This window comes from Lagopus muta, chromosome Z, assembly GCF_023343835.1.
Source record: "Lagopus muta isolate bLagMut1 chromosome Z, bLagMut1 primary, whole genome shotgun sequence".
NCBI lineage: Eukaryota > Metazoa > Chordata > Aves > Galliformes > Phasianidae > Lagopus > Lagopus muta.
Window position 1 is genome coordinate 70,083,992 of NC_064472.1, and position 60,948 is coordinate 70,144,939.

Here is a 60,948-nt window from a genome sequence, read left to right on the forward strand (position 1 = left end):
GCTGTATACAAGGCTGTTGCACTGTGTCTTCATCTCCTGAGTGTGAATGTTTTTTTTGGCACAGGAAAATACCCACAAGTTGTATTTGTGCATGCAAGTTCTGTTTCACAGTGAAACAAACAAATATACAAACAACAACAACAAAAAACCTGTTTTAGGGTTTTGTTTTGTTTTTTGTTTTGTTTTTTGTTTTTTTGGTTTTTTTTTGTTTGGTTTTTAAGATACTGACATGGTTGAAGGTGTACAGGAGAGGAACCACATAAGATAAAAGACCTGTGAATATATATATGCCTTTCCAATTCGCTGGTACTAGATGTCATGTTCATCTCTGCAAATCCTCTCTTGAATGCTCGAGCACTCAGTACAGTTTGTTCCACTCTTTATTATAGCAATCAAGATGTTTTAGAGGAGAAAATTATTTGTGCTGGTGCTCATCATCAATGCAGAAGCATGAGTAGCTTCACACAGATCCGTTCAAAGGCTCATGTGTTACCCAGGACCACTGCGAGACTGAGTCACAGCAAGGCTCAAGCTGGATCTGTCTGTGCTGGGGAAAGTTGGAAAGTGTGGATGTTCTTCATGCTGCAAGAAACCTATCTTTCCACTGTAACAAGTACAAATCCCTAACTTCAGTGTAATATAGGTTTGGGTATACGATTTTGAAGATTTACTTCTCACTGAAAAACTTGAAAAAAAAGCGGAAAATAAGTACAAACGTGGACTAAACTTTGTCAGTTCTATCCAGATGTCCAGTGCCTCCTGGATTTTTTTTTTCTTGTGCTTATGAACTGCAAAAGAAGTGTCAGAAATGGCAACATCTGACATAGAAAGTCAGACTGAAAGTCTGAAGCCTGCAGGACACCTTCACACCAGGTCAGAGAGCTTGAATTTGTTGCCAGGCCTTAGAGAATGCTGCTGAAGTCAGCAAGCATGTTGTTGAGTCTCAGCAGCCACATCCAGCAGGAACCAGCCCTCTGTCCAGCTTGCGTGTTGTAAATGGCTCTGTCTGTGGCAGACCTTGCCTGATATGGGATTTACAGATGCCCAACTTTCTGGTTATTTGATTTTTGACAGGAAATGCTTTGCAGTTAGGAAGCTTGTTGCTAGAAAAAAAAAAAAAAAAGAATGAGTTTTTAAAAGTAACTTGATGTGATGCTGGAACATGCAAGTGCATGACATTTGCTTTAGGTTAACATCATCCAAATAGTGATGAGCATTTGTGGAAAACTCCAGACAGATTGGTTTTAGGAAAAACAAGTGTATTTGTTGTGTCCTGATTCATCTCTTGGTTTAGAAACAGGCATGATGGCACATTCACAATTCTAGCACCAATTCTGAGAGGAGCCTACTGAGCATCTGGCCTCTGGGATGGCCAACAGGAGAAAAACAAGCAGGCACACACACACCCTCATACCCACTGCACTCCGAAGTGCAGAGCTATTGCTTCCAGAGACAGACAGCTGATGCCTCTGGGAGGCAGCTTCTGAGTCAGTGAGTATTAATCAAACCCTGTGCCTTTAATTACTGAAATACAGCCCAGCTGCGTGTCTGCAGGACCCGTTCCAAATGAGCACAGGAAATTATGAAATGGGCCATATAACTCCTCTGCACAGCAGTCTGAGTGCCCGGCTGCTTTTGGTGTCTGTGTTACTTCATGCATTTCCTCTGATTTTATCAGGAGCCTTAAATGTGGAGGTATGGCAAGCTAAAGCATAACAAACCCACAGATACAGCACTCAGCTACCAGGATTGAAGGAAAGGGTGAATGATGAAAGCTGGTGGGATACCACTTGTCTGTCTGCAAGGCAGGTTTATTCCTCAGAAATGTTTCTCTTTCCAAAAACAAGCTGTTGGTTATTACTGTTAGTGTCACTTCATGAAACTCGGAATGTCTTTGTGTTGAAAATCAGTAAAGCCCTGCCTGACCTTCAGCATCCATGGATTTTCCATCCTGCCTTCTGCAGCAAGTGGTTCCACAGTTAGGCCAGTTCTGATGATTTGTAATTATCTTCTGCAGCGCACAATAGTTCATTATGCGTGAGCCCACGTCACAAAGCTCCCTTGGTGCATCCTCACACCCTGGTGCTACGATGTCCCTCTCTGTGCCTTCCACCGAGGGCAGACAGAAGGAAACCCGTGGGCTGCTCTGACTCCTGCTGCCCAGATGGGATCCCCGTGCCAAAAGGCTGTGGGACAGAAGCTCTTTTTACTGAGGGGAAGCACGTGGTATTAATGAGATGTGCAGTAATGCGTTTTCAGTTCCAAAGCTATTCCAGAGGGAGGTGCTTCAGGGATTAATGGAAAGCAAAACACTGGTTATCTTGTTAAAATTGCATTTATGGTACTTCTTATCAGGACTTAGAAATATGAAAGATACTGATGTTTCCAGGGTGAACAATATTTCCTTCTGTGAAGTACTCTCGCTTGTGAATTGTGCTTGATAAAGTGAAAGGCAAAAGCTAATAAAGAGGAGAAAACCTTTTGACTTAACCTTCAGAACCTCATCCTTATGTACTGAGGAGGTCTGAGAAGAGGTGAGAGTGACTGATTTCTCCTTTAGCAGAAGGGGAGGCACTGGATAGTTTATTTGGAGAGCACAAGAGGTTTAGCCCTGCATTTCTGGAGTACTCTGGAATTATTTCCCAATTCTGGATCAGCCAAACAGAGAATGAAAGAGACACACATCTCAGCTGCCTGCAGATTTCTGCCTTTTTCATGGGCAATTTCATATACTCTGTAATACCATGTAAGATAGCATCTAAAAGCATGCCCCTGAGACTTGACAAATTTTAGAGGATGTTTTTCTTCCCCTGTTCCTTGCTACTGGCCTCAGGCTTCAGTTTAGGGGAAGAAGATATAAAAGATTTTTTATTTTATTTTATTTTATTTTATTTTTATTTTTTGTAATTTTACCAGTTTTCAATTTGACTCTTTTGGAAGCATACAACTTGCACTTGAAGTATGCAGGAATGCAGGGAGTATCCACTGCTCTTCTTCAAATAGTGTCTGAAGGAGAATCTGACAAAAATCAACCTTCTCATGCAGATGGAAACAGTTTCATCCTTTGGGAAGACACAGAGGCCCAAGGGCATTCTCAGTAACAGGAAAATTACTTGCAGTCGGTCAGACAAGCTGTCTGACTGAGGTAATCTACGGTTCATCGGGTCACTGGGCTGATACTAAAGTCCAAGATGAGACACTATGTTCAGATGAAGGGGATTGTGGTGGTTTTGCGTGCGTGCACATGCTGCCTTTGTGCGCCTGTGAGAACCTGGGGTTATTTGCTGTACGTGTGCTAAGGTGTCTGTAAAGCTTTTGGACAGCAGCAGAGCAAAGTCAGGAACAAAGCGGGCATTTCAGTCATCAATTTGCTTTATAGGGAGAAAAGAAAAAGGAGAAACTATGTCAGGAAAGAAGACACAGATGTTCTGTATTAAAAAACAAGGGAATTGGGAGAAGTATCCCTTCAGCAGATGGACTGGTGTCAAAGTACCCAGCAGAGTGAGATTCAAATTCTTACTGATGATCAAAGTCACCAAATGCCTCTCCTGACAGAGGATGAAGTGTGCTCAGCATTCTTCTTGGTGGTCACCAGAGGATATCCCAGTGCATACTAGTTAGCAAGAAGGAGTCTCCTTGCCTTTGCTTGACTCTGTCAGGGATAGGAGAAATTCAAACTGGTTGTTCATGCCATAAGCAAAACCTGCAGTTCCTGATTTAAACCCAAGCTGTGTTAAGCTGTACCAGCACACAACAATAGATCATCCCTGTCTAGAGAGAGTGAGAATCAGAAGCAAAGGAAGGGGAAGAGCTTTGTCCCCATTGCTGCCCTATCCTGAGATCTCTCAATGTCAACTTGTGTGGTTGCACAGATGTTGAGACAAAGAAAGCTGTATGCATCCACCTTAAATATCATAAGTTGGATTGGAAAATACTGTTTTGTAGCACAATCAGCAAAGCCATCTTTTTCACCAAAACCAAGGGATGCATCGTGCCCTCAGAAGTGCCCAGTGCCACAAGGCACATCTAGGCTGCTGCTGGGTTGTTCTGCTTTCTGGTAGCAGATCACAGCACAGCACTGTGAGTACACAGAGGGCAGGTCTTTAGACTGAGCGATTTCTCTCACCTCTTTCCTACAGTCTGGCAGACTCCCCATACTATTGCCTACAGGAAGGTTCGTTGATCCATAGTTAATGCCTAACATGCTTCTGATTATCTTTTCCTCCTCCTCCTCCTCCCCCATCTGTTACAAACTGTGGCTTGTATGCAGCTCAGAGAGCAGTAAGGGGAAGTAAAGGGCCGCCTTGCAGACTGCTGAGTGTCTCCACTTGGCCCTGGTCGTGACCTGACTGAACAGTTCTTCAAAGTTGGTAAACTGTAGGCAGTCTTTGCTGAGCACTTCTTCCTGGGCAGGAGAACATCCACAGCAGGAGAAAGAAATATGGTTATAGTAAATTATCTCTTTCAGGATCTCCTCTTATCCTATAGCTAGAGAACCATGGGTGTTTAAGCCCTAACTTGCAGACCGCAGGTGTGGGCATCACTAGGATTTCAGTACTGAGCCTGAGTATGGGGATTCTTACCCAAATCCCAGAGAGCTGGGATTTTGCTTCAACATGGCATCAGCAACGAGCAAAAATTTTAAGGACAGAAGTGGCACTGAAGTCAACCATAATGTTTTACACTAGCCATTTGTGTAGGGGTTCTTCTCTCTAGAAGGTGAGAAAGAAGCTTGGAGAGTGAAGCAAGATTGGCCCAGAAACCAAGTCCAATGGGAAATTATTCTGTGCTTAGAACAAGAGATAGAACAGCAGTCACTAGAGCGGTGGTGATGTGTTTGTGTGGCCTGTACTTTAAAGTGTGAAAGTCACAAAGGGTAGCTGAAGAGTGCTGGATACCAAAATGCCATTCCAGTCTTATTTTTCTGCCACACTGAGACCACTGAGCTGTGATCAGGGCCATTAGGAGCTGGTCCTTGTGTTGCATGACTATGATTCTGCAAATGTCCTTCACGGCTAATCCCACCTCATCAGATAGGTTTGTGTGGATATAGCCTCCAACTCGAGTAGCACATCTCTGTACAGCTGGACGGGAACTTTCCCAGTGTTGAAAAGCACTTACTCGCACTTACAGCATTTTATAATACATTATAGGAACACTTGGAGTCCCGGCCAACATAAATGCCTCACTGAAATTTTGCATAGGTTGGAAGAGGATACTCTATGGAGTTTAAAGCCTTCTTACAAACAAGACAAGATGCACTGGTCAGAGATCAGAAAACATTTCTCATGGTATTCCAATAGTTCACTCGATATTTTGACTTCATTAGAAGCAAGGATATCAGTAAGAGTTCCTAATCCAAATTACAAATTTTCTGAATAGTATCATCCACCAATACCACAAGCTGACTGGAAACTTCTGATCATTTTCCTTGAGAGAAAACAGCTGTTGAACTAAATGAAATTTTTTTTTCATTTCTAAATATATGTATATATGTGCTGAAGTTTTGCCATAAGACTGAAATACCCAAATCAGAAATTTTACTCATTTATTTACACTGAAAATTAAGTCTCCCCAGTGTTTCATTTTTCTCCTGCAAAGGAGGGGAAAGTCATTGTATGTGATTTTTGCAAAAGTAAAAACTACTGCTGCCTGCCATAGGAACAAGGAAGTGTGAACGGGAGCAGTGCAGAACACACAGAGCTTCCTGTGCCACTCACTCCTGTGCTGGCACTTCATTACCAAGCACTGCTTTCCTCACCCAGTGAAGCAGACAGCTTCCAGACAGCTCCACAAAGGGCTCATCATGGAGCGTCAGCCTCTGCTAGCAGGGACTGTATGAGATATGCCAGGTGCCTGGTCAGAGGCATGGCACATATGCCATGGTCAGAGGCCAGCACCCCAGAGCTGCTTCTGCTCCACAGTAATACAAACCCGTCCTGAAAGCTGGAATTTCTGAAGATGCTGTAGATCCTTGATCCAAAGATGAATCCTCAAGAATGGCCCTGAAAAACTTTTCTTATCAGAGGTGAAGCCATTGCAGAGTGGACAGTGCCAGAATTTATGGTGTTGTAGAACTGTGTCTCAAAATCATAGAATCATAGAATCATAGAATCACCAAGGTTGGAAAAGACCTAAAAGATCACCCAGTCCAACTGTTCACCTATTCCCAATAGCTCCTACTAAACCATGTCCCTCAACACAACATCCAGCCTTTCCTTGAACACCCCCAGGGTCGGTGATTCCACCACCTCCCTGGGCATCCATTCCAGTGCCTGACCACCCTTTCTGAAAAGTAATACTTCCTCATGTCCAGCCTGAATCTCCCCTGCCGTAGCTTGAAACCATTCCCCCTGGTCCTATCACTAATGACACGAGAGAAGAGGCCGACCCCCAGCTCACTACAACCTCCCTTCAGGAAGTTATAGAGAGCAATGAGGTCTCCCCTGAGCCTCCTCTTCTCCAGGCTGAACATTCCCAGCTCCTTCAGCCTCTCCTCATATGGCCTGTGTTCCAGACCCCTCACCAGCTTTGTTGCCCTCCTTTGAACACGTTCCAGGGCCTCAATATCTTTCTTGCAGTGAGGGGCCCAAAACTGGACACAGTACTCGAGGTGCGGCCTCACGAGTGCTGAATATAGGGGAACAAAAAATTAGAAGAGTGAAGAAGGTGGGTTGGTCTGTACACCTGAAGTCTACCTGCAGCTTGGCAATGTGTTTAAAGAGCTCACATACACCATGTGCAACTCATTTAGCATCAGCTGGAGTTACTTGGCTGGAATGGAAGGAAAAGGAGAGGGAATAGTAATTCCAGCTTTGGAAAAATTATCTCTGATTACCCATTTTGAGCCAAGTGATCAGGGGTAGGAAACATTCACATGAAGGAAAATGTTAAAGCAACTTATACAGTTGCTTTAACTATTACCTTTACCCAATGGTGACTGGCAGCTGTTCAAAATTTGGGAAAATGTGTAGCAACAAATTACTTTTATCAACTGAGTCAGAACCTGGAGCATGAGTGATAATGGATTCAACTTTCTAATTTAAAACACAGCCTGTCTTGTTTAGAATACTGACCTACCTGTGCCTCTCCATCCTGTTTTTGTAGTTGATGAATTGAAAATAGTGACTGGCTTTGCATAAAGCAACTGGAAATTGTGTTGTGCCAGAAACAAGCAGATTACATGGACTTTGCTCCTTGAATTCCTGGCTCCCTGTGGTGACCACGGTAGCTGTTGTCAGCAGCATAACTCTGAGGTTCTCCATAGCTCCACAGAGTTGAGAGAAAATTAATACTGGAGAGGTCAGGTTACAACAACAAATGAACATTCAAATTCTGTTAAATAGAAGAGGCTGGGTTATTAAGAAAGACAAGCTGCTGTATTCATCTGAGGATGACATACGGACCCAAGCAACATCTCATCTGTTGAATGCTGCCTTCCTTTACACTTCTGCAACTTTTTTTTTCTTGTCAGCAGTAGGTAAGGCAGTTTTGTTAGTGCTGGTGTTGGCAGATACCTGTCAAAGTATCAAACAAGTCTTTCATCTTCCTAAATAATAAAGCTGATAAAATCTATTTGTTTATATATCACAAAGCAAGATGAGGACATCTCAATTGCAAAGTTTGGAAGAATTTGACATCTTCTGCTACACCAGCAGAAAGCTTTCTAGTAGAAGAAGTTTGAGCACTGTGAAAGTCCTAAGGGGAAGTCCAGCTGGAGAAGGAGCAGAATGCTTTGTGTGGCCTGATATCCTGCTACTCACATGGACTACAATTCTTTCCAGTCATCCCTAGCTGATCTCAAGTTTAACTTTCTGCTTTGTCAGGTGCAGAATATGCATTCTGAGACTGTCAGAAGTAGCTCAGAAGCACTGGAGCTAATCTCCATCAACCTCCCTGTCAGATGATTTCTGCTCTGCAAATTTTGTCTATTTGCTTGAATTCCATCAGAATTGTCGTGCAGCAACCGCCACATGGAATGCCATCGTCAGCATGGGACACTGGTGTTATTCATGACTTGTCTGAAGGAGATCCTGAGTCTGATCTTAAGCCTTATTAGACACATGAAAATCCAGGACACAAGATCTCAACAGATAAAATGTGATTTCTTCTTATTTTTTTCTGGGCATGTGGGATGCTCAGAGCAGGTGTTTGCTGATGACTGCCTCTCCAAGAGGGTGGGCAGAATGAGTCAAACATTTTCTCTTAACAAAGGCAGTAGTATAACTCTCTTGCTTCCACCTTCTGCCTCTTTTCATGAAGCATGAATGGAGACACTCCTCATTCAATCCAGATAAGGAGGGGTAGCAAGCTTAAGAGATACCACAGGATGAAAACAGCCATCCCACTATTCCCATCATGCAGAGAAGGGAAGTGTGTGGCTGCATGCACCAAAACAGGAAAACCAGTAAGAAAAGAGTGCACTGCTTGTTGAGAACATCTCTTACTCATGCTAAAATAATTTAGGATGAATTGTTGGAGGATAAAATTGGAAATCTTCCCACCAGTGAGACCTGTATGCTGTGGAAACAGCATTATTTTTGTCCACCACTTTAATAGAAATTAAGTCCTTTCAGGGAAGCTGCTCTTACGATGCATAACAGTACAAAACGCAGTTCTTGGCCTCCATTATTCAGGCCTGACATTGTGGTTTTTAGGCAAAAATAAAAGCTGGGGACACAATATAACAAGGGTTTCTCAAGAATTCAGATTTTAAAACAAATTCACTTTGTCTGTCTCCAACTCCCCATTGTATTAGTAAATATTTTAAGCCCATATTTGGCAAAGGACTAAAGGACAAGCCTAAAGAGCAGATATGTTTACTTCCCAGTAAAAGCCTCGGTGCTTTTTAGACTTAACTTGTTTACCATTCAGTGTGGCCATGACCCCTGCCATGAGCGAGGGGCCTGGAAGCCCTTCCAAAACCTGATGGAGTTCATAGAAGGGGTTATGGGGCATTCCCAGCTTTGAACCAGACCCTGTTCAAGGCAGCCTTGCTACAACCATTTGGAAATTTGCCAGGAGGGGACTTCAGACTCCACAAGCAAATTGCAAGTGTCAAACAAATATTTTAGCATGAGTGATTCGCCTGGCTCTAATCAGGGGTATGCTTCTATGAGAATGGTGGACCAGATCTTCATCTGTTTTTTATCAGGCAGACTACGTGAAATTGAGAGGAGCTATTCATAACTAGAATAGCCAAAGGTCCGGTCTACTAAGTGCAATATTTCTGCTAGAATGAACTACACTCCTGAGACTTCTTAACAGAGTAATCAATGGAAGACTGTCTTTTTGTGTGCAGATATGTGTTCTGTGCCTGCTGGGCTTTGCCATCCGATGGTCCTCAAAGAGATGCAGCTAGATCAAAGCACAGGATTACTGGAAAGCCCATCTTTGTATCCTGCAAATTGATAAACAGGTTACACTTTCTTTCCTATGGAGTCAATCCACTAGAGTGCGGGCTTTATCCACAGCTGAAAGAAAAGGAACAATTAGGACCTGCTACTGCTCCTCTGTTGCTTGCTGAGCAGCCCAGAATTGCTCAAACATCCTACCTGCACAGCACAGAGAAGTGGGAAACAGCATGCTCCAAGCTCCAGGCTGATTCTGTGGCCACCCGCGTGCTGAAGGAGCAGCTTGAGTATGCAGCCATAAGAAAGAAATAAAAAGAATTGAACCTTCAATTTCTCTTAAGTTTTCAAAAAACTATGCTTTCAAAAAATTTTAAAAAATGTGGTACTGAGTGAAATGGTTTAGTGGGCATGGTGGTGATGGGTTAATGGTTGGATTAGATTATATTAGTGGTCTTTCCCAACCTTAATGATTCCATGATTCCATGATTCCATGATTCTTTCTCTCCCTTCACTCCTTTAAGAAAACCTCCTGAGTAATGGAGTAAAGAGCACTGACATCCAAGGAGAGGGGCAGGGCAAAGGATAGGAAACATCTCCATCTCTTTTTCCTTCCCTTCCCTTCCCTTCCCTTCCCTTCCCTTCCCTTCCCTTCCCTGCCCTGCCCTGCCCTGCCCTGCCCTGCCCTGCCCTGCCCTGCCCTGCCCTTCCCTGCCCTTGCCCTTGCCCTTGCCCTTGCCCTTGCCCTTTCCTCTCCCCTCCATGTCCCTCTGACCTCCATCCTCCTGCGGAATGAGCACCATGGCCTCCTGCATGTTTTCCATTTAAACCACCTTCAGAGGAGCTATACTGAGCTTTCCTTGTGCCCTGTGCAGTGGTGCACATGTGCAACCACCTCCCCACCATGCTGCCAGCACCCTGTGTCCCTGCACAGCACTGGAGCATTGCATTCTCAAAGGAGTCCTTGTATATGGAGGTGTCCACACCATGTGCAAAATGGGGATGTCCCCTGAGAAGAACACATGGAGTTATATGTAGTCTCCCAGGTTCTTATGTAGGGTGTCCTTATCATGCTCACATCATCCTTGAGATAAGGGGCAAATGTCCCCCTTCTGGGAGTACAACTACATGATCTCCAGATGTCCCTTCCAATCCCTGGAGTTCTTTGATATATAAGGTAGGTTCTTGTTCTACCTACACTCCCTGATGAAGCTCCATGTGAATAGAAAGTCCATTTCAATCAGAAGCCACCAGTTTCTGGTGTTGGCATCTTGTTTTTCATGCAACACCAATGAACAAGGTGCAAACAGCTGTGGGTGAAGGGCTGGAACAGGGTATAGTGACGCAACAGAGCTGCCTTGATGTCTGTGACAGCAGGAGTAATTTTTCATAGGGCAATTTATGTAATTACAGGGTAATTTCATTTGATAACTATTTCCAAGAGCACTAAAATAATGGGGGTAAAATGAAAACATTCATCAGATTGGCAAACACACTGGTTCTGTGAAATCCTAGCCCCAGAAGAGATGGTCTGCAAGAAGGCTGTGCCCAACTATTTGGATTTTTGTTTCTTCTGCTTTATGTTCATGTACAGAATGCAAGCAGGGCATGGATTAGCTGCCAGTCAGGTTCTTTGATTATTTCCCATCATCCTTTGTTTCTGTACTTCCCAGGAGCTTATGGACCTTCCAGGTGTTCTTGGAGCTGTGTACCAATGGGCTGCACTGTGCGTATGGGTTATTTTCAAGAGGGGGACGTGGTTTCAAAAACAAGATTAATGAATTACTTGTATCTACCTCATTTATATAATGAATTTCCCAACTGTTTGTCTCCCATCGCAGATTAGCAGATGCAGATGGCAGTACTTAGACATCAGCCTCCCAGCCTACGTGAGTAGTAGCACTGAGCCCTGGAGCTGGCAACTGGGAGTGAAGTGCTCCATTTGGCACTCTTGCCTTGGAAACCCCACCATGAACAAATGCCAGCACACATCTGCTGTGTCAGAAGCTGTAATTGGAGACCTTCACTATTGTCATACTTTGGCTGCAGAAAGAGTTGCAGGTGGCAGTCACAATATAATGGACTCAGTTTTGTGCCGTCTCTGGGAGATTTAGTCCTGGTTGGTTCTATCATCTGATTTCCAAGGCCATAGCTTTACTTCTGGCTGTTGAAAATTAATTTTGTTGTCCTATCACACTTTTACCAGCCATGTGCAGCTCTTCTTTGCAGTAGTGAATCATTCCAGTTTGGACACGGCAACATTTGTTCCTAGGTTCAGTTTGTGTTTGATTCTTCTGCTCCATAACTCACCTTGCTTTGCAAATCCTTAATATGAATCAGGAAGAAATGCTTCTGCTGATGGAAAAGAATGTCACAGGAGGACTTTGCAAAATTTAAAGAAGTTTTACAGCTATTTCTGGTATTTAAATTCCTGAGTACACACAAATGTAGCACAGAGCTGTCTTAAGTTGTTCTAAAGGACCTTGAGACTGTTATGGGCCTCAGGTAGCCACAGTATTAGGAAGAGTGTGTTGAAGGTTGCCTCTGTGCACCTCCAGCTGCACTTGGTGCACTCATGCAGTTGGAAATCTGCTAAAAACATAACCTAGCATTTATCTCAGACTTAAAGACTGCTGAAAATGGCAGAGAGAATATTTTTTCTTGCTACTACTAGGGAAGTTGCCAAGGTTAGAATACACATAACAATATTTTTTTGTTTAATTTTATTCTACATTTGGACAGAAGAATATTAAAAGACTGCATATTGCTTTTGATATTATTTTTATCAGACACTGCATCGTTCCTCTTCAAGCCCATCTGGCTAACAGTCATGTGAAATAAATGTTTTCTGGTTTTCTGTCACAGGATTTCCGTATAGCATTCAGTGGCTGCTCCTTAACTTTGGGACTTATGGTGCCATTTTCTGCATTTCTGCTGTGTTCTTTTCCAATGGAGACTCAGAAAAGCCAAGAGATTCTGTTTCCCCCACAAATACAAAGCTGATGTAAGGCTCTCCAAGCTCCTGGCCATGCACAGGGGAAAGGATTAGGAAAGAAAGCATGGTTGAAAGAGATGTGCTGGGTGTTGTGTCTTTAGGAGAGACTGTTCCCATTGGGAGACACAAGTATGAGTGGAAAAGCTCCTGCATGGGATCCCTGTGCTGCAGACAGATCTTTTTGTTTTACTTCTTTGAATTCAGGATGTCTGTTCTCAGATCCCTCCCACAACACGAGAAGGGCTACAAGAGGCTGAAAAGGACCAGCCGGGCATAATTAGAAAGGAAGAAGAAAGGATGTTAGAAAAGAAAATGAAGAGGAAGGAGGGAAAGCCTGCCTCCATTTCAAAGCAATCTTCCCTCTGACAGTGAGGAAAGGTTGGTGTGTCTGAGTACGCTCTGTAATTTGCTGAAGCTCACATCCTGTAATTTAGCCACTAGGTGTGTTTATATGGAAATACAGAACTAAAAGCAGTTCAGAGTGTGTCAGGAAGTTGAAATGGCGTATGCATTTCTTGGGATTCTTTGTCCAGTTGGAGTACCCTTAACCTGTTTGGGAACACGGGCTTGGCAAAAATCATTAGCAGAAAAAGGAAAAATTACTATTTTCCTTTCAGAGCTTCTCAATCATTAGGGAGCTGTACTGTAAGTGTTAATGTACTGCTATTTCAGAAGCTTGTTCCGGACCTGCTACCAAAATGCAGTGACTGAAAAGCCATAAGAAGCCACTTTTCAATCTAGGAATACTCAACAGGAGTATTGAGATATCTCTGCCTTGTAGTAGGGTGTACAGTCATTTGCCTCAGATTTTTGTTGTTGGTGTTTTTTTGTTTTGTTTTTTTCTTCAGAAGCAATTCTCACACTTTATTATTGAATGTAATATTTTTGGTGGGGCAGCCAGCTGACCTCCACCTCCTTTTGCAGTCAGTATGGAAACCATGGCCATGGTTCCCTCAATCCTGACACTGATTTTTCAGGCCTTGGCAGCATCTGCAGTTGGCAGAGTTGTTGATCCAATATTTCTCTTACCAGCTGTGTGTACAAAGCCCATGCTCTGGGTCCTTTCAGAGCTAGACCCACACCATGCAAGGTGCTTGGTAAAGAACAAAGCAAAAGTCAAGGTTTGCAGATGGTGATGGAAGTACTAGACAAGAAGCCAGAAACAGACAGGGAAATATAGCAAAACAGTGAGATTGCATCTGTCAGGTCAACAAGTAATGTTTGCCTCTTCACCTCATTTCCATCCCAATGCATCTCACGCACTGGTGTTGCTGGTGGACATGCTGAAGCTTTAAAATGACATCACCTACAGTAATCAGCAGCAGCCTGAAATATCCAGCCTGGACAGAGTGGGTAATGCAGTTCATTTAAGGACAGCTGGCTCAAAGAGATCACACCCAAACCAGAATCAAGCTTTGAGTGGCTTATTATTTGAGGGGATGTTTGTGTAGGAACGCCATGGAGATTCTCCAGGTACCTTTGTACACAGGCATGGCATGGTTTAATCAAAAATAAGTGTTAAATTTTGTTTTGTTGTGACTAGAACTGTTCCTTCACTGGTCGCTTTTCCTGGTGACCATGAGAGGATAGTGTTAAAAACTGCAGATTGTGGGAAGTTTTGAAGGAAATGAATCCAGAGGTTGTTGTTGCCCACTCAGTGTATCTGCAGAGACAGAAATGAATAGATAATAAATAATTTTTAATATAGTTAAAATATTAGTCTGAAATTCATTGTTAATAGTTAGTGTACAGTTTATAGGCTCTGGTTCCTAGTTAGTATCATCAATATAGTAGTCAATATCTAATAAACTGTTGTAGTTACAGTACCTGTTAATGCCACAAGAACATCTATAAATTATAAAGCAACTTTGCCATTTGGTTGGTAGCAAATGTAGTCATCTGTCACATAATGGTCCAGAATGGAATAGCTGCTACACTCCCAAGAACATGGACTATTGAAGCCAACAGGTGAAAACTGAAGCAGTTCCCTAAAGAAGGCCTTTCTGACTGTTGTGCCTAATTTTCATAGCTTCCTAGCATGCTGAAAGGCAATTAGCTACCATTGTGTATGTCCTGAAACCTGCATTGACCTCCTGATCATCGAAGGCACTTAGCTCCTATTTAACAGCTGAGTGTCACAGCTGTGGTCACTTGTCAGAGCTTCTGATCAGAGTTGTGGGTGAAGTGGAGTCTGTTGCAAAGTGAATGACAATCCTGAGCTCCTACAGAAGGGGCAGACCTGGCAAGTATTACGGTCTGAGCGTAGTCCTAAAATGCAAGTTACAAATACTTCTGTACTGGCAACAGTGACTAATAACAGGAATTTGAAACTGTGGATGTAGCAACACTGGGTGTTGAACACCCTTACTTTCACGCATAAGGATGGAAAAGGATTTGTACCCTTCTGAAGGCACAATCTGCATCATTGCATGCAGAAAGAAAAAAAAAAATAAAGCAAAGGCTTGGATAAGTACAGAGCTTTGAGGTGATAGAGGGTAGGAAGGAGCTTTCAACCACAGGTAGCTAAGCTGGAGCTGGTGATAGGATCCACATTTCTGTTGAGACAACCAAGGCTCCATTACCAAGATTGCTCAGTCTTCTTGAGGACAAGCTGTGGCATCTCTGACTTCCTCAGGGAGACCTGGCTCAAATACTAAAAGCTAAACTGCACTCAGACACGTATCCCTGTCACATCCACACGCCCATAGCTGCAAAGGCCTGCTCTGTATGTGTCGTGGACTAAGCAGCTGTGCTCTTCCCTGCAAGCCCGCAAGGAGCTTTCCTTTGTTGGTTGGCACCTTCCCCATGTTTCCTGGGGTTGAAAGGGGATTTGATTTACACTGAGATTCAAACTAAGCATATTGACATCAAAGGAACGGAAATCAGGCCCCAGTAAGTGGTTTATAAATGCAGCCTAAGTGTTTTGAATCAAAATAGTTATTTCAGTAAAGTTGGTGGGGTACTTGTGTCATCCTTATCATTGTTAGTTTCTGTCTCAAAAACACTGTGAAGTCACTGACACTGAAACCACTCTGGGGATCCTTAGAAAAAAAAGCATTTATTCCTGAGTGAAGTCATTTTTTTCTGCAGGTTTTCCAATTCTTTTTTAGCAGCAGAGGATAGTAACTTAACACAGTGAGAAATGTGCAGATTATGTTGTGCTGTACAACATCATGGAAAGGATTCTCACCTCATGCACAATTTTCTCATCTCAGACGGAGAAGGCAAGGCTGCTCTGCAGCCTTTGCAAACAGCCTGGAGACTGTTTCAGGCCATTGAACAAAGAGCTTATCCAGAGGCATCCACTGAGGACCAGATGTCTGACTCATAAAGTACTTAGCTGAAATGACAAAGATATATTGGTTTGGTGGATGTTTCTTTTAGCAAATGTGCTCATATCTTTAAGATGGCAATGACTAAATTTCCTTTCAAATCTGGAAGAACAGTATCTTTTTGTAGTGCAGGCGCATCTACTGGCTGCATTGGATAGCACAAGATAAACAAAATGTTAGGAGAAAGAAACAAGAAAAATCCAGTGGCTTTTGGAATAAGTCTTTTGTGTTGCTGAGCATCTGAAACTTCTTGGAACACATATGTATAAACATCATACACAAAAAAAAGAAATAAGGTTTGAGTAAATATTTTGTACTGCAGTTTGCTCCAACAGAATAGTTATTTGAAAGCCACTCTTCATTTATAAAACCCTTTTGACTGTAAAAGTCAAAACGGTTTGACTTTTACAAATAGATCTTAGATATCTGATCAGCTGAGCTACAACGGGATGCCAGCACTGCTGTCAGATCAGAACTCATGCATTAGAGTGTACGAGGGAAGTCCTGCGCCTTAGACCAATCTTGTCCTCTATCTGAATCTATCTGAAATGATTGTGTAATTTAGTGATGCTACCCTGTCAATAAGGCCAACAAAAAATATAAAAATCCTCAAGGAAAATTTTATGTTTGTATAAATTCAGGTAAAGATTGAAGTCCAAAGCTATGGGAATTCTTGTTTCCAACTGAAATCTCAATGAGGTGGGCCTCGAGGTTTTATTCGATGGAGAGAAGCCTAAATTAAGCCTTCATGGTCAAGTGTGAACCAGACTGACTGACAACCTCAAGGGAAGATGTCTGCTGAACAGTGCTCAATAGAGTGCCACACAGAAACTTGGGTTTCTGTTTCATGTGAAACCAATGTCTCCATTTTCCACTCTTACCCAGAACTGAGACAGGTTTTCCACATGAAAAAATAAAAGGAGAAGCCTCCTCCATTGATGGATGTTATTGATATCCCTAGCAGAAAGATAGGATCTACTCTTCCCAATATTAATTAATGACAATGGGGAAGTTTTATTTCACTGCATTGAAGGAACTTATGCAGAAGCAACAGGGAATCCTTAGTTCTGATCCAGAATTAAATTTCCTGTGCATTAATTTTTGAAGTACTGTAAGCTTGGTAATATCTCCTTTTCAGCTTGAGCTTATCTTTTCAAAATACAAAACTCAAACAGAGCTAATTTCTTGAGTTTGATTTACAAAAGAAATCTCCAAACAGAAAAGAAAGAAAACAAACCTTTGATCAACCATCACTGAAAATCTTCCTTCTATCAATGTGACTATTAAGAACTGATTTTCTTCAACAGGCATAGGCAGTACCACAACCTTTTTACTGTTACTGAATACAGTGAGTAAACTGTAACTCACACATGAAGTAAACTGAACTGAATAAATATATGGCAAATTACTCTTCACAATGAGGAGTCTGTCTAAGCAAAAGCTTCTGTTATTTTCCAGACAATATAGAGAACTTTCTAGCACTGATATTAGAAAAAACATATTGCTCAGCCCAAATCCAAACATGAGCATGCTAAGTGTGGTAAATGAAAGTAAACCATGGGTGCTTTCCTTTCATTAGACTTTCTCCCTGACCTCTGGATGACAAGGGCATAGGAAAAGGAAGTAATTTTTCTTCTGTCCTGGGGGAAAGAACATTTGAAAGAGATTTCCTGTGACTGGACTACATCACCTCCCAGTGCCTGCTCTGAAAATCTGGAAGACCACCTTTTCAACATCCAACACAAAAGCATACTTTGATTTTCCCCTTGCAGTAACTTATGGCAGAATCACAAACGCTTTAGGTGAATATGCATGTTGACAATTTGAGAAGACAATGCCTTTTCTACCTCAATTTATATCACTTTATGTTGTCACATGCACCACAAAAATAATATCTCTTGTGTGTTTGCAATCCTTTTGAGCTGTGGCCTGTTTAGTTGTGTCAAGGCCATACGTCAGAACTTTGTTCTCAGAGCTACGGATTCGTAGGGGCAGTTGGCTATGGCCACCAACCCAGAAATCTGTGATGGATCTCAGGACTTCTCTCTGTGGTGTTGTGGTATTCACATATGGGCTACTTCATTGTCCAGATTTCTGACCAAGGAAGTCTTTCTGATATGTGGCAGAGCTTTCCTTTTGTTCCAGCTGGATGAACAGGCTATCTCAGACTCTTATCTTTGTCTTTTCACTTTGTGCAAGTACTGTACAGAAACACCCACAAAGAGTATCATGGTTTACAAAAATGCTTTATATGGGTCATATCAACATTATCATGTTTATGAGGGGTCCCAGTCACACAAGAAGAAAGACACTGATCAAGAGGGAATCTGCAAATAGGAATAGCACTGACTAGAACACTGAGCAAATTATATTTGGCACTGTTGCTTGAATGTGTCCTAAGAGTACATTTGCATTTTGGATTCCACATTGTCATAATTTTCCAGAGTTACTTTTAGAAGTTAGGAAGGTATGTAGAAATGGGAAATTCAGAGTAGAGCATCTCCTTGTGCTGAGAGGTGGCATCATACTGGATCTACATTTTGTGTTTCAGAAAATTACTAATGTTACAGTGTAATGACCAAGCACTCAAGTGGGATTTGGGCATCAAGAAATCAATGATCACCTATGGTGTGGATATTCAGAGCAAGTTTCCAAATGAAGCTGAGGGAAATGAGGCATCAGTTACAGGGCTACTTAGAGATGTTCTAATTTGAGTGGTCCATAAAGTAAGTCTAGGGTTATGATTAGGCTTTGAGAAGATAACTGAGGTAGTAAGAGTATTTCAACTAGTAGAAAGTCAGCTTTTTGTCTTCGATGTTTATACTGAAGTTATGAACAAGAAAGAGACACTAAAATTTAAAGCAAAAATGTGATTTAAAATTGCCAGATTATCTTGCATTGAGTCTGGTAGCTGTTGTATCTTGTTCCATAACCTCTTTTAAATCTGAGTTTCATGGGTGTTGCTTTTTTTGATTGAAATCAGTATTACATATTGGCTCAGGTAAATAACTGGGCAGAAGAATAAAATTTAAAGTAGGTCACAAAATATTCTGAAGGATTGTATTACTATTATTTTCAAGATGTTTTAAGATGAGGCTCATAGGTATCAATAGGCTGGTGTTCAGATTTTCAGTGTTGCTGGTGTTAGAATTATCTTCACAGTACGTGAAGGCAGAAACCAGGAAGGATATTCAGTTCTGCTTTAATGTCACTCAGCTTGAGTTTTAGTTTCTAAAAATCCTCAGCACTGGATGATATTGAGGTTTGGTTTTCACAGATACGCTTGGGCTGTGATTAAGGTTGGCATTCAGCTGAAAACTGAAAAATAGGAAAAAAACCAAACAACTGAAAAAAGCCCAGCAGCCTAAGTTAGGACACTGTGTGGCTTTCTGTATGTTTTTAGATCTAAGGTTTGTGGGATGGGTGAGGCTTGAGCTAAGGCTGTGTCTTAGACTGTTGGTAATACTTTCTTAGGAAAAGGGAAGGGAGAACATGAATGGCAACAAAAGCCAAAATTGGAAATGCAAAGAGGTGTGGTTGAGCTCGTAGCTAGTATTCCTTCCTGACCTAATGGCATTGCTTATTACATTCTCCTACTCTGAAGCCTAACCCTGAATTCTCACCAACCCCCTTCTAGCCTCTCCCCAGCTCAACTTGTGTTGTTTGTGGAGTGAACAGAATGTGAGTTATAGTGAAAGTCTGCAACTTCACAAGAGTTGTTGTGAGGTTGGTGTCCTGCTAACCTGCAGCCTGAAGTGTGCCTTGAGATGGACCTCTAGATCTGCACTGGTGACACTAGCTATTCCTATATCTTTTCCAGTTTGCCAGTTTTTCCAGCCCAAAATCTAACTCTAGTTTCAGTAAGTTCCATGACTCCAGTGTCCAACAGAAACCTGGAAGGGAAAACTGGAACCAGTTAATCTCTTAAGCTGGCCATATGTTTGGAATATGCTCTTCACTACTGCACACCTCCAGTCAGCCTTTTGCTGCTAAGTCCAGAGTCTTAGCTGTAGCTGAGTTCCATTTTACAAGCAATTAGTCACAGGGTAAGTTGGCATTTATAATGAACTTACTTATAAGCAAAGATCATACGTCTCTTGTGGCCCTGACTGAAGTTCTTCCTAACCTCAAGCTATCCCTGTCCTGCTGTGCCTGAAGATTGTCAGGAAGCCATAGGATGGTCTTGCACTCAGGTCTCTTGCACATACGTGGCATGTGTATTTTCTGATTCTCTAAAATACTTCTTCCAGTCACTATATCACCTTAATCATAAATTAGATGCTAAAAGAGCCTCTTGATATACAACACTTCATGGGCTGAAAGCAGCAAGGGGATCAATTTCTGTACTTTTCCTTAATTCAGACTAATGATGCCTACTGCATTTCTAACCCCAGCTGAACATTTTGTTTTGATTTCTGATTGTGGCTGTGAGTTCTCTATTCCAGCATTAACTTAAAGATTTGTAAAATGACCAAAAGACAAGTGCTGAAGCAGTTTTTAAATAATTTCAATGATCTTTACATGTGATACTCATTGGATTTAGGATTTTTGTTTTTCATAGCAGTAAACTAACCTATAACTCTCATACAGCTAGATACAGCTCTATTCTTAAGGCAGCTGGAAAATATAACAGGGAGCCATGTGGACATTAGTCCTCAAGTTCTCATCATAGACTAATGAACACATTGTCAGAGCTTTTTAATAAGCTGAACAATGTTCTGAACTCTAGACTTGACTTCGTGGCAACTTCATGTTAAGATCTCAGATGTTTTGAAGAAGCTCAGAAAAGCACCCAGCTGAACCTGGTGGACCATGTCAGAAAACTTCTTAAAACCAAATACAAATTCTGAATCCAAGATTTGTCAAATTAGCATCAAATCTAAAAGTGAACTAGTAGCAGTTAGTCACAAACTTTCCGCATCCAGACACTAGTCCCTGTCTGGATCTCACAACATTAGGGAAATAAAAAGGTTAAAGTATTGCAAGTGCTGCTGTTGGAAATAGTCCTGGGTTAGTGTAAGTGTATCACTGTGGCATAGAAATTAATGGAGAAAGAAGAAGCCTAGTCTAAGGCTTTGTTATTCCTTTCCCAGTCTCATGATATCTATAGACTCTAAGCTGAAAAGTTAATACACACATCTGTTTTAGAAACGTCTGAACATTTTTTATATGGTGAATGCAGGTAACATAATGTGGGTATTTCTAACATGGAGGACATATTTCTGAGCATGTTTCTACTTGAAAGCTGAGAATCTGAAACAGTTAAAAATGCTTCGAAGTCTAATTGTGTGCAATATCATCAGTCAGTATTTTCTCCAACCCTTATCAAATTAGAGTTTCTCATATGCTAAGACCTAATTCTAGCATGAGTGTTATGCCTCCATCAGCCCCAAGCATCAAAAATCTTTAAAAAAAGAACAGAAAATAAAACAGAGTTTACATCATGACATCTCCAAAGTCTCAGCCAGCTGTGCTGGAAATACCAGTCAACATGCACAAAAGATCCAGGGCCAATGTGCCTTGCTGTAGTCAAACAGCCACCATTCCTATTAGCACAAGGGCTTAAATGTCACCCTTTTCCACAGCTGTTGATGTGTCCAGCAAGAGCACAGACTGAAAGATGGGGAAAATGGATGTCAGGCTACTGTGGTCATTCTGAATTACAAGTCATTTCTGTGATGACAGTCAAAGTTGTTGGACAGTCTGGAAGCAACAAGTCTGTATCAGAAAATAGCAGAGTAGAAAAAGAGTAATTTCAAAGGCATTATGAGATAAGACTTCTGGAAGAGAGCCTGTACTGGGCTTACACAGGTCCAGCAGAAAGCTGGGGCAGCTTCTGGATATAGCTGTCTTTGGCAGAAAAATGAAAGATCCACCAAGGAGCTCCATCTAGAGGATGACACACTTCATTCAGTGCACACGCTCTTTGGTGTCATCTAACTGTATCCTGGCAAAAAAAAAATGACAGAGTCTTTGGTGTTGAAGATTAAAAATGTCACGTGGCATCAGCAGCTAAGAGGTTAACTAAATTTATATGAAAGTATCTTACCTTACTCTTTTTCTGTGTGACACAAAGAGGATTGTACTAAGGGACAACTTTGGTAAAGATATGGCAGAGTAGTTTTGGGATATCTGTAACACTGCATTTCTGTATTCACATTTCTGCTTCAGTTTGGCCTTGGCTGTCCCTGAAAAGAGCTCCATCCAAGAGGAGTGTAGGGAAAGGAATTCAACTCAATGAGACAACTTAGGATATTCCATGATTCTGTGATTCCATGACTCTGTGTAGCCTCTGTGGGCTTGTATGTTGGAAGAAAGCAGAACAAGCAAGTCTGGGACCTGCAGGATGAGTGAGGCCTTCCCCAAGTGTAGAGAGACTGTTTTTTCTGTAAGGAACGACACAAGATGGGGAACCTCAGCAGCAGCTCAGCCTTGCTGTGCATTTCCACAAAAGCTTCAGGTGAAGGGAAGAAACCAGCCCTGATAACAGGGTGTCATTCAACCCTTGCTTCCACCCCACCCAACACCACCAGTAGAGCCCTCACCAGACCAGTGTTGCTTACCCTCCGGCTGGGGAGTTGCACACTGTAGTGAGCAGGGTCTCTGCATCTCTGTAACAAACCACATTCCTGCCTGGATTACTCATACTCTGATGGCTGCTGGTTTTCTTCATGTGCACTCATTTGCAAGCCCTTAAACAAGAGACACAAAGCTATCCGTAAAATTAGGTCACGTGTATTGCTTTGTGAAGCCATTGAGTTTGCCAAAAGCCAGATTTTTCTACTCCCACCCCCTCCCCTCACTGAAACCTGTGCTGCCATGCAATAATGATCACATTCATATACAAATACAAATAGGATAGAAATGTGTCCTATGACATCTTTTTTCTTTGGGATATGGAAGAGCTACCCTTCAGACTGACATTTAATTCTCAGCACAGGCAGATGTCTCTTACCGCATTTAACTCACTCCTCTTTCAGCTCAGTTGTATGTGAAGAGGCAACTCCGTTTTAGACAGAATATTGTTTTTGTCTTTCAGCATCTCTTTCTTTCATCTTCTGGACTGAACATGAACTGAATGCCAGGATCAGAGAGCAGATAAGAACTGACTCAAAACAGATGATAAACAGGCCAGCTGCTGAAGTTCATTCAGGACCTCAGAGCCAGGACATTCAGCACTTCTGCCATCGCATGAACTGAGCATCATTCCTGTGCTTGGGACTGTGGCAGCCCTTGGGGAAAATCCTTCTGGTTCAGGGGGGAAAAGAAAGGCTGTTCCCTGAGGCAGACTAATCTGAAAAGAAAGCTGGGTAAATACAAGCTTGCATAAAGGATATAGGAGGAAGTTTTTCGCATGGAGGATGGTGAGGCACTGGAACAGGTTGCCCAAGGAGGTTGTGGATGCATCATCCCTGGAGGCATTCAAGGCCAGGCTGGATGTGGCTCTGGGCAGCCTGGTCTGCTGGTTGGCAACCCTGCACATAGCAGGTTGAAACAAGATGAGCATTGTGGTCCTTTTCAACCCAGGCAATTCTGTGATTCTATGATCCTATGAAAGGATGTTGTGGGAATATTTCTGTTAAAAAGCAAAGGTCTACAGCACCATGATCCCCTGATAATGAGAGAAACCTAGCCAATTTGGCCAAAAGCATTGCTACAGAAGTCGGGAAATGGAAGGAAAGAAGTGGAGTGAGCAAAAGGGCAGACATGAGCCACCTGCAGGATTTTCCCCACTGGAGTGGAAGAGCAACCTCAAAGCAGCAGCAGCCTCATCGTACTTCAGCGTTGATATTGTTTTCAGTAGAATTGGCATGTCAGTCAGATGCTTGTGGAACACAAAACTTCTTTACACTCCACTTTGTGTTGCTGTTATCAGGCACAAGGAGGATCAGACCAGATGAGTGGATGGAGCAGGAGGCCAGGAAATAAGACAAGGGGAGGTTTTTGTGTGTAAACATGACAGAAAAACTCTGATTCTACTTTGCTCTGAACTACCATGTACAACTTCTGTGCTGAGAGTGATTAACATCACAAAATCATTTTTAAGAGCGGCAGGACAGAGCTTCCCAGTTGGTTGTGCTGAACTTAAGATGTGCTCTTCAGGCAGTGCAGTGAAGCCTCTCTTGCTTTCTGCTTGGCGAGTGTTTGTTCTGGAGTGTCTGTTCTGCAGCACAACCGGAAAAGGAATATGAGCTATAAAGCAAGCAGCTCCATGAGTGATTTATTCTTCCTTTCTGTGGCACAGCTTCCTACTTTCAGGGACTACTGAATGAGTATGCTGACAAGGTCTCCATTGTTCATGTATTCTGGGAACTCACAGCAGAGTTTTTCACGTGAACCTGGGCCAGAGCACAACCACAAGAGAATTCATTTTAAATCTAAAAAGATTTTTGTATAATTCCAAAGAGAGATTCAGCTTCCTGAAGACTGAAGCTTCAGCTTGGATCCCAGTCGTACAGGTGAAAACCCTCACTGCAACTCTCCAGTAACCAGATGAAGTTCAGCACCATCAGCTCAGTGTCACTCCTGGAGGATGAGCATGGGCTAGTACTCTTCCCAGCAAGGCATAGCAGTGATTGAACAGGCACTGCATCCCAAGAAATAATCTGCTCTGAGTACAGTTTTAATAACATTAATGTTTTTTGCCTACTTTTATCAAGTAGATTTATTTCACAGAATCACAGAATTCTGATGGCCAGGGTTGGAAGGGATCTCAAGGATCATGAATCTCCAGCTCCCTGCCAATGCAGGGCCACCAACCTCCCCACTTAATACTAGACTAGGCTGCCCAAGGCCCCATCCAATCTGGCCTTGAACACCTCTAGGGATGGGACATCCACAGCCTCTCCGGACAGCCTGTTCAGCACCTCACCACTCTGTAAAGAGCTTCCCCCTACATCTAACCTTAATATTCCCTCTCTCAACTTGAAAACACTTCCACTTGTCCTGCCTACAGATGTCCTTTCCAACAGATATCCATATGCTTGAGGTCTATCACCAGGATGAGAGCCTGTGAGCAGGATGCCTCCCACAGCTGAAGCAAGAAGGTCCTCATCAACAGTCTCCCTTGATCAGGTGGCCTGCAGTATACCCCTATCACCAGCTGGCTGTTACTAGTCCTATCCCTAATTCCAACCTTCAGGCTCTCAACCGGTTCCTGACTATTTCTCAGAGGGAACTCCTCACAGGCTATCCACTTTCTGACATACAATGCAATTCCCCCACCCTTCCTACCTTGCCTATCCCTGCTAACAAGTTAATACCTCTCAGTGATGTTATTCCAGTTATGGGAGTCATTCCACTATGTTTCTGTGATAGAAACAAGGTCATAACTTTCCAAGTGCACCACAGTCTCCAACTCGTCCTACTTATTTCCCAGGTTGCATGCATTGGTATAAAGGCACTTCAGCAGAGCTTTCTGTCTTAGTGCCATTCTAGAGGATCTAGTATCCCATAGAACAGCAGTATCCCCTGCCCTACTCCATCACTTTGTACTCCACCCTTTGTCTATCGAATTTGGTATAAGCTCTCAAACTACCTGCTCAACCTCAGTGGTCTTCTTTTTGTCCCCTTTTCTTCCTTTTGTCCCCTTCATACCTAGTTTAAAGACCTTCCAATGAGTCCCACCAGTTCGTCAGCTAGGATCCTCTTACTCCTAGGAGACAGACTACTTCCATCTGTGGCCATCATTCCAGGTGCCAGATATATTGCCTCATGGTAAAAAAAAAAATATATATATCTGTGTTTGCATCAACCTCTAAGCCATTTATTTATGAGATGGGTTTTTTGGATCCTCTCAGTATCCTCCCCCACCACTGAAGGTATAGAAAAAAAAAAACAACTGCACGCCTGTTCCATTAACTACCCACCCCAGTCTTCTGAAGTCTATTTTGATAGTCCTCAGGCTTTTCTCAGTGACTTCATCACTGCTGGCCTGAACTGCCAGTAAGGGGTAATAATCAGAAGGGCGAATCAGTCCAGGATGTTTACTAGAAATGTCCTTGATCCTTGCTCCAGGGAGTCAGCATACCTCCCTACAGGTAGGGTCAGGCTGACATATAGGGCCTTCCGTTCCTCTCAGAAGGAAGCCACCTATGACAACCACCCTTCTGTCCTTCCAGGTGGAGGCAGTCTTGAGGCGCGGAGTCGACCGCTTCACCCAAGGCAACCTCATGGTGGACCTCCCTCCACACCCCCACTCACCTCTCCCTTGAATTCCAGCTTCAAACCTATTTCACAGAGGCACCTGGGGAACCAAGGATGGTCAGGATAGGGGATGCCCACATTTACACTCCTCCTCCTCTCTCAAATTGCAGGGCAGGAGGTCCACCACTGTCTGGTAAATATCACCCTGGTGCCTTTCTGGGAGAGAGTTATACCACTTATGCCACTGCCCCACAGCCCCCAGTTCTTCACCATTATTTCTAGGGGGAGGAGAGGACGGGGGGCTCACTACAGCAGGAATGCTGCCTGCCTGCCCGTTCCCCTCTGTCACCTGTTTGTATGGCAGCAGGGGGTGACATGCTCCATGTGGAGCCTCAGCTGGTTGCCAAGATCTCGGGGCTGATAGGGACTGGCCCCACCAATCAGTCTCCCTCTCACATTCCTTAAAGCTCTTCAGCCTCTCCACCTTCTCCTTCAGGTCAGTCACAAGTAAGTCATTTGGCTGGTCACATCTTACACAAATGCTGTCTCCCTCACCTAGCACTGCAAAAGCCAGGCTCTGGCACTCAGCACGGCTAGAGACCTGCACACTAGCATGTTGTTTCAGGACCTGAGTCTGTCTTCGCATTTTTCTTAGCAGCAGCCTTCCTTCCATGTGTGCAAGGGACCTTCATCTGGGTCTCTACATTATTCCTGGCAGTAACTCACATCAGCCACTCTCCTGAGAGCTGCTGGGCTGCCCTGTTATCTGGGTGTTCCCTGGATGAGGGAACCAACAAAACCCCCCTGGCCAGGACAGCTCAGAAGGAGCAAACCTCGGCAATCTTCTACAGTGTAAAAACAGTACTGCAAATTTCCTGTCTGACTACATAATCCCTACTCTGCCTCCATTATTGGCTATGTTGTCTGGACATACTGAATTTCAGACACTGCAGCCCTGCTTCCTAAGGTGAAGCTGAAATTACACCGGGAATGAACTTGAGCTTGCATTTTCAGTAATATTTCTAACATTTCCAAATTGTCCGGACAGCTGGGACTGCAGGGATCATAGTAGAAATCTCATTTTCTCACTGATAATTATTTCTTAGCTTTCCTTTTCCAGGCAAGAGTTTGGAGGGGAAAGCCTCTGGCAGAGCTAGCCTGCCTCACTCTGTCTGTCCCTGTAAGACTGTGGGGGAAGGACCAGGCAGCTAAACAATACTCCTGCATGCCTGGAATATCACTGCTATTGCTCTAATTTGTCAGGAATATAGATCCTCTGCCTCTGACATGGACGAGTGCGATCCTGGGAGAATTGCACACTCCTTGCATTTTGTCCTTACTTCCTGTTATGCAAAACTTTTTGGGGCTTTGGTATCCTCACTATTCTTTGCTAAAGATGCTTAAAGATTTCTGCTGTTGGATCAACCATCCCACAGCTATTCTTTCTCCCAGGAGATGTTTTTCCTTATCTCACAGATCTATGGCAAGGGTCATCCTCCCCTGCCTCCAAATATTAGACAACAGTAACTTGTTTTCTAAGAATGGAGGAGCCCAGTTGAAATGCTTGTGTGTTTCCTATAAATTTGATAATGAGATTAGCTGCTAAAGATGAAAACACATATGGCCTTAGACATCATTGTGGAATATTTCATGGATGTTAAGCTGCTGACCCCAGTGTGTATATATTCAAGGCACTACATATGGGCCATGACCTTTCTTGGCAGTGGTTATGCAGGTTATCTTACAGTTCCTGTGTTGCTTACTAAAAGGCTGGATATATAATTAAAGTAAAATCGTGATTCTTGGAGAATAAAGTAATCTCATGGACACGGAACCTTGGGAAGGCAGATGACCTTTCTTACCATCTTATATCTCTTTTATTTGTTTATTTAGTTTTATTTGTAGAAGTCTCACGGCTTAATGCTGTTGCATCTTGATGTAACAGCAGATATGCTTCTCATGTCAAGGGGAACAATATCAAACCTTCTATTAGGAGAAGTGTTTTCAAGTAGAAAATATTTTTCACAGAATAACAAAGTTTTGTGGTTAGTGAGATAAGCCTTTTAAAAAACTCGGGCTTTGAGCCAAGAATTATAGAATAATTAAAATGGACTTGATTGCTTCACTTATCATTTTAGTTATTTATGAATCTAATAAGTATTTAGTTCTTCCATTTAGGGTGAGTTTGCATGGTCAGATGTGTCTGAAATGTGCACATTTTACTGTAGGTTTTGGCATCACAGAAAAATGCAGTGAAATTTCTATTTACAGGAACAGAAGCAAAATCAGACAACGGTGTCTCAGTATTATGTGATTTGCTTTATACAGGATCTGAAAGATATAACTGTGTTACTACTGTGTGTCTGGACTGCACACGGGGAATGGTGGCTCAAAACAATGTCATTTGTCTTCAAAAGCTGATAGTGGATAGCCACATTAGGAATGATATAGTCTTTTCAGGAGAAGATTGAAGAAAATTATTTTCTTTGAAGTCTGTCTTTTCGTTCCCAACCAATGATTTTGAGAACAGTTCTAAGCCTTAGGGTCTTCTTCCAAAACTATCCCAGAAAAAAGATTGACCATAAGCATCATCTGATGGCATGTGTCTTACATTGCATAAATTCTTGAGCACTGGAGGAAGGACCCCATGGTAAATCTGTGGTCTTGGAGACTGCCAGTAGGTAAACTGGTCTCCAAAGTGAGGAGGGACGGTACTTCTGTGCCATCCTGCGCAAGCTCCCACACCTGCCGCTGCAGTATGCTGTGGGTGCTGCGCACATACTGCCTGTGGGCCTGTGGGCATGCTGTCCCCCTTCAGGGACACAGGTAGATCTGAAGATAACGCCACGACAACCAACTGGGAAGGTGCTGGGGAGAAGACGACCCTGTGGTCTCAGCTCCTAACACTGCCTACCGCAGGACAAACAGAGACGAGTGACGCCAACATGTGGGGAGGGGGTTGAGGGTGTATTTTTTGGGAAAGATGGAATCACAACCGTCACGTGGGGATGGACACGGCTGCTGGAAGCCGACTTTGGGACTGGTTGTGGGGATGTCTTCTGCGATGCTGGACCCGGGAGCGGCTTTGTGCCCGGGCTGGTCCACCGAAGGATGAAGGTGGAACGTGTGGACTCTCTTCAAGGTTGATCTTCTGTGCCGCTTGGGACCACAGCCCACGTCACGTGGGGATGGGACACGGCTGCATCAGCGCCGTCTTTGGGACTGGCTGTGGGGCCGTCTTCTCGGGTGGTTTGCCCGGGAGCGGCTTCGTGCCCGGGCTGGTCCCCGCTGCCTGGACCGGCTCCCACGGCCTCGTCGGGACCGGCTGCGGGAAGTGGAAGCGCGACGCCCCACTGGGGATCGGCTTCGAGTGGGGGCCCGCCCTCGTTGCCTGGACTGTCTTGTGCGTGCAGGCGGAGGGGAAGGCCTCGAGGACGTCGGTGGTGCTGGTGTGGCCGAGGTGCAGGTGCCGCCCTGAGTACCTTGGGCTGTGGTACGGCTCCCACCAGGTTGTCTTCGGGGCCGACTCTGGGAGCCCGAGGCCCGGCCTCGCAATGGGGAGCGGCTTCTTGTGCGGCCGGTCTCCCGCTGCCTGGGACGATTTCTGGCTGCATCTGCCAGGGAGGTTCTGGAGGACCGTGGGGTCCTCCGTCTTCTGGGGCTCTCGGAGGAGGTCTCAGTGCCTGCAGCTGGTGCCCGTCTTCCTGCACCGCGTCTTCCTTGGCGCTGCTGACTTGCGTCCCGCTCCTCAGAGAGATGTGAGCGGGTGGCGGTCTGCTCAGCCTCCGGCACTCTGGGCTGGACGCTGAGCTCAGGCAGCTGGGAGTTGCAGGATGGGCCGGGAGCTGCCTGCGTAGCAGGGCCAGAGCTGATGTTTTCAGGTCCTGCAAAGACGGGGGAAGGCGCCGGTACCTGCTGGCTGGAAGTGCTGGGGCTGGCAAGCTCGGCGCTGGAGCGGGAGGCTGTAAGGAGAGACAGGAAGCTCAGCAGGGTGCACATGCAGCCCCAGGGCAGGACAGGCTGCCATCCCTCATGGGGCAGAGAGAGACTGTGGCGAGGCCACCCTGAGCACCCGTTGCCAGGCCTCGCCTGGCCCCAGTCCCGCGGCACGTGGCTCTTTGCCTCTTACCGGTGCTCCTGCCAGCGCAGGTGTCGCACTCCCAGCCATTTCTGCCCATGGCCCAGAAGGTGCAGCACCAGTGCGTGCCTTCTGAGCCGCAGGAGCTGCAGATGAACAGCTGCCAGAGCCTGCGGAAGCAAACGGGTTGTGGCTGTGAGGACAAAGCGAGCCAGGGCACGGAGCAGCCGGCATGGCTCCGGTGCTCAGTCCTTGCTCCAAGGCTGAGATCCCACGCAGAGCCCCAGAGGACTGCGGAGGTCACTCACCCCCTCTCCTGTGCACCCTCCCTGCCTCCTAGGTAGATGCACGGGTTGGCGTCGCAGCGCCTGTGGCTTTCTCGCAGCGGCTGGTATGCTGCGTCGTCCCACCAAGATGGTCGTCTGCCGGAGAAGAGAGGGAATCTGGTGAGTCTCGGGTGCCCCAGGCACAAGGCAGATTCAGGGCATCCCTGCTCATCCTCATTCCCTGCCTCTCCAGGAAGCTGAGACCAGTGCTCGCAGGATGGCCTGCCAGGGCCAGGGGCAGTTCCTGGGCAGGCACAGCAACACCTGTGCCTGAGTGTCTGCGGAGCCGCGCACAAGGACACCAACCTGATTGGGATTTGGATGCCCAGGGTGGTCATCTGGGAGCGGAATCTTCTTTTTCCTCCGCAGACAGGGCAGAAGAATCGCATGGTGGCGGCGTGCAGGGCATGTTTCTGTAGGAGAAGCACAAGCGTGAGAGCGTGAGCGTGAGCGTGAGCGTGAGCGGGGGGGGCTGGCTGCCGCAGAGCACCAGCCGTGCCCACGGGGCGAGGGGAGGACTCCTACCCTGATGCAGCCCCGGTGGAACCAGGCCTGCTTGCACACCGGGCACACCATGGTGTGGTAGGACGTGCTGTCCCCCACGGGCTCCAGGCAGATGACGCAGATGGTGTTCTGCGCCGGAGCTGCCTCCGCTGCCTGCCGAGGGCGATGCTCCCAGCAGAAGGACCTGGGCGGGAGGACAGAAGGGGTGGGCATGGTGAGAAGTGCTGTGAGGAGGGCAGAGGACCAGGAAAGAGCGCCAGGCCTGGGCTCTGGCTCTGGCAGGATGCTGGAGGTGTCGCTGCGGGTTCCTCCCTGGAGCAACAGCGAGGGACGGCAGCTTGGCTGCTGCTGGCAGCCCTTACCTGTGCGGCCCAACGTGCTGCGTGACGCATTGCCCGTCCTCGGCGCAGGGCAGGTGGAAGCTGCGCTCGCAGCCTGTCTCCGCGCAGCTGATGGCAGCTCCCCTCTGGCCACAGACAAAGCAGTTCTGGAAAGAGCAGAGCAGCCCCCGTTAGCGGTGGGCTCGGAGCCTCGGCGGCCGGCGCCACTTCTCCGGGCAGGGCGCAGGGTGTGGGCACCGCTGCCTCACACTCTGCACAGCTGCCTGGCAGACGAGGCTCGTCTGCTGTGGTGGGACTTTGTCCCGGAGCCGGTTGGAAGGGCCGCGGTGGCTTTCTTTGGGTCCAGGCAAAGCCGGTGCGAGCCTCTGCCCGCACCAAGCTCCCCGTTCCGTTCAGCTCCTCACCTTCTGGCCTGCCAGCTGGAGCGTGCGCTGGATGGCGCTAATGGGGAAGCCAAAAATTTGCCCCGCTGGGCATCTCCACTCCAGAAGCCCGTTGGCAAAGACCTGCAGGAGAGAAAGGAGCGGGATCTCGTGAGGCCCGAAAGGAGGGGAGCATCCCTGGCAGGAGCCCTGGCCCGTGAGGGAACTCACCAAGCAGAATTCGTGGGCACAGAGCCCACCGCTGGCAAATGCCTGCCCGCAGATGTCCGGGTTCACCTGTGCGCGGCCGCACAGCACGCACACTGCAGAGGAAGGAGAGAGCAGCCTGGTGAGCACCTGGCAGGGCCGGGTGTTCCTGGGGGCCGTCCGTCCCCAGGGCCTGCTCCGAGCCTGCTGTGCTGCTGCTGAGGGGCAGGGCTGGAGGGGGTGGAGGGGAAGGGGGCATCGCAGGCCCAGCAGCTGCAGCGGGCAGCCACAGCCCGAGCCGGGGCTCTCACCTGGCTCCCCGGAGTCGGGGGTCTCCTCCTTCTTCTCCGCCATGTTCGGCATCGACAGTGAGAATCACAAGAATCACAAGGTCGGAAACGACCTATAAGATCATCCACAGTGAGAAGCAAGAGAGTCAAGGAAGTCCGTCCTCTCTCCACGCCTCACCAGGCTGAAGTGAGCAGGGCCCCGGCCGGCAGCCTTTGCTCTGCTCCCGGCCCCGCGGGTCACAATGGCCACCACTGTGACATCACGGTCACCACCTCACCACCAGGCTGAGGGCGCGGCAGGGCGGCGGCTCCTGTGGGCAGCGCAGGGTGAGGGGCCCGGTGCTGCCAGCAGCAGGGGGCAAGGACGGCCTCCCTCAGGCCTTCTGCACCTCGCCATTGCTGGGACGTCGCAGCACAGAGTCTAATAAAGGGCTGCGGGTCAACTGCACAAACGGCATTTCTCGCGTGTGTGTGTGCTGTGTGCTGGCCGACTTTGCACGGCCTGCTGGTGACGGGACAAGGTGTTGACCTGAGAAAAGAGGAGGTCTGGTGACCCGCGAGAGGGAATTCCTCACTCGCAGGGCGGTGAGGCCCTGGCGCAGCTGCGCAGAGAAGCTGTGGGTGCAGGCGCTCCAGGCCTTGTTGGACAGGGCCCTCTTCTAAGCTGACCTGCTGGGTGGCAGAGGTCCCACGGCAGGCACCTGGGGCTGGGTGGGCTGTACGATCCTCTCGTGTCCAAGCCTTCACACATCAAAGCTTCAGGCCTCATACAGTTCCCAGAGGCAAAGTGGCACGGGCCGGGCACAGTTCCCTTCCAGCCTGCGTATGAAATGAGTCAGGAAAACTTCTGAGGTGCGCTTGCTTTGGCCTGCTGGCAATGGTCACCGTGCCAGAGACAGGAGAGGAGCTGTGCCTTGCCCAGGGCTGCAGTCCTGGAGTCCCACTGGAGCATCCCTGCTCACGCAGCCTGACCATGCAAGTCAGCTTCTGCATGAAAGTCAGGCCAACGCTGATGGGAGAGCCGCCACGCCTAGATGGTGGAGATGTGGATCTCCGCCCTCTGTGCAGATGCTCAAGGTCTCACTGCTGGATAGGGCTCCAGGCAGCCCGATCTAGTGGGTGGCAACCAACACACTGCAGGAGTCTGGAACTTGATGGACTTCAGTGTCCCTTCCAAGCCAAGCCATCCCAGGATCCTGCGATTCAAAACGCCTGTCAGACCCAGCATTACTAAGGCAGCTACCCAGCCAGTCTTGACACCCCCCCACAAGGCTACCACGGTAGCAGACAGGCATGATCTTTCTGTAGTAAATCCAAGTTTACTACTCCGGATAACCCTTCTTTTTCCCCACCTGCTTTGAGACGATATCCAGAGTGAGTTGCTCCAACACTTTCCCAGCAATGGATGTGAGCCTGATTGGCCTATCGTTTCCTGAGTCCTCCCTCCTGACCTTTTTGAAGATTGGAATGACGGTGGCTATCCTCCAGCCTTCAGGCATCTCTCCTATTCTCCGTGAGGCTTCACAGATCACGGAATCACACAGAATTGCAGAATCACAGGGTTGGGAGGGGACCTCAAGGATCATGAATCTCCAACCCCCCCTGCCACATGCAGGGCCAACAAGCTCCACATTTAATACTAGACCATGCTGCCCAGGGCCCCATCCAATCTGGCCTTGAACGCCTCCAGGGACGGGGCATCCACGGCCTCTCTGGGCAGCCTGTTCCAGTACCTCACCACTCTCTCTGTAAAGAATTTCCCCCTGACATCCAACTTAAAACCATTTCCCCTTGTCCTGCAGTTATCGACCCTTTCCAAGAGTTGATTCCCCTTCTCTTTGTAGGCTCCCTTTAGGTACTGGAAGGCTGCAACGAGGTCACCCCGCAGCCTTCTTGTCTCCAGGCTGAACAAGCCCAGCTCCCTCAGCCTGTCTTCACAGTGGACGTGCTCCAGTCCCCTGACCATCTTCGTGGCCCTCCTCTGGACCCTGTCCAACAGCTCCCTGTCTTTCTTGTACTGGGGGCTTGTAAGATATTATTCTGTTAAGGTCTGTGTCTCAAAGCTTGCTGGGGACACAGATGGACTTGTTCAAGTCCCGGCAAGTCCTGGGCAAAGGTTGTGAGATCCTTTGCCTGGGGGACGCAGATGGACAAGGCCAGGGGCAATGAGAGCGAGATGAGCTGCAGCTAAATAGCTGTGAAGTGCTCCTTTGTGTGGACTTATCTCAGGATGATGGCCATCTCAGGGGGTACTCCATGACTCTTGCTCAAGGCCCATCCTTGTCACCTAGGCAGGAGAACAAGGAGGATAAAAGAGGAACTGAAAACCATGAGGATAGGTTTCTGGCAGCACATTCCTCATGAAGCAGAACAGAGGTTTCTGGCAGCACATTCCTCATGAAGAAGAGGGATTCCTGACGATCAGATTCCTCGTGAGGTGACTCCTTCATGCTGTCGAACTCTCCTGTGCCTGCTGCCGGAGCGCTGCTGCTGCTTCAAGGACTGGCTCCGCGACTTCCCCGTCTACCTGCTTGCTGCCCAAGGCCGGCCACGCTGCTGCTTCTCACCCCCCCCCCCCCCGCTGTGTCTGCCTGGGACCTTCACACGCCGTGCAACAGGACGCTGCTGGATCCTGCTGGTGACCATCCCTGCTTTACGCAACTCTTGCTTCTTTCCCATCTTTTCTATCACCCTCCTTCCCTTCCCCGTCTCCCTGATTAGGTTTTGTAATGAACTGGTCGGAACAACATAGGAACCGTTGTTTCTTAATCTCACGCCGGGTATACAGATATTAAAAGAACCTCGTCTCCCTCCTATAAACTGGAGCGAGACAGGGCTCCACACTTGGACGCAGTATTCCGGATGGGGCCTCCCAAGGGCAGAGCAGAGGGGGACAATCACCTCCCTGTCCCTGCTGGCCACCCCTCTTCTGATGGAGCCCAGGATACCATTTGCCTCCCAAGCCGCAAGGGTACATTGCTGCTCATGCTAAGTTTTTCGTCTATCAAGACCCCCAGGTCCTTCTCCACAGGGCTGCTCTCAAGGACCTCTCCTTCCCATCTGTATGGATGCCTGGGATTCCTCCGGCCCAAGTGCAGAACTATGCACTTTGAGATAGACAGCTGGGCCGTAAATGCACACTGCTGGTTCACGTCCAGCTTCTTGTCTACCAGGACCCTCAAGTTCTTCTCCGCAGGGCTGCTCTCAAGAAGATCCTGCCCCGGTCTATAGAAATAGCTGGGATTCCCCCGGCCCAAGTGCAACACCTTGCATGTGGCCTTGTTGAACCTCATGAGGTTCACGGGGGCTCACTTCTCCAGCCCGTCCAGGCTCCTCTGGGTGGCTTCCCTTCCCTCCAGCGGATTGATGGCACTGCTCAGCTTGGTGTTGTCTGCAAACATGCTGAGGGTGCACTCGATGCCGTCGTCTGTGTCACTGATAAATTGGGGAAGAGCACCGGTTGCAAGAACGACCCCTGGGGGACCACCACCACTTGTGACCGGCTCCCACCCAGACACAGAACCGTCGATCACAGCCCTGGGGCTGCCACCGGCCAACCAGCTCTTAATCCATTGAACAGTCCACCTTTCAAAACCATACCTCTCCAATTTAGAGAGAAGGATGTGGCGAGGGACCATGTCAAAGGCTTCGCAGAAGTCTAGGAGGGTGACATCCATCACCCTTCCCCCACACACCGATTGCAGTCACTCCATCACAGAAGGCCACCAGACTGGTCAGGCACGATCTGCCCTTGGTGAAGCCAAGATGCTGGCTGTCTCGGATCACCTCTTTGTCTCCTATGTGCCTTAACGTGGTAACCAGGAGGATCTGCTCCGTGATCTTCCCAGGCACAGAGGTGAGGCTCACCGGCCTGGAGTTCCCCGGGTCATCCTTTCTCCCTTTCTTAAAAATGGGAGTAACGTTTTCTTACTTGCTCTACTCTAGCGAGCTTCATTGCATCCCCTTCCCCCTTCCTACCTACTTTCAAGCCCTCCCAATGAGCCCCGCTAGCTCCGGGGCTGGGATCCGTTTCCCTCTTAGAGATAAATGACACAGGCCTGCAGCCATTACACCGCGTGCGGAGTAAATAGCCCCACGGTCAAAAAGCCCAAAGTTCCTGTGGCTGCACCAGCCTCTCACCCATTACCTGGGTTTTCCTAGCCCACTCCTCGTCCCTCACCGGCCCAGGAAGGATAGAAGCAAATATCACTTGTGCTCCCACTCCCTCAACCAACAACCCTAAAGCCCTGAAGTCTTTTTTGATAGTTTGCAGGCTGCTCTGAGCTCCTTCATCCCTGCCTGCCTGAACTATCCGTAATGGGTAGTAATCAGAGGGATGAACCAGATCCGGGTTCTAGTTTTTCTAGCTGTGTCCTTGACCTGGGCCCCAGGGGGGCAGCCCACCTCCGTGTGAGTCGGGTCCGCTCTGCATATGGGGCCCTCAGTTCCCGTGAGGAGGGAATCACCTACAACAACCACCCTTCGGCCTGTCTTAGCAGAGGCAGCCTGCAGACGCAGAGTCGGCCGCCTCGCCCTTGGCACTGTCTTAGGCAAAGCTTCCCGTGCCTCCTCGCTCACCTCCCCTTCAATCCACAGTGCCTCTCATCTGTCACTTAGGGGCACCTGGGCAAGTAACGTTGCCAAGGAAGGGGTTCACCCACGATGCCGAGCTGGGACTGTCTTCCAGTTCTGTTCTCTCCATCTCTCAGAACCCCCGTTTCTGCCTGCTGGTGACAGGACGTGGGGTCCCTCACTTTCTGGCGGCTGTCTCCCTGGCGCCTTCCTCTCTGGCACGCCTGGGAGTTACTCCACGGTCAATCTCTTGCTCTCACTCCCTGATGCTCCGTAACCTCTCCACCTCCTCCTTGAGCTCTGCCACCATGCTGAGCACATCTTCCACCTGCTCACACAGTTCCTGCCTCCCTCGCCAGGCAGCAGCAGGCTCAGGCACTGCATGCAGCCGGAGACCTGAACAGTCACATTCTTGGGCAGGGCCTCCATCTGGCTCAGGATGGAGTCTTTGGGGGGCAAGCTCGTTGCCTGGAGGAAGGACCCCATGGTAAATCTGTGGTCTTGGAGACTGCCAGTAGGTAAACTGGTCTCCAAAGTGAGGAGGGACGGTACTTCTGTGCCATCCTGCGCAAGCTCCCACACCTGCCGCTGCAGTATGCTGTGGGTGCTGCGCACATACTGCCTGTGGGCCTGTGGGCATGCTGTCCCCCTTCAGGGACACAGGTAGATCTGAAGATAACGCCACGACAACCAACTGGGAAGGTGCTGGGGAGAAGACGACCCCGTGGTCTCAGCTCCTAACACTGCCTACCGCAGGACAAACAGAGACGAGTGACGCCAACATGTGGGGAGGGGGTTGAGGGTGTATTTTTTGGGAAAGATGGAATCACAACCGTCACGTGGGGATGGACACGGCTGCTGGAAGCCGACTTTGGGACTGGTTGTGGGGATGTCTTCTGCGATGCTGGACCCGGGAGCGGCTTTGTGCCCGGGCTGGTCCACCGAAGGATGAAGGTGGAACGTGTGGACTCTCTTCAAGGTTGATCTTGTGTGCCGCTTGGGACCACAGCCCACGTCACGTGGGGATGGGACACGGCTGCATCAGCGCCGTCTTTGGGACTGGCTGTGGGGCCGTCTTCTCGGGTGGTTTGCCCGGGAGCGGCTTCGTGCCCGGGCTGGTCCCCGCTGCCTGGACCGGCTCCCACGGCCTCGTCGGGACCGGCTGCGGGAAGTGGAAGCGCGACGCCCCACTGGGGATCGGCTTCGAGTGGGGGCCCGCCCTCGTTGCCTGGACTGTCCTCTGCGTGCAGGCGGAGGGGAAGGCCTCGAGGACCTCGGTGGTGCTGGTGTGGCCGAGGTGCAGGTGCCGCCCTGAGTACCTTGGGCTGTGGTACGGCTCCCACCAGGTTGTCTTCGGGGCCGACTCTGGGAGCCCGAGGCCCGGCCTCGCAATGGGGAGCGGCTTCTTGTGCGGCCGGTCTCCCGCTGCCTGGGACGATTTCTGGCTGCATCTGCCAGGGAGGTTCTGGAGGACCGTGGGGTCCTCCGTCTTCTGGGGCTCTCGGAGGAGGTCTCAGTGCCTGCAGCTGGTGCCCGTCTTCCTGCACCGCGTCTTCCTTGGCGCTGCTGACTTGCGTCCCGCTCCTCAGAGAGATGTGAGCGGGTGGCGGTCTGCTCAGCCTCCGGCACTCTGGGCTGGACGCTGAGCTCAGGCAGCTGGGAGTTGCAGGATGGGCCGGGAGCTGCCTGCGTAGCAGGGCCAGAGCTGATGTTTTCAGGTCCTGCAAAGACGGGGGAAGGCGCCGGTACCTGCTGGCTGGAAGTGCTGGGGCTGGCAAGCTCGGCGCTGGAGCGGGAGGCTGTAAGGAGAGATAGGAAGCTCAGCAGGGTGCACATGCAGCCCCAGGGCAGGACAGGCTGCCATCCCTCATGGGGCAGAGAGAGACTGTGGCGAGGCCACCCTGAGCACCCGTTGCCAGGCCTCGCCTGGCCCCAGTCCCGCGGCACGCGGCTCTTTGCCTCTTACCGGTGCTCCTGCCAGCGCAGGTGTCGCACTCCCAGCCATTTCTGCCCATGGCCCAGAAGGTGCAGCACCAGTGCGTGCCTTCTGAGCCGCAGGAGCTGCAGATGAACAGCTGCCAGAGCCTGCGGAAGCAAACGGGTTGTGGCTGTGAGGACAAAGCGAGCCAGGGCACGGAGCAGCCGGCATGGCTCCGGTGCTCAGTCCTTGCTCCAAGGCTGAGATCCCACGCAGAGCCCCAGAGGACTGCGGAGGTCACTCACCCCCTCTCCTGTGCACCCTCCCTGCCTCCTAGGTAGATGCACGGGTTGGCGTCGCAGCGCCTGTGGCTTTCTCGCAGCGGCTGGTATGCTGCGTCGTCCCACCAAGATGGTCGTCTGCCGGAGAAGAGAGGGAATCTGGTGAGTCTCGGGTGCCCCAGGCACAAGGCAGATTCAGGGCATCCCTGCTCATCCTCATTCCCTGCCTCTCCAGGAAGCTGAGACCAGTGCTCGCAGGATGGCCTGCCAGGGCCAGGGGCAGTTCCTGGGCAGGCACAGCAACACCTGTGCCTGAGTGTCTGCGGAGCCGCGCACAAGGACACCAACCTGATTGGGATTTGGATGCCCAGGGTGGTCATCTGGGAGCGGAATCTTCTTTTTCCTCCGCAGACAGGGCAGAAGAATCGCATGGTGGCGGCGTGCAGGGCATGTTTCTGTAGGAGAAGCACAAGCGTGAGAGCGTGAGCGTGAGCGTGAGCGTGAGCGTGAGCGGGGGGGGCTGGCTGCCGCAGAGCACCAGCCGTGCCCACGGGGCGAGGGGAGGACTCCTACCCTGATGCAGCCCCGGTGGAACCAGGCCTGCTTGCACACCGGGCACACCATGGTGTGGTAGGACGTGCTGTCCCCCACGGGCTCCAGGCAGATGACGCAGATGGTGTTCTGCGCCGGAGCTGCCTCCGCTGCCTGCCGAGGGCGATGCTCCCAGCAGAAGGACCTGGGCGGGAGGACAGAAGGGGTGGGCATGGTGAGAAGTGCTGTGAGGAGGGCAGAGGACCAGGAAAGAGCGCCAGGCCTGGGCTCTGGCTCTGGCAGGATGCTGGAGGTGTCGCTGCGGGTTCCTCCCTGGAGCAACAGCGAGGGACGGCAGCTTGGCTGCTGCTGGCAGCCCTTACCTGTGCGGCCCAACGTGCTGCGTGACGCATTGCCCGTCCTCGGCGCAGGGCAGGTGGAAGCTGCGCTCGCAGCCTGTCTCCGCGCAGCTGATGGCAGCTCCCCTCTGGCCACAGACAAAGCAGTTCTGGAAAGAGCAGAGCAGCCCCCGTTAGCGGTGGGCTCGGAGCCTCGGCGGCCGGCGCCACTTCTCCGGGCAGGGCGCAGGGTGTGGGCACCGCTGCCTCACACTCTGCACAGCTGCCTGGCAGACGAGGCTCGTCTGCTGTGGTGGGACTTTGTCCCGGAGCCGGTTGGAAGGGCCGCGGTGGCTTTCTTTGGGTCCAGGCGAAGCCGGTGCGAGCCTCTGCCCGCACCAAGATCCCCGTTCCGTTCAGCTCCTCACCTTCTGGCCTGCCAGCTGGAGCGTGCGCTGGATGGCGCTAATGGGGAAGCCAAAAATTTGCCCCGCTGGGCATCTCCACTCCAGAAGCCCGTTGGCAAAGACCTGCAGGAGAGAAAGGAGCGGGATCTCGTGAGGCCCGAAAGGAGGGGAGCATCCCTGGCAGGAGCCCTGGCCCGTGAGGGAACTCACCAAGCAGAATTCGTGGGCACAGAGCCCACCGCTGGCAAATGCCTGCCCGCAGATGTCCGGGTTCACCTGTGCGCGGCCGCACAGCACGCACACTGCAGAGGAAGGAGAGAGCAGCCTGGTGAGCACCTGGCAGGGCCGGGTGTTCCTGGGGGCCGTCCGTCCCCAGGGCCTGCTCCGAGCCTGCTGTGCTGCTGCTGAGGGGCAGGGCTGGAGGGGGTGGAGGGGAAGGGGGCATCGCAGGCCCAGCAGCTGCAGCGGGCAGCCACAGCCCGAGCCGGGGCTCTCACCTGGCTCCCCGGAGTCGGGGGTCTCCTCCTTCTTCTCCGCCATGTTCGGCATCGACAGTGAGAATCACAAGAATCACAAGGTCGGAAACGACCTATAAGATCATCCACAGTGAGAAGCAAGAGAGTCAAGGAAGTCCGTCCTCTCTCCACGCCTCACCAGGCTGAAGTGAGCAGGGCCCCGGCCGGCAGCCTTTGCTCTGCTCCCGGCCCCGCGGGTCACAATGGCCACCACTGTGACATCACGGTCACCACCTCACCACCAGGCTGAGGGCGCGGCAGGGCGGCGGCTCCTGTGGGCAGCGCAGGGTGAGGGGCCCGGTGCTGCCAGCAGCAGGGGGCAAGGACGGCCTCCCTCAGGCCTTCTGCACCTCGCCATTGCTGGGACGTCGCAGCACAGAGTCTAATAAAGGGCTGCGGGTCAACTGCACAAACGGCATTTCTCGCGTGTGTGTGTGCTGTGTGCTGGCCGACTTTGCACGGCCTGCTGGTGACGGGACAAGGTGTTGACCTGAGAAAAGAGGAGGTCTGGTGACCCGCGAGAGGGAATTCCTCACTTGCAGGGCGGTGAGGCCCTGGCGCAGCTGCGCAGAGAAGCTGTGGCTGCAGGCGCTCCAGGCCTTGTTGGACAGGGCCCTCTTCTAAGCTGACCTGCTGGGTGGCAGAGGTCCCACGGCAGGCACCTGGGGCTGGGTGGGCTGTACGATCCTTTCGTGTCCAAGCCTTCACACATCAAAGCTTCAGGCCTCATACAGTTCCCAGAGGCAAAGTGGCACGGGCCGGGCACAGTTCCCTTCCAGCCTGCGTATGAAATGAGTCAGGAAAACTTCAGAGGTGCGCTTGCTTTGGCCTGCTGGCAATGGTCACCGTGCCAGAGACAGGAGAGGAGCTGTGCCTTGCCCAGGGCTGCAGTCCTGGAGTCCCACTGGAGCATCCCTGCTCACGCAGCCTGACCATGCAAGTCAGCTTCTGCATGAAAGTCAGGCCAACGCTGATGGGAGAGCCGCCACGCCTAGATGGTGGAGATGTGGATCTCCGCCCTCTGTGCAGATGCTCAAGGTCTCACTGCTGGATAGGGCTCCAGGCAGCCCGATCTAGTGGGTGGCAACCAACACACTGCAGGAGTCTGGAACTTGATGGACTTCAGTGTCCCTTCCAAGCCAAGCCATCCCAGGATCCTGCGATTCAAAACGCCTGTCAGACCCAGCATTACTAAGGCAGCTACCCAGCCAGTCTTGACACCCCCCACAAGGCTACCACGGTAGCAGACAGGCATGATCTTTCTGTAGTAAATCCAAGTTTACTACTCCGGATAACCCTTCTTTTTCCCCACCTGCTTTGAGACGATATCCAGAGTGAGTTGCTCCAACACTTTCCCAGCAATGGATGTGAGCCTGATTGGCCTATCGTTTCCTGAGTCCTCCCTCCTGACCTTTTTGAAGATTGGAATGACGGTGGCTATCCTCCAGCCTTCAGGCATCTCTCCTATTCTCCGTGAGGCTTCACAGATCACGGAATCACACAGAATTGCAGAATCACAGGGTTGGGAGGGACCTCAAGGATCATGAATCTCCAACCCCCCCTGCCACATGCAGGGCCAACAAGCTCCACATTTAATACTAGACCATGCTGCCCAGGGCCCCATCCAATCTGGCCTTGAACGCCTCCAGGGACGGGGCATCCACGGCCTCTCTGGGCAGCCTGTTCCAGTACCTCACCACTCTCTCTGTAAAGAATTTCCCCCTGACATCCAACTTAAAACCATTTCCCCTTGTCCTGCAGTTATCGACCCTTTCCAAGAGTTGATTCCCCTTCTCTTTGTAGGCTCCCTTTAGGTACTGGAAGGCTGCAACGAGGTCACCCCGCAGCCTTCTTGTCTCCAGGCTGAACAAGCCCAGCTCCCTCAGCCTGTCTTCACAGTGGACGTGCTCCAGTCCCCTGACCATCTTCGTGGCCCTCCTCTGGACCCTGTCCAACAGCTCCCTGTCTTTCTTGTACTGGGGGCTTGTAAGATATTATTCTGTTAAGGTCTGTGTCTCAAAGCTTGCTGGGGACACAGATGGACTTGTTCAAGTCCCGGCAAGTCCTGGGCAAAGGTTGTGAGATCCTTTGCCTGGGGGACGCAGATGGACAAGGCCAGGGGCAATGAGAGCGAGATGAGCTGCAGCTAAATAGCTGTGAAGTGCTCCTTTGTGTGGACTTATCTCAGGATGATGGCCATCTCAGGGGGTACTCCATGACTCTTGCTCAAGGCCCATCCTTGTCACCTAGGCAGGAGAACAAGGAGGATAAAAGAGGAACTGAAAACCATGAGGATAGGTTTCTGGCAGCACATTCCTCATGAAGCAGAACAGAGGTTTCTGGCAGCACATTCCTCATGAAGAAGAGGGATTCCTGACGATCAGATTCCTCGTGAGGTGACTCCTTCATGCTGTCGAACTCTCCTGTGCCTGCTGCCGGAGCGCTGCTGCTGCTTCAAGGACTGGCTCCGCGACTTCCCCGTCTACCTGCTTGCTGCCCAAGGCCGGCCACGCTGCTGCTTCTCACCCCCCCCCCCCCCGCTGCGTCTGCCTGGGACCTTCACACGCCGTGCAACAGGACGCTGCTGGATCCTGCTGGTGACCATCCCTGCTTTACGCAACTCTTGCTTCTTTCCCATCTTTTCTATCACCCTCCTTCCCTTCCCCGTCTCCCTGATTAGGTTTTGTAATGAACTGGTCGGAACAACATAGGAACCGTTGTTTCTTAATCTCACGCCGGGTATACAGATATTGAAAGAACCTCGTCTCCCTCCTATAAACTGGAGCGAGACAGGGCTCCACACTTGGACGCAGTATTCCGGATGGGGCCTCCCAAGGGCAGAGCAGAGGGGGACAATCACCTCCCTGTCCCTGCTGGCCACCCCTCTTCTGATGGAGCCCAGGATACCATTTGCCTCCCAAGCCGCAAGGGTACATTGCTGCCCATGCTAAGTTTTTCGTCTATCAAGACCCCCAGGTCCTTCTCCACAGGGCTGCTCTCAAGGACCTCTCCTTCCCATCTGTATGGATGCCTGGGATTCCTCCGGCCCAAGTGCAGAACTATGCACTTTGAGATAGACAGCTGGGCCGTAAATGCACACTGCTGGTTCACGTCCAGCTTCTTGTCTACCAGGACCCTCAAGTTCTTCTCCGCAGGGCTGCTCTCAAGAAGATCCTGCCCCGGTCTATAGAAATAGCTGGGATTCCCCCGGCCCAAGTGCAACACCTTGCATGTGGCCTTGTTGAACCTCATGAGGTTCACGGGGGCTCACTTCTCCAGCCCGTCCAGGCTCCTCTGGGTGGCTTCCCTTCCCTCCAGCGGATTGATGGCACTGCTCAGCTTGGTGTTGTCTGCAAACATGCTGAGGGTGCACTCGATGCCGTCGTCTGTGTCACTGATAAATTGGGGAAGAGCACCGGTTGCAAGAACGACCCCTGGGGGACCACCACCACTTGTGACCGGCTCCCACCCAGACACAGAACCGTCGATCACAGCCCTGGGGCTGCCACCGGCCAACCAGCTCTTAATCCATTGAACAGTCCACCTTTCAAAACCATACCTCTCCAATTTAGAGAGAAGGATGTGGCGAGGGACCATGTCAAAGGCTTCGCAGAAGTCTAGGAGGGTGACATCCATCACCCTTCCCCCACACACCGATTGCAGTCACTCCATCACAGAAGGCCACCAGACTGGTCAGGCACGATCTGCCCTTGGTGAAGCCAAGATGCTGGCTGTCTCGGATCACCTCTTTGTCTCCTATGTGCCTTAACGTGGTAACCAGGAGGATCTGCTCCGTGATCTTCCCAGGCACAGAGGTGAGGCTCACCGGCCTGGAGTTCCCCGGGTCATCCTTTCTCCCTTTCTTAAAAATGGGAGTAACGTTTTCTTACTTGCTCTACTCTAGCGAGCTTCATTGCATCCCCTTCCCCCTTCCTACCTACTTTCAAGCCCTCCCAATGAGCCCCGCTAGCTCCGGGGCTGGGATCCGTTTCCCTCTTAGAGATAAATGACACAGGCCTGCAGCCATTACACCGCGTGCGGAGTAAATAGCCCCACGGTCAAAAAGCCCAAAGTTCCTGTGGCTGCACCAGCCTCTCACCCATTACCTGGGTTTTCCTAGCCCACTCCTCGTCCCTCACCGGCCCAGGAAGGATAGAAGCAAATATCACTTGTGCTCCCACTCCCTCAACCAACCACCCTAAAGCCCTGAAGTCTTTTTTGATAGTTTGCAGGCTGCTCTGAGCTCCTTCATCCCTGCCTGCCTGAACTATCCGTAATGGGTAGTAATCAGAGGGATGAACCAGATCCGGGTTCTAGTTTTTCTAGCTGTGTCCTTGACCTGGGCCCCAGGGAGGCAGCCCACCTCCGTGTGAGTAGGGTCCGCTCTGCATATGGGGCCCTCAGTTCCCGTGAGGAGGGAATCACCTACAACAACCACCCTTCGGCCTGTCTTAGCAGAGGCAGCCTGCAGACGCAGAGTCGGCCGCCTCGCCCTTGGCACTGTCTTAGGCAAAGCTTCCCGTGCCTCCTCGCTCACCTCCCCTTCAATCCACAGTGCCTCTCATCTGTCACTTAGGGGCACCTGGGCAAGTAACGTTGCCAAGGAAGGGGTTCACCCACGATGCCGAGCTGGGACTGTCTTCCAGTTCTGTTCTCTCCATCTCTCAGAACCCCCGTTTCTGCCTGCTGGTGACAGGACGTGGGGTCCCTCACTTTCTGGCGGCTGTCTCCCTGGCGCCTTCCTCTCTGGCACGCCTGGGAGTTACTCCACGGTCAATCTCTTGCTCTCACTCCCTGATGCTCCGTAACCTCTCCACCTCCTCCTTGAGCTCTGCCACCATGCTGAGCACATCTTCCACCTGCTCACACAGTTCCTGCCTCCCTCGCCAGGCAGCAGCAGGCTCAGGCACTGCATGCAGCCGGAGACCTGAACAGTCACATTCTTGGGCAGGGCCTCCATCTGGCTCAGGATGGAGTCTTTGGGGGGCAAGCTCGTTGCCTGGAGGAAGGACCCCATGGTAAATCTGTGGTCTTGGAGACTGCCAGTAGGTAAACTGGTCTCCAAAGTGAGGAGGGACGGTACTTCTGTGCCATCCTGCGCAAGCTCCCACACCTGCCGCTGCAGTATGCTGTGGGTGCTGCGCACATACTGCCTGTGGGCCTGTGGGCATGCTGTCCCCCTTCAGGGACACAGGTAGATCTGAAGATAACGCCACGACAACCAACTGGGAAGGTGCTGGGGAGAAGACGACCCCGTGGTCTCAGCTCCTAACACTGCCTACCGCAGGACAAACAGAGACGAGTGACGCCAACATGTGGGGAGGGGGTTGAGGGTGTATTTTTTGGGAAAGATGGAATCACAACCGTCACGTGGGGATGGACACGGCTGCTGGAAGCCGACTTTGGGACTGGTTGTGGGGATGTCTTCTGCGATGCTGGACCCGGGAGCGGCTTTGTGCCCGGGCTGGTCCACCGAAGGATGAAGGTGGAACGTGTGGACTCTCTTCAAGGTTGATCTTGTGTGCCGCTTGGGACCACAGCCCACGTCACGTGGGGATGGGACACGGCTGCATCAGCGCCGTCTTTGGGACTGGCTGTGGGGCCGTCTTCTCGGGTGGTTTGCCCGGGAGCGGCTTCGTGCCCGGGCTGGTCCCCGCTGCCTGGACCGGCTCCCACGGCCTCGTCGGGACCGGCTGCGGGAAGTGGAAGCGCGACGCCCCACTGGGGATCGGCTTCGAGTGGGGGCCCGCCCTCGTTGCCTGGACTGTCTTGTGCGTGCAGGCGGAGGGGAAGGCCTCGAGGACCTCGGTGGTGCTGGTGTGGCCGAGGTGCAGGTGCCGCCCTGAGTACCTTGGGCTGTGGTACGGCTCCCACCAGGTTGTCTTCGGGGCCGACTCTGGGAGCCCGAGGCCCGGCCTCGCAATGGGGAGCGGCTTCTTGTGCGGCCGGTCTCCCGCTGCCTGGGACGATTTCTGGCTGCATCTGCCAGGGAGGTTCTGGAGGACCGTGGGGTCCTCCGTCTTCTGGGGCTCTCGGAGGAGGTCTCAGTGCCTGCAGCTGGTGCCCGTCTTCCTGCACCGCGTCTTCCTTGGCGCTGCTGACTTGCGTCCCGCTCCTCAGAGAGATGTGAGCGGGTGGCGGTCTGCTCAGCCTCCGGCACTCTGGGCTGGACGCTGAGCTCAGGCAGCTGGGAGTTGCAGGATGGGCCGGGAGCTGCCTGCGTAGCAGGGCCAGAGCTGATGTTTTCAGGTCCTGCAAAGACGGGGGAAGGCGCCGGTACCTGCTGGCTGGAAGTGCTGGGGCTGGCAAGCTCGGCGCTGGAGCGGGAGGCTGTAAGGAGAGACAGGAAGCTCAGCAGGGTGAACATGCAGCCCCAGGGCAGGACAGGCTGCCATCCCTCATGGGGCAGAGAGAGACTGTGGCGAGGCCACCCTGAGCACCCGTTGCCAGGCCTCGCCTGGCCCCAGTCCCGCGGCACGCGGCTCTTTGCCTCTTACCGGTGCTCCTGCCAGCGCAGGTGTCGCACTCCCAGCCATTTCTGCCCATGGCCCAGAAGGTGCAGCACCAGTGCGTGCCTTCTGAGCCGCAGGAGCTGCAGATGAACAGCTGCCAGAGCCTGCGGAAGCAAACGGGTTGTGGCTGTGAGGACAAAGCGAGCCAGGGCACGGAGCAGCCGGCATGGCTCCGGTGCTCAGTCCTTGCTCCAAGGCTGAGATCCCACGCAGAGCCCCAGAGGACTGCGGAGGTCACTCACCCCCTCTCCTGTGCACCCTCCCTGCCTCCTAGGTAGATGCACGGGTTGGCGTCGCAGCGCCTGTGGCTTTCTCGCAGCGGCTGGTATGCTGCGTCATCCCACCAAGATGGTCGTCTGCCGGAGAAGAGAGGGAATCTGGTGAGTCTCGGGTGCCCCAGGCACAAGGCAGATTCAGGGCATCCCTGCTCATCCTCATTCCCTGCCTCTCCAGGAAGCTGAGACCAGTGCTCGCAGGATGGCCTGCCAGGGCCAGGGGCAGTTCCTGGGCAGGCACAGCAACACCTGTGCCTGAGTGTCTGCGGAGCCGCGCACAAGGACACCAACCTGATTGGGATTTGGATGCCCAGGGTGGTCATCTGGGAGCGGAATCTTCTTTTTCCTCCGCAGACAGGGCAGAAGAATCGCATGGTGGCGGCGTGCAGGGCATGTTTCTGTAGGAGAAGCACAAGCGTGAGAGCGTGAGCGTGAGCGTGAGCGTGAGCGGGGGGGGCTGGCTGCCGCAGAGCACCAGCCGTGCCCACGGGGCGAGGGGAGGACTCCTACCCTGATGCAGCCCCGGTGGAACCAGGCCTGCTTGCACACCGGGCACACCATGGTGTGGTAGGACGTGCTGTCCCCCACGGGCTCCAGGCAGATGACGCAGATGGTGTTCTGCGCCGGAGCTGCCTCCGCTGCCTGCCGAGGGCGATGCTCCCAGCAGAAGGACCTGGGCGGGAGGACAGAAGGGGTGGGCATGGTGAGAAGTGCTGTGAGGAGGGCAGAGGACCAGGAAAGAGCGCCAGGCCTGGGCTCTGGCTCTGGCAGGATGCTGGAGGTGTCGCTGCGGGTTCCTCCCTGGAGCAACAGCGAGGGACGGCAGCTTGGCTGCTGCTGGCAGCCCTTACCTGTGCGGCCCAACGTGCTGCGTGACGCATTGCCCGTCCTCGGCGCAGGGCAGGTGGAAGCTGCGCTCGCAGCCTGTCTCCGCGCAGCTGATGGCAGCTCCCCTCTGGCCACAGACAAAGCAGTTCTGGAAAGAGCAGAGCAGCCCCCGTTAGCGGTGGGCTCGGAGCCTCGGCGGCCGGTGCCACTTCTCCGGGCAGGGCGCAGGGTGTGGGCACCGCTGCCTCACACTCTGCACAGCTGCCTGGCAGACGAGGCTCGTCTGCTGTGGTGGGACTTTGTCCCGGAGCCGGTTGGAAGGGCCGCGGTGGCTTTCTTTGGGTCCAGGCGAAGCCGGTGTGAGCCTCTGCCCGCACCAAGATCCCCGTTCCGTTCAGCTCCTCACCTTCTGGCCTGCCAGCTGGAGCGTGCGCTGGATGGCGCTAATGGGGAAGCCAAAAATTTGCCCCGCTGGGCATCTCCACTCCAGAAGCCCGTTGGCAAAGACCTGCAGGAGAGAAAGGAGCGGGATCTCGTGAGGCCCGAAAGGAGGGGAGCATCCCTGGCAGGAGCCCTGGCCCGTGAGGGAACTCACCAAGCAGAATTCGTGGGCACAGAGCCCACCGCTGGCAAATGCCTGCCCGCAGATGTCCGGGTTCACCTGTGCGCGGCCGCACAGCACGCACACTGCAGAGGAAGGAGAGAGCAGCCTGGTGAGCACCTGGCAGGGCAGGGTGTTCCTGGGGGCCGTCCGTCCCCAGGGCCTGCTCCGAGCCTGCTGTGCTGCTGCTGAGGGGCAGGGCTGGAGGGGGTGGAGGGGAAGGGGGCATCGCAGGCCCAGCAGCTGCAGCGGGCAGCCACAGCCCGAGCCGGGGCTCTCACCTGGCTCCCCGGAGTCGGGGGTCTCCTCCTTCTTCTCCGCCATGTTCGGCATCGACAGTGAGAATCACAAGAATCACAAGGTCGGAAACGACCTATAAGATCATCCACAGTGAGAAGCAAGAGAGTCAAGGAAGTCCGTCCTCTCTCCACGCCTCACCAGGCTGAAGTGAGCAGGGCCCCGGCCGGCAGCCTTTGCTCTGCTCCCGGCCCCGCGGGTCACAATGGCCACCACTGTGACATCACGGTCACCACCTCACCACCAGGCTGAGGGCGCGGCAGGGCGGCGGCTCCTGTGGGCAGCGCAGGGTGAGGGGCCCGGTGCTGCCAGCAGCAGGGGGCAAGGACGGCCTCCCTCAGGCCTTCTGCACCGCGTCTGTGCTGGGACGTCGCAGCACAGAGTCTAATAAAGGGCTGCGGGTCAACTGCACAAACGGCATTTCTCGCGTGTGTGTGTGCTGTGTGCTGGCCGACTTTGCACGGCCTGCTGGTGACGGGACAAGGTGTTGACCTGAGAAAAGAGGAGGTCTGGTGACCCGCGAGAGGGAATTCCTCACTCACAGGGCGGTGAGGCCCTGGCGCAGCTGCGCAGAGAAGCTGTGGGTGCAGGCGCTCCAGGCCTTGTTGGACAGGGCCCTCTTCTAAGCTGACCTGCTGGGTGGCAGAGGTCCCACGGCAGGCACCTGGGGCTGGGTGGGCTGTACGATCCTTTCGTGTCCAAGCCTTCACACATCAAAGCTTCAGGCCTCATACAGTTCCCAGAGGCAAAGTGGCACGGGCCGGGCACAGTTCCCTTCCAGCCTGCGTATGAAATGAGTCAGGAAAACTTCTGAGGTGCGCTTGCTTTGGCCTGCTGGCAATGGTCACCGTGCCAGAGACAGGAGAGGAGCTGTGCCTTGCCCAGGGCTGCAGTCCTGGAGTCCCACTGGAGCATCCCTGCTCACGCAGCCTGACCATGCAAGTCAGCTTCTGCATGAAAGTCAGGCCAACGCTGATGGGAGAGCCGCCACGCCTAGATGGTGGAGATGTGGATCTCCGCCCTCTGTGCAGATGCTCAAGGTCTCACTGCTGGATAGGGCTCCAGGCAGCCCGATCTAGTGGGTGGCAACCAACACACTGCAGGAGTCTGGAACTTGATGGACTTCAGTGTCCCTTCCAAGCCAAGCCATCCCAGGATCCTGCGATTCAAAACGCCTGTCAGACCCAGCATTACTAAGGCAGCTACCCAGCCAGTCTTGACACCCCCCACAAGGCTACCACGGTAGCAGACAGGCATGATCTTTCTGTAGTAAATCCAAGTTTACTACTCCGGATAACCCTTCTTTTTCCCCACCTGCTTTGAGACGATATCCAGAGTGAGTTGCTCCAACACTTTCCCAGCAATGGATGTGAGCCTGATTGGCCTATCGTTTCCTGAGTCCTCCCTCCTGACCTTTTTGAAGATTGGAATGACGGTGGCTATCCTCCAGCCTTCAGGCATCTCTCCTATTCTCCGTGAGGCTTCACAGATCACGGAATCACACAGAATTGCAGAATCACAGGGTTGGGAGGGACCTCAAGGATCATGAATCTCCAACCCCCCCTGCCACATGCAGGGCCAACAAGCTCCACATTTAATACTAGACCATGCTGCCCAGGGCCCCATCCAATCTGGCCTTGAACGCCTCCAGGGACGGGGCATCCACGGCCTCTCTGGGCAGCCTGTTCCAGTACCTCACCACTCTCTCTGTAAAGAATTTCCCCCTGACATCCAACTTAAAACCATTTCCCCTTGTCCTGCAGTTATCGACCCTTTCCAAGAGTTGATTCCCCTTCTCTTTGTAGGCTCCCTTTAGGTACTGGAAGGCTGCAACGAGGTCACCCCGCAGCCTTCTTGTCTCCAGGCTGAACAAGCCCAGCTCCCTCAGCCTGTCTTCACAGTGGACGTGCTCCAGTCCCCTGACCATCTTCGTGGCCCTCCTCTGGACCCTGTCCAACAGCTCCCTGTCTTTCTTGTACTGGGGGCTTGTAAGATATTATTCTGTTAAGGTCTGTGTCTCAAAGCTTGCTGGGGACACAGATGGACTTGTTCAAGTCCCGGCAAGTCCTGGGCAAAGGTTGTGAGATCCTTTGCCTGGGGGACGCAGATGGACAAGGCCAGGGGCAATGAGAGCGAGATGAGCTGCAGCTAAATAGCTGTGAAGTGCTCCTTTGTGTGGACTTATCTCAGGATGATGGCCATCTCAGGGGGTACTCCATGACTCTTGCTCAAGGCCCATCCTTGTCACCTAGGCAGGAGAACAAGGAGGATAAAAGAGGAACTGAAAACCATGAGGATAGGTTTCTGGCAGCACATTCCTCATGAAGCAGAACAGAGGTTTCTGGCAGCACATTCCTCATGAAGAAGAGGGATTCCTGACGATCAGATTCCTCGTGAGGTGACTCCTTCATGCTGTCGAACTCTCCTGTGCCTGCTGCCGGAGCGCTGCTGCTGCTTCAAGGACTGGCTCCGCGACTTCCCCGTCTACCTGCTTGCTGCCCAAGGCCGGCCACGCTGCTGCTTCTCACCCCCCCCCCCCCGCTGCGTCTGCCTGGGACCTTCACACGCCGTGCAACAGGACGCTGCTGGATCCTGCTGGTGACCATCCCTGCTTTACGCAACTCTTGCTTCTTTCCCATCTTTTCTATCACCCTCCTTCCCTTCCCCGTCTCCCTGATTAGGTTTTGTAATGAACTGGTCGGAACAACATAGGAACCGTTGTTTCTTAATCTCACGCCGGGTATACAGATATTGAAAGAACCTCGTCTCCCTCCTATAAACTGGAGCGAGACAGGGCTCCACACTTGGACGCAGTATTCCGGATGGGGCCTCCCAAGGGCAGAGCAGAGGGGGACAATCACCTCCCTGTCCCTGCTGGCCACCCCTCTTCTGATGGAGCCCAGGATACCATTTGCCTCCCAAGCCGCAAGGGTACATTGCTGCCCATGCTAAGTTTTTCGTCTATCAAGACCCCCAGGTCCTTCTCCACAGGGCTGCTCTCAAGGACCTCTCCTTCCCATCTGTATGGATGCCTGGGATTCCTCCGGCCCAAGTGCAGAACTATGCACTTTGAGATAGACAGCTGGGCCGTAAATGCACACTGCTGGTTCACGTCCAGCTTCTTGTCTACCAGGACCCTCAAGTTCTTCTCCGCAGGGCTGCTCTCAAGAAGATCCTGCCCCGGTCTATAGAAATAGCTGGGATTCCCCCGGCCCAAGTGCAACACCTTGCATGTGGCCTTGTTGAACCTCATGAGGTTCACGGGGGCTCACTTCTCCAGCCCGTCCAGGCTCCTCTGGGTGGCTTCCCTTCCCTCCAGCGGATTGATGGCACTGCTCAGCTTGGTGTTGTCTGCAAACATGCTGAGGGTGCACTCGATGCCGTCGTCTGTGTCACTGATAAATTGGGGAAGAGCACCGGTTGCAAGAACGACCCCTGGGGGACCACCACCACTTGTGACCGGCTCCCACCCAGACACAGAACCGTCGATCACAGCCCTGGGGCTGCCACCGGCCAACCAGCTCTTAATCCATTGAACAGTCCACCTTTCAAAACCATACCTCTCCAATTTAGAGAGAAGGATGTGGCGAGGGACCATGTCAAAGGCTTCGCAGAAGTCTAGGAGGGTGACATCCATCACCCTTCCCCCACACACCGATTGCAGTCACTCCATCACAGAAGGCCACCAGACTGGTCAGGCACGATCTGCCCTTGGTGAAGCCAAGATGCTGGCTGTCTCGGATCACCTCTTTGTCTCCTATGTGCCTTAACGTGGTAACCAGGAGGATCTGCTCCGTGATCTTCCCAGGCACAGAGGTGAGGCTCACCGGCCTGGAGTTCCCCGGGTCATCCTTTCTCCCTTTCTTAAAAATGGGAGTAACGTTTTCTTACTTGCTCTACTCTAGCGAGCTTCATTGCATCCCCTTCCCCCTTCCTACCTACTTTCAAGCCCTCCCAATGAGCCCCGCTAGCTCCGGGGCTGGGATCCGTTTCCCTCTTAGAGATAAATGACACAGGCCTGCAGCCATTACACCGCGTGCGGAGTAAATAGCCCCACGGTCAAAAAGCCCAAAGTTCCTGTGGCTGCACCAGCCTCTCACCCATTACCTGGGTTTTCCTAGCCCACTCCTCGTCCCTCACCGGCCCAGGAAGGATAGAAGCAAATATCACTTGTGCTCCCACTCCCTCAACCAACCACCCTAAAGCCCTGAAGTCTTTTTTGATAGTTTGCAGGCTGCTCTGAGCTCCTTCATCCCTGCCTGCCTGAACTATCCGTAATGGGTAGTAATCAGAGGGATGAACCAGATCCGGGTTCTAGTTTTTCTAGCTGTGTCCTTGACCTGGGCCCCAGGGGGGCAGCCCACCTCCGTGTGAGTCGGGTCTGCTCTGCATATGGGGCCCTCAGTTCCCGTGAGGAGGGAATCACCTACAACAACCACCCTTCGGCCTGTCTTAGCAGAGGCAGCCTGCAGACGCAGAGTCGGCCGCCTCGCCCTTGGCACTGTCTTAGGCAAAGCTTCCCGTGCCTCCTCGCTCACCTCCCCTTCAATCCACAGTGCCTCTCATCTGTCACTTAGGGGCACCTGGGCAAGTAACGTTGCCAAGGAAGGGGTTCACCCACGATGCCGAGCTGGGACTGTCTTCCAGTTCTGTTCTCTCCATCTCTCAGAACCCCCGTTTCTGCCTGCTGGTGACAGGACGTGGGGTCCCTCACTTTCTGGCGGCTGTCTCCCTGGCGCCTTCCTCTCTGGCACGCCTGGGAGTTACTCCACGGTCAATCTCTTGCTCTCACTCCCTGATGCTCCGTAACCTCTCCACCTCCTCCTTGAGCTCTGCCACCATGCTGAGCACATCTTCCACCTGCTCACACAGTTCCTGCCTCCCTCGCCAGGCAGCAGCAGGCTCAGGCACTGCATGCAGCCGGAGACCTGAACAGTCACATTCTTGGGCAGGGCCTCCATCTGGCTCAGGATGGAGTCTTTGGGGGGCAAGCTCGTTGCCTGGAGGAAGGACCCCATGGTAAATCTGTGGTCTTGGAGACTGCCAGTAGGTAAACTGGTCTCCAAAGTGAGGAGGGACGGTACTTCTGTGCCATCCTGCGCAAGCTCCCACACCTGCCGCTGCAGTATGCTGTGGGTGCTGCGCACATACTGCCTGTGGGCCTGTGGGCATGCTGTCCCCCTTCAGGGACACAGGTAGATCTGAAGATAACGCCACGACAACCAACTGGGAAGGTGCTGGGGAGAAGACGACCCCGTGGTCTCAGCTCCTAACACTGCCTACCGCAGGACAAACAGAGACGAGTGACGCCAACATGTGGGGAGGGGGTTGAGGGTGTATTTTTTGGGAAAGATGGAATCACAACCGTCACGTGGGGATGGACACGGCTGCTGGAAGCCGACTTTGGGACTGGTTGTGGGGATGTCTTCTGCGATGCTGGACCCGGGAGCGGCTTTGTGCCCAGGCTGGTCCACCGAAGGATGAAGGTGGAACGTGTGGACTCTCTTCAAGGTTGATCTTGTGTGCCGCTTGGGACCACAGCCCACGTCACGTGGGGATGGGACACGGCTGCATCAGCGCCGTCTTTGGGACTGGCTGTGGGGCCGTCTTCTCGGGTGGTTTGCCCGGGAGCGGCTTCGTGCCCGGGCTGGTCCCCGCTGCCTGGACCGGCTCCCACGGCCTCGTCGGGACCGGCTGCGGGAAGTGGAAGCGCGACGCCCCACTGGGGATCGGCTTCGAGTGGGGGCCCGCCCTCGTTGCCTGGACTGTCTTGTGCGTGCAGGCGGAGGGGAAGGCCTCGAGGACCTCGGTGGTGCTGGTGTGGCCGAGGTGCAGGTGCCGCCCTGAGTACCTTGGGCTGTGGTACAGCTCCCACCAGGTTGTCTTCGGGGCCGACTCTGGGAGCCCGAGGCCCGGCCTCGCAATGGGGAGCGGCTTCTTGTGCGGCCGGTCTCCCGCTGCCTGGGACGATTTCTGGCTGCATCTGCCAGGGAGGTTCTGGAGGACCGTGGGGTCCTCCGTCTTCTGGGGCTCTCGGAGGAGGTCTCAGTGCCTGCAGCTGGTGCCCGTCTTCCTGCACCGCGTCTTCCTTGGCGCTGCTGACTTGCGTCCCGCTCCTCAGAGAGATGTGAGCGGGTGGCGGTCTGCTCAGCCTCCGGCACTCTGGGCTGGACGCTGAGCTCAGGCAGCTGGGAGTTGCAGGATGGGCCGGGAGCTGCCTGCGTAGCAGGGCCAGAGCTGATGTTTTCAGGTCCTGCAAAGACGGGGGAAGGCGCCGGTACCTGCTGGCTGGAAGTGCTGGGGCTGGCAAGCTCGGCGCTGGAGCGGGAGGCTGTAAGGAGAGATAGGAAGCTCAGCAGGGTGCACATGCAGCCCCAGGGCAGGACAGGCTGCCATCCCTCATGGGGCAGAGAGAGACTGTGGCGAGGCCACCCTGAGCACCCGTTGCCAGGCCTCGCCTGGCCCCAGTCCCGCAGCACAGCACGCGGCTCTTTGCCTCTTACCAGTGCTCCTGCCAGCGCAGGTGTCGCACTCCCAGCCATTTCTGCCCATGGCCCAGAAGGTGCAGCACCAGTGCGTGCCTTCTGAGCCGCAGGAGCTGCAGATGAACAGCTGCCAGAGCCTGCGGAAGCAAACGGGTTGTGGCTGTGAGGACAAAGCGAGCCAGGGCACGGAGCAGCCGGCATGGCTCCGGTGCTCAGTCCTTGCTCCAAGGCTGAGATCCCACGCAGAGCCCCAGAGGACTGCGGAGGTCACTCACCCCCTCTCCTGTGCACCCTCCCTGCCTCCTAGGTAGATGCACGGGTTGGCGTCGCAGCGCCTGTGGCTTTCTCGCAGCGGCTGGTATGCTGCGTCATCCCACCAAGATGGTCGTCTGCCGGAGAAGAGAGGGAATCTGGTGAGTCTCGGGTGCCCCAGGCACAAGGCAGATTCAGGGCATCCCTGCTCATCCTCATTCCCTGCCTCTCCAGGAAGCTGAGACCAGTGCTCGCAGGATGGCCTGCCAGGGCCAGGGGCAGTTCCTGGGCAGGCACAGCAACACCTGTGCCTGAGTGTCTGCGGAGCCGCGCACAAGGACACCAACCTGATTGGGATTTGGATGCCCAGGGTGGTCATCTGGGAGCGGAATCTTCTTTTTCCTCCGCAGACAGGGCAGAAGAATCGCATGGTGGCGGCGTGCAGGGCATGTTTCTGTAGGAGAAGCACAAGCGTGAGAGCGTGAGCGTGAGCGTGAGCGTGAGCGGGGGGGGCTGGCTGCCGCAGAGCACCAGCCGTGCCCACGGGGCGAGGGGAGGACTCCTACCCTGATGCAGCCCCGGTGGAACCAGGCCTGCTTGCACACCGGGCACACCATGGTGTGGTAGGACGTGCTGTCCCCCACGGGCTCCAGGCAGATGACGCAGATGGTGTTCTGCGCCGGAGCTGCCTCCGCTGCCTGCCGAGGGCGATGCTCCCAGCAGAAGGACCTGGGCGGGAGGACAGAAGGGGTGGGCATGGTGAGAAGTGCTGTGAGGAGGGCAGAGGACCAGGAAAGAGCGCCAGGCCTGGGCTCTGGCTCTGGCAGGATGCTGGAGGTGTCGCTGCGGGTTCCTCCCTGGAGCAACAGCGAGGGACGGCAGCTTGGCTGCTGCTGGCAGCCCTTACCTGTGCGGCCCAACGTGCTGCGTGACGCATTGCCCGTCCTCGGCGCAGGGCAGGTGGAAGCTGCGCTCGCAGCCTGTCTCCGCGCAGCTGATGGCAGCTCCCCTCTGGCCACAGACAAAGCAGTTCTGGAAAGAGCAGAGCAGCCCCCGTTAGCGGTGGGCTCGGAGCCTCGGCGGCCGGTGCCACTTCTCCGGGCAGGGCGCAGGGTGTGGGCACCGCTGCCTCACACTCTGCACAGCTGCCTGGCAGACGAGGCTCGTCTGCTGTGGTGGGACTTTGTCCCGGAGCCGGTTGGAAGGGCCGCGGTGGCTTTCTTTGGGTCCAGGCGAAGCCGGTGTGAGCCTCTGCCCGCACCAAGATCCCCGTTCCGTTCAGCTCCTCACCTTCTGGCCTGCCAGCTGGAGCGTGCGCTGGATGGCGCTAATGGGGAAGCCAAAAATTTGCCCCGCTGGGCATCTCCACTCCAGAAGCCCGTTGGCAAAGACCTGCAGGAGAGAAAGGAGCGGGATCTCGTGAGGCCCGAAAGGAGGGGAGCATCCCTGGCAGGAGCCCTGGCCCGTGAGGGAACTCACCAAGCAGAATTCGTGGGCACAGAGCCCACCGCTGGCAAATGCCTGCCCGCAGATGTCCGGGTTCACCTGTGCGCGGCCGCACAGCACGCACACTGCAGAGGAAGGAGAGAGCAGCCTGGTGAGCACCTGGCAGGGCCGGGTGTTCCTGGGGGCCGTCCGTCCCCAGGGCCTGCTCCGAGCCTGCTGTGCTGCTGCTGAGGGGCAGGGCTGGAGGGGGTGGAGGGGAAGGGGGCATCGCAGGCCCAGCAGCTGCAGCGGGCAGCCACAGCCCGAGCCGGGGCTCTCACCTGGCTCCCCGGAGTCGGGGGTCTCCTCCTTCTTCTCCGCCATGTTCGGCATCGACAGTGAGAATCACAAGAATCACAAGGTCGGAAACGACCTATAAGATCATCCACAGTGAGAAGCAAGAGAGTCAAGGAAGTCCGTCCTCTCTCCACGCCTCACCAGGCTGAAGTGAGCAGGGCCCCGGCCGGCAGCCTTTGCTCTGCTCCCGGCCCCGCGGGTCACAATGGCCACCACTGTGACATCACGGTCACCACCTCACCACCAGGCTGAGGGCGCGGCAGGGCGGCGGCTCCTGTGGGCAGCGCAGGGTGAGGGGCCCGGTGCTGCCAGCAGCAGGGGGCAAGGACGGCCTCCCTCAGGCCTTCTGCACCTCGCCATTGCTGGGACGTCGCAGCACAGAGTCTAATAAAGGGCTGCGGGTCAACTGCACAAACGGCATTTCTCGCGTGTGTGTGTGCTGTGTGCTGGCCGACTTTGCACGGCCTGCTGGTGACGGGACAAGGTGTTGACCTGAGAAAAGAGGAGGTCTGGTGACCCGCAAGAGGGAATTCCTCACTCGGAGGGCGGTGAGGCCCTGGCGCAGCTGCGCAGAGAAGCTGTGGGTGCAGGCGCTCCAGGCCTTGTTGGACAGGGCCCTCTTCTAAGCTGACCTGCTGGGTGGCAGAGGTCCCACGGCAGGCACCTGGGGCTGGGTGGGCTGTACGATCCTTTCGTGTCCAAGCCTTCACACATCAAAGCTTCAGGCCTCATACAGTTCCCAGAGGCAAAGTGGCACGGGCCGGGCACAGTTCCCTTCCAGCCTGCGTATGAAATGAGTCAGGAAAACTTCTGAGGTGCGCTTGCTTTGGCCTGCTGGCAATGGTCACCGTGCCAGAGACAGGAGAGGAGCTGTGCCTTGCCCAGGGCTGCAGTCCTGGAGTCCCACTGGAGCATCCCTGCTCACGCAGCCTGACCATGCAAGTCAGCTTCTGCATGAAAGTCAGGCCAACGCTGATGGGAGAGCCGCCACGCCTAGATGGTGGAGATGTGGATCTCCGCCCTCTGTGCAGATGCTCAAGGTCTCACTGCTGGATAGGGCTCCAGGCAGCCCGATCTAGTGGGTGGCAACCAACACACTGCAGGAGTCTGGAACTTGATGGACTTCAGTGTCCCTTCCAAGCCAAGCCATCCCAGGATCCTGCGATTCAAAACGCCTATCACCTCTGCACTGGTGAGCACCAGGTCCGGTAGGGCTTCACCGTGGGTTGGTCTGCTTGAAATTTTTTTGCCAATAGCACTTTGAAGATATACAGGAGTGTTAGTGAGTGGAGAATCCTTCAACCTTATGTAACCTCTTGGACATGTCCCACTGTGATAGATGCCTCTGTTGTTTGTCAGTGTTTCATATGGGCTCCAGCATAAGGGCTGAATGATTGTGGCAATGCACACTACTTCCTAAGAGTTACCTTACGTACTGTAACTCTGTACTTGGAAAGTCAGCTGCATAGATCCTTAGATAGGAACCTATGGTGGAAGTAGAGAAAAAATGTTGAAGGGGAAAAGTACTAGACTAGAAAGAATCTCAGAAGTGGCCGAAAATATGCGTCAACCATGATGGAGATTTTTTGAAGGAAGTGAATTACAACATCTGCTCCAGCATTCTTTAGATAGTCGACATTATTTGTGAATGGATACATTGAAACTATTTATTTTAATTAAAAATAATAAGATTCCAGTGGGAAAAAATCTTACAGCATCAGCAAAATAAGGAAAAAATACAGGGAGGAGGGAGTATGCCAAGTCATAGTTTAATATACAGTATAGCCTAGGGCTTGATTACATTCATGGAAGACTGAAAGTAAGATAATGTAGTGTGCGTAATAGCTATTCTAAGTTTTTGTTCAGTAGTGGGTTTGGAATAAAAAATAATCATAGAATCATAGAACATCCCAAGTTGGAAAAGGCCCATAAGGATCATCAAGTCCAACATATGGAAATACAGTAAGACTTTGGAGGCAATGTATCTAAGTGTTTGGATGACTGAATGCACTGAATTCTTTTTTTTAAATTTGGGCCCCGCTGCACCTCAAGTATACAGAAATAATCACTTCTGTTATTATCAACTTTATCTTTGCTTATGCCAGGTGCTTCTGTACCCCTCAGAAGCTCAGGCCATTGCCACTGACCTCCTTGCAAGGACCAGGTTTTCAGATCAGATCCATGGGCGGAAGCTCCCGTTAGTTCTGCACACCATCTCTTAAATGTGTTATTTCTTTGATGGATACTGAGGGGATGGTTCTCATTTGGGCTGGTTCCTGGCCTCAGGACAACAGGCGTTTATACCCAAGCTATCTATGGGGGAAGTGATTTCAACCCATGTCTGTGTAGTTAAATCATCTTCTATGTTTATTTCAATGGAGTATTGGTGCAGCTAGTAGAATAGAGAGAAAGAAAACCTCCTCTGGTCTTCAACTCACACAGAAGCCTTCAGTGCTCTTAGGGCTATTGTTCATCTTCTATTGAGGAATATCCCAGCCATGCGATCAGACCTGGCAGAGCTCAATAATGATTTCCCACTCAAGGGAAGGAGTGTTTGGCATTGCGACTCAAGAAAATTCCCAGACCAGGAATCTCTATGATTGGAGGTGGATATGGAGCAAATGACATTTTCTACTCTGATGGAAAACCCTAGGACTAAGTTTATAAAACAATTGCTGTTGAATACTGCAACAGTGTTCTAGAAGTTTGTGGCTCATAATTGAAGCCCAGTGCTAGATAATTCCTGTCTTTTCACCTTCTGCAGAATCACCTTACTGCAGTTGAGCTATGCTACCTTTACTGGTTCTTCTGGCTTAACTCCAGGCTCCAGCCCTATACTTTTTCTTTCATTAGTGATTGAGTGGAATATAGCACGCTGCACAGCAGGCTACTCACATGGCCTGTAGTCCTCACTTTCACTGAGCCCATACTCATATGAGCAGGGACCTCTTCTGCTCCCGGGTAAGCCAACTCATACCTCACAAGAGTCTGCAAGACATCTCTTCCTTCCTCCCCATTAATTACTTGGAAGGAGACAGTGCTAGAACTAACAGCTTGAGGTAATTCACCTAATTCATATCTGGCCTGCACCATCATGACTGTGAGTCCTGGGAGATCTGTGTTTGAAATCAGAAGTTGCTAAGCCTTCTTTAAATGGCAAAGTTTGTGTGAAAGGCAGCAGTGGTACTGGATGGTGTAGAGTAGCTCTGGGATCACGACATCAAGACTCCTAAAAACTGCAGGGAAAAATCCAGTCTGCAGTCTCACTGAACTAAATGAAAGCATCCTTGGAGATCAAGCCCGCAAGAAGCATGTTGTGCACGGCAGGAGGAATAGGAATGTGCAACAGCCTCATGAAGAGGTATTTTTAAACTGTGAGTGATTACAGGTGAGGATGCTCAGTGGCAGGTAAGAAAGCATTCC

General features: G+C 51.7%; 4 protein-coding genes across 4 annotated transcripts; all 4 read right to left on the reverse strand.

Annotated features, from left to right (window-relative positions):
• Window positions 1-29,027: 29,027 nt before the first annotated feature.
• On the reverse strand, window positions 29,028-32,004 carry LOC125686768 (PHD finger protein 7-like). Its single transcript, XM_048931189.1, has 11 exons — window positions 31,953-32,004; window positions 31,666-31,757; window positions 31,477-31,578; window positions 31,094-31,218; window positions 30,753-30,915; window positions 30,534-30,640; window positions 30,210-30,323; window positions 29,953-30,071; window positions 29,718-29,785; window positions 29,534-29,556; window positions 29,028-29,427 (listed from the first exon to the last, which is right to left on the reverse strand). Exons 1-11 carry the CDS (start codon window positions 32,002-32,004, stop codon window positions 29,028-29,030), a joined length of 1,365 nt encoding a protein of 454 aa, XP_048787146.1.
• A 5,540-nt stretch (window positions 32,005-37,544) lies between these two features.
• LOC125686769 (PHD finger protein 7-like) lies at window positions 37,545-40,527 on the reverse strand. Its single transcript, XM_048931190.1, has 11 exons — window positions 40,476-40,527; window positions 40,189-40,280; window positions 40,000-40,101; window positions 39,617-39,741; window positions 39,276-39,438; window positions 39,051-39,157; window positions 38,727-38,840; window positions 38,470-38,588; window positions 38,235-38,302; window positions 38,051-38,073; window positions 37,545-37,944 (listed from the first exon to the last, which is right to left on the reverse strand). The coding sequence occupies exons 1-11, from the start codon at window positions 40,525-40,527 to the stop codon at window positions 37,545-37,547; spliced, it is 1,365 nt and encodes a 454-aa protein (XP_048787147.1).
• Window positions 40,528-46,065: 5,538 nt separating this feature from the next.
• Window positions 46,066-49,042, reverse strand: LOC125686770 (PHD finger protein 7-like). The gene is made up of 11 exons (XM_048931191.1): window positions 48,991-49,042; window positions 48,704-48,795; window positions 48,515-48,616; window positions 48,132-48,256; window positions 47,791-47,953; window positions 47,572-47,678; window positions 47,248-47,361; window positions 46,991-47,109; window positions 46,756-46,823; window positions 46,572-46,594; window positions 46,066-46,465 (listed from the first exon to the last, which is right to left on the reverse strand). The coding sequence occupies exons 1-11, from the start codon at window positions 49,040-49,042 to the stop codon at window positions 46,066-46,068; spliced, it is 1,365 nt and encodes a 454-aa protein (XP_048787148.1).
• A 5,537-nt stretch (window positions 49,043-54,579) lies between these two features.
• On the reverse strand, window positions 54,580-57,561 carry LOC125686771 (PHD finger protein 7-like). The gene is made up of 11 exons (XM_048931192.1): window positions 57,510-57,561; window positions 57,223-57,314; window positions 57,034-57,135; window positions 56,651-56,775; window positions 56,310-56,472; window positions 56,091-56,197; window positions 55,767-55,880; window positions 55,510-55,628; window positions 55,270-55,337; window positions 55,086-55,108; window positions 54,580-54,979 (listed from the first exon to the last, which is right to left on the reverse strand). Exons 1-11 carry the CDS (start codon window positions 57,559-57,561, stop codon window positions 54,580-54,582), a joined length of 1,365 nt encoding a protein of 454 aa, XP_048787149.1.
• Window positions 57,562-60,948: the final 3,387 nt, after the last annotated feature.

What these genes read in the sequence shown, in the direction of transcription:
- LOC125686770 (XM_048931191.1), bottom strand. Translation starts at nt 49,042, where the DNA reads ATGCCGAACATGGCGGAGAAGAAGGAGGAGACCCCCGACTCCGGGGAG. An exon ending in GTGCCCACGAATTCTGCTTG is followed by an intron (nt 48,617 to 48,703) that starts GTGAGTTCCCTC and finishes TCTCTCCTGCAG; the next exon opens with GTCTTTGCCAACGGGCTTCT. An exon ending in AGGTACCGGCGCCTTCCCCC is followed by an intron (nt 46,595 to 46,755) that starts GTCTTTGCAGGA and finishes GCGGGACGCAAG; the next exon opens with TCAGCAGCGCCAAGGAAGAC.
- LOC125686768 (XM_048931189.1), bottom strand. Translation starts at nt 32,004, where the DNA reads ATGCCGAACATGGCGGAGAAGAAGGAGGAGACCCCCGACTCCGGGGAG. An exon ending in TCCAGCTGGCAGGCCAGAAG is followed by an intron (nt 31,219 to 31,476) that starts GTGAGGAGCTGA and finishes TGCTCTTTCCAG; the next exon opens with AACTGCTTTGTCTGTGGCCA. An exon ending in GAGGGTGCACAGGAGAGGGG is followed by an intron (nt 30,072 to 30,209) that starts GTGAGTGACCTC and finishes TTGCTTCCGCAG; the next exon opens with GCTCTGGCAGCTGTTCATCT.
- LOC125686769 (XM_048931190.1), bottom strand. Translation starts at nt 40,527, where the DNA reads ATGCCGAACATGGCGGAGAAGAAGGAGGAGACCCCCGACTCCGGGGAG. An exon ending in CAGCACGTTGGGCCGCACAG is followed by an intron (nt 39,439 to 39,616) that starts GTAAGGGCTGCC and finishes CCTCCCGCCCAG; the next exon opens with GTCCTTCTGCTGGGAGCATC. An exon ending in CTGCGCTGGCAGGAGCACCG is followed by an intron (nt 38,303 to 38,469) that starts GTAAGAGGCAAA and finishes CTCTCCTTACAG; the next exon opens with CCTCCCGCTCCAGCGCCGAG.
- LOC125686771 (XM_048931192.1), bottom strand. Translation starts at nt 57,561, where the DNA reads ATGCCGAACATGGCGGAGAAGAAGGAGGAGACCCCCGACTCCGGGGAG. An exon ending in TCCACCGGGGCTGCATCAGG is followed by an intron (nt 56,198 to 56,309) that starts GTAGGAGTCCTC and finishes CTTCTCCTACAG; the next exon opens with AAACATGCCCTGCACGCCGC. An exon ending in GAGGGTGCACAGGAGAGGGG is followed by an intron (nt 55,629 to 55,766) that starts GTGAGTGACCTC and finishes TTGCTTCCGCAG; the next exon opens with GCTCTGGCAGCTGTTCATCT.